At 40.6% G+C, this 72,089-nt stretch overlaps 1 protein-coding gene across 3 annotated transcripts; it reads right to left on the reverse strand.

The window, feature by feature from the left end:
* Positions 1-460: 460 nt before the first annotated feature.
* Positions 461-46,438, reverse strand: GRAMD2B (GRAM domain containing 2B). 3 transcript variants are annotated; one of them, XM_008492548.2, is made up of 14 exons: positions 46,271-46,438; positions 19,163-19,285; positions 17,079-17,166; positions 16,707-16,773; positions 15,663-15,766; positions 11,594-11,689; positions 10,541-10,612; positions 10,342-10,422; positions 9,572-9,683; positions 7,863-7,985; positions 7,597-7,684; positions 7,021-7,119; positions 5,222-5,315; positions 461-1,648 (listed from the first exon to the last, which is right to left on the reverse strand). In XM_008492548.2, the coding sequence occupies exons 1-14, from the start codon at positions 46,393-46,395 to the stop codon at positions 1,607-1,609; spliced, it is 1,314 nt and encodes a 437-aa protein (XP_008490770.1). In that variant the 5' UTR covers positions 46,396-46,438; the 3' UTR covers positions 461-1,606. The 3 variants fall into 3 exon arrangements, with proteins under 3 accessions (XP_008490770.1, XP_030323757.1, XP_030323758.1); XM_030467897.1 differs by lacking the exon at positions 46,271-46,438 and adding an exon at positions 39,708-39,851; XM_030467898.1 differs by lacking the exon at positions 5,222-5,315 and having other exon boundaries at positions 461-1,642.
* Positions 46,439-72,089: the final 25,651 nt, after the last annotated feature.

Below are 72,089 nucleotides of genomic sequence, written 5' to 3' on the forward strand. Positions count from 1 at the left end.
CCCAATCAAATATCCACTCTGCCCCATACCTGGAAGTGTTCAGGGCCAGTTTGATTGGGGCTTGTAGGAGCCTGGTCAGTGGGAGGTGTCCCTGACCATGCAGGGTGGTTGGAATTATACAATCTTTAAGATCCCTTAAATCCAAACCATACCATGAATCAATGATCCTCTGAACGTCCTTCAAGGAGGAGCCAGCTGAGAAAACTATTAACATTTTCTCACAACTCTGGTGTCCAAATTGGCTCCCACTGTTGCAGTCTGAGAAGACCCTGAGTAAGGAGAAACACATTAGCAGGACGCAGTTCCCTTGCTCTTGGGTATTGGGTTTTGCAAAAACTTTGTACTGTGAGGTACTGTGAGCCTACTCAGATCCCAAGTACCATGTTTGACTAAAAATGACAGATGGAACTGGCATAATCCAAATTATTGCACTGATTCGCTTGTTTTAAAAAAAGTTTATTTAAACAAAGTAGGTACATTTCACAGAAATGGTTATAAAATGCATAGCATATTATAAACAACACTGTTCCACATACTAGTTGTTACATCCTAAATGTTGCTTTTTAAAAACTTAACAGAAATGAGAAAGCTAAAATCCCCAGTTGTCCTATCTTAGGCACAGTGAAAAAAAATAGTATGATCTAACAAAGCAAGTGTCCACTTTTTCATTCACTCTACTGATTGTATTACTGCATCATTAATTTGCAATTTCCAATTATATGGAAATATCTGGCCCCTGGAGCCACATACCAAGATTAGATTTCCTTCAACTGGAACACATATTGCACTTGCCTAGCTAACCAAACCCCAGGCAACTCCAAGGAAAGCTGACTAAGGGTCTTCACATTGATTAACTTAATGGCCAGAGACTGTATGAGTGGACAAAAAAGCCATCAGTTCTAAGTTGTCACAGCCATACTGCTATTCATAAGCAACTGGACTGTAAGTTGATGAGTCCATATATATTTCAAGCTTGACTTGAATGGATATTGAATGCCCAGTAGTGTAGAAACTTACACTCAGTGGTGATGCAGTGCTATAGGAAGTGGAATTGAGCCTTTTTACAGCACCTGAGAATTGAGCACACCTAGAACATTCAGAACTTTACATAGGTGTCTGATTCCTGACCTTTGGGATGTCAGGGCACAAATAAACGAAAATGAAGAGCACTGCACCAATCCATAACCATAGCCAAGACAAATACCAGCTCATTCAAACAACAGTTCAGTTGAGGCTTCCCATTAGACTTCAATGACAATAGGCAGAAAGCAGATGCTGAGGTAAAAGGAGTTGCACCACGTTTGCACTGGTATAAGCAAATCTAGAATCAAGCAGGCTATAAAATCCATTAATTCACACAAAATAGTGAAGGCAAAATCCCCTTATTTTCAAAACATAGATACATGTGGATCAAAATATGTATGTTTTCAAAACATAGAGATACATGCTCAAGAATAAACTGATGTTCTGCATTATGACATGTACTTTACAGTAGTTTAAGCTTGGCTTGGACTGAAAATAAAGAACTTTGAACTCTGACCAGCAGAGCTCCTTTGGAACTGTTTTTCAAGAATGAGGTCTGAAGTAGTCCAAGAACATTGACGTTTCATTCGCTATCTTCAAGTAGTTTTTTTAAGTTGTTCTGTATCTTAGAAAAAGAGAGAAAATAAATTGGGAGAAAGTGTTACACAGTATTAAAGAAAAAAAAATCAAGACATACTTTCCAATATACTGTCTGTGTCAATGTTAATTTTGTCACAACTACTCATATTGTGGTATTTATGTAAAATGCTTTTTGCACTAGTCAAAGGAAACAACTGGCTATGAACAGCTAGCAGCACACCCAACTGTTGTATTATGAGTATCTCCTGCAATTCCCTTGTATAGATTCTGTCTCCTATTAGGTGTGAGAAAATAAGATGGAAAAAAATCTGGAGTTGAGAAGAAAGGGACAAGAAACCAAACTATTTTAAAGTTCATCAAAACACAGTAACAGCCTCAGACTTCAAAGTTGCAGCTCTTACATTTAAGTGGATAATTCACACAGTTTTGTAACAGCTTCAGCTACACAGCTGACAGTGATACGTGAACATCAAAATAAGGTGTCCTAAGCATGAGAAGCTGTGTCCCATTTGCCAGATTTAGTGTACTGAATGTGGGTTGTCTTCTCTCGCTTACATTGAACGTGATACCAGCAAGCCACATCCTCAAGGATGATTTGCAGAGACCTACTTTACACAGTCTATTTATTCACCCACCTTTTATCTTCTTGTCCTTAAAAGCAAAAAGCAGGGAATAGAGTGGGTCACATCCCATGGTACTCTACCTTAGTGTTCTAAGGTACCCATGTGCTCTCTACCTTAGTAACCAGCAGTCAATGGCTACAGCAGGTTTAGTCACAGCTCCTTTCAGACACTGAGGAGCCACTGGACTCCCTGTTCAAGGATGCCACTTATTAGTTCTACCTTATGATTTATAGCCCAGATGCTCACCTTTTTCAAAAGAACAATTTTGGGGAAAACAGTAGGAAGCACCTACTTTATAGGAGTCACTTAACATAAACAGGAATTTCCTTTTCACAAGCTACTATACAAAGTAAAGAATGAGTAAGTTTAGGCCATGTTTTTCCTCCCCCAATTTTACACTTTTATTGTTTGACAGAAATGGTACATTTTAGCAACTTGTTAAATACACTTCAATGCCAAAGCACAATTCTGCTTGGTAATTCCTTGGCTCTAAATATAAAATAGAGCTTGTAAAAATCACAAGGTCATAATGAAAAAGTCATTGCAACCTCCTTTTGTAGTGAACATTTTTTTAACTGAAGAGTAATCTTTAGTTTTAACCTAGATAATGTCTATGCTCTATTTCATTGCTGCAATCACACAGGAAGTGAGGGGATAGATAGTAAGTCACACTGGAGCCTTTATGCTGCTTTTGCTACCAAACTCAGCTGCAGCTGTACTAGTACTTTTCACCAAGGTATATTAAACAGTTAAGCAATTACAATAACTTTGGTCAGAGAACATAAAACTATGACATTTCTGCTACTTTTGCAGTGCAAGAGTAGCATCAAACATCCTGTTCTAACCACTGCTCACCTCTTTTAGGGTAGACTGGGATGTGGCAATGTGCAGCTAAGGCAATACTCATTTAGCCTGTATGCACAGCAGTTGACTGTCTCAAGTATCTGGCAAATACAAGATAAGACTTAAAGGGTCCAGACACTAACTGAAAAAAAAACAGGACTTAAGACTCTAGGTGATTTCTCTGGGAATAGCTGAATGATCTGACCATCCAACTGCCTTTTATGGTGTCTCCAAGCAGCAACTGCATGATGGAGTGGTAAAGTGCCTTATCCCTGCTGCAAAGGGCTGTCTGGCTGACCTACCACTGGAATGCAGCAAAGGTCTCCTATGAACCATCTTGTCAGCTTGTCCTAGACAGCTGGAAAGCAGTAACCTCTTAAATGACCTAATTGGGCTAAAGATTGTATCTGGTAAGCATCTGGCCAGCACTTTCCCCTTCCATTGATATTGTTATTATCCAGAGCTTACAGAGGGGTTATGCCAGCATTACTTCAACAGCCAAGGGGGAGGAGATGTGGGGTGAAGTCTCTTTTTTGCCATCTTTGTAAGACCTGTGCCACACAGGTAAACAGTGATATTATGTAATGGTAGCTTTTTGCTATTTGAGAAACTTGATTTGGGAAAAAAAGGGTGCTGAAAGACTTTGGCATACTTTCAGTTTTAGAAACAGAGGCAAAAATACCCCATGTGACTTAAAGACATAGGAATTCAAGAACTTCTGTCTGGCTCCAATTTTTTTTTCAGGCTTACACAATGTATGTGCTCCCAAAATGCAACATTTCGTACACATGTACTGGGTGCAGTTGTCAAGGTTTGGGGGCAGGGGTGGGACATGGGGGTGCAGGGGCTGCTGCTGTGGGAAGAGGCCAAGGGCTGCACCATGCAGGCACAGTTGTTTCAACAGCTTCCAATGGACCCACCACAGGGCACAGCTGAGCTCCCCACCCAAGACAGTGGAGCCTCTGGGAAAGTGTTATTTAAGAAATGGGTAAAACACCAAAGAGTGGTGGAGAGTAAGATGGTGAGAAACAGGAATAGGAACATCAAAACCTGATAAGGAGAAGCTCCATGACAGAGATGCCCCCACTGGAGCCCACGAAGAGCCCGTACCAGACCAGAGAGTTATTTCCTAAAAAACCATGCAGCCCTTGGATGAGTCCATGCCACAGCAGGTGAAGAAAGGAGCAGCAGAGAGAAAATTATTATGTACTGATTGTAGCCCCACAACCAGTCCCACCAGGAGAGCAGGGAGAACAGCAAGGAATCAGGCACAAAGGAGTAAAGTTGGGTCTGGTACAGGAGGAGGAAAGCTGTTGTTCTATCATTTGCCCTTCCTTCTCATACATCAATGTAAATTGGTACTGTATTAAACTGATTTTCCCCAAGTCAAGTCTGTTTTGCCTGCAGTGGTAAATGGTAAGCAATCTCCTTGCCTTTGTCTTGACCCATGAGCTTTTCCTATTTTCTTACCCCTCCCTGTTAAGAAGGGTGGGTGAATGTCTGCTGGTCAAGGTTAGCCCCCTGCAACATCTAAAGTGAAACAGAAGTCTCACACCTACTCTTGTTTTGCATAGGTTTCCAATTTAAGTCAGCAAAGACATTTAGTTTGCAATGAGAGAGTGGTAGAAAGGTCAAGGGCAGGGAAATACACAACTGATGCAGCAGCATTTGTGTTACTCAAGTGAAACAGGCAGATTGCAGCCATGGCAGATGACAAAGCTGACTATATATGAAAGCCAGCATTGATTTTTATTAAAAAAAACCCAAACAACTTAAATAAAAGCCCCAGAGAGAAAATGTCATCATACAGTAACAAAGGTTAGGTCTGGAATTTTTAGTCTTGTTGAGCAACAACAACAAAAAAAAAGAGTAAAAAGACATATAGTCAGCCCTGAGGCGTCCAGTTTCTCAGTATTCCTGGTTCTAGGTCTCAAGGCAAAACATTTAGATATACTGGTACTTGTACTTGGGCTAATTTGCAGTCCAAAGCCCAGATGTTTGTCAAGGAAAACACATCAGCTTCTGGTAACAGATTTGGAATAAACTTGGCACTTTTCAAAGTAGCAGACCATAGAAATTCAGAAAGAACCTGATTAGTGGATCAGCATTTGTATTATGTCATAGGAAGTTACCTTTTCCAATTTTATAATATTAGCAGTTAACTCATCACAAAGGGCATCAGCATTAATTTGCAGATGAGATCCCAAACCTTGGCGCACTGGATGTCTGTCAAACAGAATGAAGAAGTTAAGTGTGACAGAAAGGAAAAAGAAAACAGAACCGAGAGATACATGCTGATGTCAAGACAACAGTGACACTGTGAACTGTGCTTGTTTACAGAAACAAAGGCCTAAGTCACTTTGGCACTCTTGACTACAATCTATGTGGTATCATTTGCCAGAGATTTGAAGATGGAAAGCTTTACAGCTATTTCCCCTGGAAATAAGTTGAAAAGTTATATGATTCCCACATCCCGTGACTTGCAGGAAATCAAAAAGCCTAACCCCTTGACACTGTAGAAGTGCACACCAGATCATCCTTGTACTGTTTGAATAACACAACAGAAAAAAGGACCTTCTTGTGTAAGAGTGCTTCAGAAGAGGGACATAGTGTCCTTTCTGCTAATAAAAACAATGCTGAAACAAAAATGTTTTTTGACATTGCCTACTAGTAGAGGTAGGTTTACTCCTCTCCTTGCATTTTTGCAAAAATACAAATGCAAGCTTGTTGAAAGTGAAGAACTACTTCCTGCCTATTCTTTTTTTTTATCAAGAACCTCTGTTTTCTCACACACACACACACAAGTCCTACTGCCTTGCACAGAGGACAGCTGAGAACAGCTGGACCCTAAGCATCATGGTCACTGCTCAATGTGACCACAAGTGCACTGTCAGAGTGACCTGCTTATCACAGACTAGTCACCAAAGAAAGATGAATTAAGTAGCCCTGTTATTCAAGAACTTGAATACTGGTTTGAAATACCAGCAGACAGTTCCAGCCAGCCTGGGTACAACTCTGGATGGAATTTTATCTCTGCCTGCATTTTTCAGGTGATGCTTCTCCAGCTGTCTGCATTCCCACTCACACTGCATGTGGCTGCAGGTTTTGTAATGAAATTTATGAATTACTTTTAAAGCCAAGTTTTTCAGAGCAACTAAAAAAGAAATCATATGTAAGAAGGGGAGAAGAGTCAACGCAAACTTTAATGCTGAATAAACCGAATAGTATTCTCAGCAGTATTCAGTTAAGTGCCTTCTGCCCTAAGAGAGAAGCAGGAAGCCCATAAACTTAGTGGAATACTGCTGTGGTGCATACCCTTGCACTGTCTCTCCATTTGACATGTGCCTATTTCCTACCCATGAAACATGGAAATTAAAAAAATAAATACACAGGGAAAAATGACACCCATGACAGGATGGAACTACAGCCCCTTCCACTATACCAAGAACACCTTCTTGTGGTGTATTGTGGTGATTTTTTTTTTGTTTGGTTTTTAAATTTTATTTTAGCAAGACAAAATATCAGTTTCTAAAGAGGATACAGGCAGGCCAAAGGTTTAGAAAACAAGCCCACAGATTATAAAGTGTCTTCTGTCATTGTAAGCTAATAAATGACATTAAGACTGAAGTTACACCTTTTCCACAGAATTATTGCTCTGGAAAGGAACTGCTCACTTCAGCAGTATATATATAAGTTACTCACAGCCACCTGAAACAGTCCTGAGGCAGTTGTAAATCATGATATATTACATTCATACTAAAAGTCTTAAATGTGTGGCTGTTAGATGAGAGTAGTACAGATAAAGGAACTACAGAACACAGACATCACAATGGCACAACACAGTATCACACTGGCTTCTGAAGAAAATAAATGAGCATGGTAAATAATGGAAAAAGATTTTAAAACCCTAGAATTTTAGAGTGTATCTTACTCCTGATGTGAATCAAAGGATGTGATGGAAATTAGACGCTCCTCCAGGACACTGATTTTATATCTCATGTAGAAGGTAGAAAATATTAATACACAAACACTGTAGAAAAGAAAAATAAGGTATATAAAATACTACTACTGCTAACAGTCATAATAACAACAACAACAACAAACCCAACAACTTTAGAGGCACCTTACAACTCTAATGTTAAAAGGAATTTAAACTTCTACTTCTAAAATGTTGAACAATAAAGATATCACTCTTAGGAACACTTTGGGAATACCTATCTCAGGCATTCAGACAGTTATGAATATCTTAAGCCTGAGAATATTGACATGTCAAGTGAAAATACAAGTAGTTAAACTCTTTAATAATTTTCTGAGCCAAAAGACCCTTGGATCTGCTAAGTGAGGGCCTGTTAAGTAAGTCTGCTTCAGCGCGTTTACTCTTGAAAAGTATAAAGGCCACAATTAACAATAATTTCCTTTTCTCAAGTGAATCTTAGATTATATTATTCCATGTAAGCATAAGGAAATCCTACTGGTTTGACAATCTTAGTATTAATTGCTAACTTACAGAATTGCGTAAAATATAAGCACATGGTTCAGAGATAAGACATTCTGTGACTTCATTTTGTGTAAGAATCTGAAGGCTTCAGAATGGCCTGAGAGAAAATAAACCAAGTGTTACTTTCATAAAGCAGACCACAGCATGCAAACAATGCTTTGAAGGATGCAACAGATACAAGCAGAAGGATAAAAAGAAAGATGTTGCAATTTACACAAACTGATGTAACTATGCAAACTTATCCCAACTAACTCTACCTGAGCTAGCTGACTTACCATTTCGAGGACTATTTTGGGCTTTTCTGTCAGGTCCACGCTTACTGTGTGCATCTGAACGGACAGATTTTGCCTCAGTCTTGGAAACTTTCAAGTGAGTCTCTGTCTCCATAACATGATAATCTGTCAAGAGCAACATTTTTGGTAAAGCTGAAATATGAAGTTAAAGGAAGCTGTTAATAGCTTAAGATAGTGAGGGAGTAAGGGAAGTTTTTAAAAGGTGCAATTCTGGACTTGGCTAAAAAGCAGCAGTTGGTTTTAGTTACCTTAAACCAGCGAAGATAGCAACATGTGCAAACTTCGAAGGTTATCATTCTATTTCTAGGCAAAAAACATTACAGACACAAAAGTCATCCCTCAAAAAGACTACATATGCTACAATAATGATTCCAAACTACTTTAATAGCAGCATCAAATGGAGATGCTGCATTATTACTTTAAAAAGGAGATTATAGCTCCCTTGTTATCTAAACACAGACAATTTCTTTAAAATGCTGGGACAGAAAATTCCAGTCACACTCAGTTTTGTTCATGCTTTAGCTGCACTCCCTGGACTGCTCTAATGAAGCACAAGAAACAGAATCACATGAGACAGATGTGATCCCATCCACCCTGAATTTCCTAGGGTGGTTCTTTAACTGGGTATTGTTTTTCTAATTGTGTAAAAGGAAAATGGAAAGGTCTGAAGTAGTCATTAGCAACAGGGAAGTAAGACAGCAAGTTAAATCATCATTCAGAAACATTCATGTGGCATAAGATGACACTACAATTTAGTTACTCCTTCACAACTACCAAACATCTAAAAATACAAACACAGTAAATTCCAAGGACCGGCTTATGCAAATAGCCCCAAACCTTAGCACTGAACAAAAGACACATCAAAACAAAGATGAGTTAATTAAAACTAACATGACAGAAAACTATTAAAATTATACTATTACATTCAAAAGTAATGGTAGAAGTTTCTTGTACAAATTTTTCTAGACAAGATGGAACCTGTAGTAATACCACACATCACAACACATTATCTATTAATATATATTAATTGTACAGCAGAATAATGCCCTAGGTCTTGCTAATGACATTCAACATGTGCTACATAAAACAAGTTCTGCTGTACCTATGAACTTAACGTACAGTGAGTTTCTATGCATCATTCCTTCTAATTAGGTGAAGAGCTGGAGGCACAGGAGACTACAAACAGTAGTGTTAAGAAAAGAAAAAGAAACTTTGGAGAGTATCTTCACCTATTTTAATAACAGAAAAGAATAGAAAGAGGATTTAAAAACAAAATCACAAAAACATGTAAAACGTGATTTTTGGTAACCAAAACCCACCATGGTTCAGAACCTTATTTGGATAGCTTAAAAAAGTTACACTGTGATTTGAACTACTTTTTTAAAGGAGGAACATTTCTGACATTGTATCTTTGCTAGCATAACTGATGGGAGATGTGGGAACAGGTATGGGTTTGCAGCTGCAGGCAGCACTGACAAATCAGATTTGATGCTGAACAAGTCATTGCCAGAATATGGATTGCAAAGGGATATAATAATGGAAATGCAACTATTCAGGCTTTGAGGAAGACCTTAAAACTCATGTAATTCTCCAGCACTGTGGACAACATAGATTCCACATCAGAAAGGGATGACAGAAGCAAACCCAGAGTCAAACTCTTCATTTTCTTGGGGCTCCATGAATCCACTCACCTTGGAAGCATTCCAGCTCTGGGGTTTGTGAACCTGTGCTGCTGGACTCTTCCATTTCCTGTCTTCGCTGCTGCACTATTCCATCCAGATCAGAATAGTCTTCATTGAAATCCTAATGGGAAGAAGGAGTTACAAGAAAGCTCAGCCTTGTTCTAAATCAAAAGAACCTTAATACCTCTGACAACCCCCTAGAAACTGAACTAACAATTACAGATTTAAAACTGTCTAGCCAGGAACAATCTCTGATATCAAGATGTTGAGATCAAGTTAGAAAAATAATCCCCATCATTCTCTGCCTCCATTTAAGTGAAGCAATTAAGCCTGTGTGCAAAAGAAAGAGACTATTAAGTTAGATCAACTGAGAACGCCAGGACAGGCATTACCAGAATTAGAGTCTCATCATTGCACAGTCTTTCAGATGTCTGAACTGTGAGAGGAAGGACTGCAACTAGAAACACTAGAAAAAACTCCTGTAAGACACCTCTAAGCCAGTAGTGTGCTCAGTGAAACCTGCCTGGTAGAGAGAGATATTTAGAGCACAGAGACCTTGGAATATATCCAAAGCATATGCACACATGTATATACTGCCTGTGATAAAATCAAATTACACTCATGCCAATCATTCCCAGTGGTTCCTATTGTTAAAGACACAATGCAAGTTCTAGAAACAGGTATAATAATTTACTCCAGTTTCATTTCTTGGACGTTTTAAGTAGTACTTGCAACAAAAGGTGCCATGCAACAAAAGAACAAACATTTAAGCCATTTACCAAGGGCAGACTTGTAGGACGATCAGCCCTGAAACTGTTTTCTGCAGAAGAGGGATTTGGACTGTTGCCCATGCCTGTATCCTGAAAAAAGGAAGCAGTAACAAGGAACACACTCAGAAACTACCTAGCATTAAAAGGCAGGAAAGCAGTAGTAATGAACACAAAGCTACATACCATCTTCTCTCATATTAGTACTTACCTCAAGATGTCTACAGATGGATTTTAATAGCTTGTAGGTGGTATCTCTGGAGAGTAAGGAGACAAACATGTACTGAAAAACAAAAGTTCCAAAACTATTTGAGAAAAGGCATATATATAGTAAAATCTTCCTTTTATCTAAACAAAACTGCCAGGTGGTTTTGCTGTTCAGTAACCATTTTCAAGAACCTTCATGCAGCAGGAAAAAACTCCACTCCTCCTAAGCCTATCACTTGACATTAATCACAAGAAACACAGAGCAGATGTGTAAAAGTTACTATGTTCTGTTGCAGAAACCACAGCATATCCCAGATCTGTTCTTTTTTTTCTTAAAAAAAGACTTTGTATGTCTGAAAGTCTATAAGACTATGTTTCACCTACTCTTTAGGGAAAAAAACCAAACTGTAACTCATTTTCTGTACAGACTCCTTCTTCCAGATATATTTGTGCAATGAAAATGTGATGATTCTAAAGCTGCGCTTAGGATAATCACACTTTCTATTGCTTGATGCAATTTCTATTCCTAAGATTCACTATAACCAACAATATTTTGTGCATCTAAGGTATTGCTGGTGATGTAAAAGAAAGAATATTGTCAGAGCTGCCAATATGTCAGGTAACCCTCTGTGCATGTGCTTCCTGACCCAGGTGCTTCAGTTCCCCCAGTGCCACTACATGGCAGTCTTGGAGAATAGCCAACGATAGATTATTGAAAGCAGGTGGCAACCAGAGATCTCTTTTATTTTCTCATCAAGTCCTACATAGCTGTAATTACTGAAGATCCAAATTAAAACTACAGGCAGTTAGGAGGACAAATAAAGATGGCCCTTGCCTGTCTCAAGCGAGAAGGCAGAAGCAGCTAGAATCATTCCCTAAAAATTCAGATCCTCTAGGGTCTTGACATGCAACCAATTCCTGTAGCCACTTAAGTGGCCACCAGGCACCTTCAAGAATCCCTCATATCATTGCCAACAAGTAGGGAGAAAAGAAAAAAAATTAGAAAAGAAAAAGATGCAAGTAGAGTGCAATGGCTTCATCCTCTATCAGTACTTACCCTGTCTGTGACTGTTGCTATGATCAAAGCATTTGGCACAAGAAGGGCAGTTTTGGTTTTTTTCAAAAGTGTCACAGAGAGCACAGGTATACTAATCTGAAAGAAGATCAGTGTTGTATTAAGAGTCCCAATATGCACAGACAAGTCTGCATTTTCTTTCACAAGGAGCCAGCCTACCAACTGTGGTAAGCAGGACCTTCAACACTCAGATTTCTACACTACATTCCTGATTATGAATATTTCATGGGGAACAGGTACAGTTTTACTTATTATTAACTGGTTTTACTTGTGTTTTTGTCAGATGGCAATCTAGGATCTAGTTTGTGTCAACCTTACTTGATCCCTTCAGCCTCTTATAAGACTACAGGGTTAGTTAACTGCAGAACAAGCTAGTCTAAAAGCTAGGCTTCTATGTTTAGAAACCAAACATTTCAACATATATCAGACAGAGAGGCTTGTTGAATAATGAGCATAAAAGTCTTCTCACCACTTAACAGATTCTTTAGTTTGCAATAAGCAGCTGAGCAAACAGCTTGTAGTTTCACTGATGTTGAAAGAGTCAATATGCACACAAACAGTGACTTAAACTGATTCTGGTGTGTGCCATCCAGGCTGTCCACATTTACACTGAAAAGTTCTCAACTTGCCTTCCTGCTCTGTGTTTATATCCAAGTCCACTAGGTTAATGCCTGCTAAATTTCAGAGTGTTTAACTTCAGATATTCTACATGGGGCCTTCCTGTACATCCCCTATTAAAGGATGGTTTGACTTTCAGTTCAAAAGCTTTGAGCTTAGTGAATAAGGCAATAATCCTGGATACACATGATCAGGATACAGCTTCTGTTATAGATTCCTTTTGACACACACGGTCACAACAACCTCAGAAATTTGGAAGGAAAAGTGTCCAACGATTGTTCAATGGTGACCATAGCACTGAATTAAAGAAATGCCAGTGTAGAAGGGGAATTAAGTTAATCTGTGCAACGTTTCATAAAACCTTATTAACTTTTGTTTCGAACAGTAACACAAAGTCACGAAGTGAAAAATTGATCCAAGTAACAAAAAATGTATTTGTGTATCTCAGTACAAGACTGCCAGTGACTGCTTAATAATGGCTAGTTGTGTATCTGCTTGTCATCTAAGGAACAGAAACTCACTCTTTTGTTGGTAGTTTTATTTGTGTTCTAGCAGGAAAAAACCAAACCCAATGCAAAGCATGTAATCTTAGTTATTCTTGGTCCCAGGCCAGGCCTAAGAATCCACAAATCTGGTCATCATTTGTTCTATTGATTTTAAAAATATTTCTACTTGCCCTACTTCTGAAGCCAAGTATTCTGAAAATGGATAATTAAAAAGGTCCTCCACTGCAAAGTTTCTTCTTAAACTGGATATGTATCAAAGTTTTTGCAACACTTCTCAAAAAAGCTTTTTCTGTGAGTGGTGAGAAGGGAGCAGCTACAATATGTGTTTGAGGGAAAACCCAGAATCCTCAGGTAGTCATCTGAGAACCTGCATCTCGTTTTTTTTTAAAAAATAAATAATGAAGCAACAAAACAAAACAAAGCCAAACCAGATTTTCCAGCTGAAATCCTGCTAATACTAATGATTAAAAAAACCATCTCAGACTTCTTCTAATTGGTTTAGTTCACCTCAAAGAACCTTAAATCAGAGATGCTAATGGCATTCTACTGCATGCTATTTTGATGGATAACATTACTGTAACCAAGACTAAAGTGTACTTAAGTGGGATTAAGTACTGGTTTACAGCACTGTTATCTCAGCATTAGATTAAAATGATAAAATCACTGCAAAGTACCTAAATTCTATGTGGAGTAATAATTATTTTAGGAAACAAATGTACCTGCAGGCAACTTGGAAAGCAACTAAAATACAGAAGACAATATTTAGCTCCAGGGAAGACTCAATTCCAACAAATATACCCAAAACAGAACTACTTGTAAAGAAACTAAAATCTTCCAAGGTCTATTCAGTCCTGCAGAAGCAATCTTTTACTTCTAAATAAGCACGGTCTTTACATTGCAGATTCAAATCTCCTGACTTGCATGGCTTGCAATAAAAAAATTATGCAGAGCGAAGAATTCATATTGAAAAATTGCTTAGAATATGCAGATCTGCTATTTCACAGAACAAAACACTTCATCACTATACTTAAATTGTATTTTAAGCTGTAATCAATAACATTTTTTGTCTTGGAAACTTTGATGCTGCATCTGAATGGTAAAAGGTTCCTGTTCCGTAAAGCTGAATTTCCTTCTCCCTCTTCCATGACAGTCTTGATATTCCCGTTTTCCTTTTTTTTTGTTTTGTTTTTTGTTTTGTTGATAGTATCCCTAAAAGCTTGTGCTTGCTTTATCTGATTGAAAAAAAGCTTTAAATGTGCGATACAGTGGTAGAGGGATGCCAGCTGGAAGTAAATGATCAGGCCTGTCCCCTTCTTCCTTCATTTCCCCTTCAATAGATTCTGTCATTTCCCCTTCAATAGGTTCTGAAAACAATGACTTAGAATTGAATAATCTGGACTATCATTATGACTACATTTGCAGATACTGTCCACTCCACCCTATCTTGTAATATCTATCCACTTTTTATCATAAACATAAATGTGTATGTATTTCTGCATTTAAAACCCTGTTGACAAAGATAATTTCTTAGTACTACATCATTATAATTCTGCATCTTTCTTTCCCACGTCTTTTTAGTCTAGTTGGTATAGTTCTAGATTTTTCTACACATTTATCTTAGCTTGGATTCAGAAAGATGTCCTGAAGTTTGAAGCAGTCACAATTGCTCGTGATGAACAGGAGATTCAAGTACAGCAGCTTTGACTTTAATGAGATTAATTGTCAGTGTAGCTGTTACTGATCATGAATGTCAGTATCCAACCATTTGTTAATTCTGATTTACCTGTCTGTACCACATAGCTTTACTGAGTTACCATCTGCATTAATGTACAGTCTATGACTAATAGAATCTATTAACTAAGAATTAACAATAACTCAGTTTCTTGGGCCAAGCAGTAATACACAATAAGCTGTAAGGTGACTATGAACCACATGTTGTTAATAATTTTAAGTGTTCTTTAAATGTCTTCCACCTACTTAAAAGTCACTTCAAAGATAGATCATGGTACATCAAAATGGGTGACATCAGAAAAATGAGATACTGTCAACTCCTGAACCGTTTCAGTATCCAGTTCACTGACTAAAGGTCTGCATCTAACCACGACCCTGGTTTAATAAAGTACTCAGGAAAGTAGCCAAAGAAATCCCCACAGCAAATCAAGCTGTTTCCCCATAGAAGTTTATAAACAAAGCAGACTTTATGTAAACCAAGAAAACCACTTCCAAACCCCCAAATCAATAGAACCAGAGCACAAATCTTTTCAGAAAGGGTTTGTTTTTAGTCCTATGCATATAATTCACCACAGAGAGCCCAAGCCTTAGGTGGGTCATATCTGTACCAAGAAAGAGTAAATGAGGATCCTCCTAACTGTTCATGTTCCACTTCTGCTCTTACTACCAGCTCACAAGTAAAAACTTAGCAAAATGTTTTTTCTTTCCTCATTCTCTGTTTACATGAGAATGGTAGAGGAATCCCTCAAAGATCTTTGCTACTTGACTCATAAGTCTGCTTTAGTTCATGTTCTTTGTTTGTCTTAATAGGCTTGTTCCTTTCCTCCAGTTCCCCAACTACAGCCCTGTAGTCCTTCTTTCTGGCTTTCCCTCCTCTTCATCTTTTCCACTACCCTGAGACAGATATTTTGTACAGTTTGTGCTATATGGGTTTGGAACTGTCCTACCTACTACATCTCAGATCCTTTCCTCTCACCTACATTTTTTTTGGACAGGAAATACTTAAGAGACAGACCTGATCTTTAACAATCACAATGCTGCAGTTCTAAAGTGACTTTCAGGCTTTTTCTAAACAGTGACTGCAATAAAAGTATTATAAGTACTCGTGCCTTGCATAACAATGTGAACTTCTGGTAATGAATAAATTGTTAAAGAATAGCATTACTTACTGTTCTGTATATACATATTTTACTAACCTTAGTGTCTTTACCAAAAACCTTGGAATGAAAGCAAATCCAATTTTCAGAAAGGAATAACTTTCCTTGGTACAGAATCTCTTTCTGCAGAGCACAGGTAAAACCTGAAACAAACATATACTCCATAATCCTAAGACAGCTGTTATCAACTGGCTTTTGTTTTGCTCTTTTTTCAAAGCCATAATATGCTTGGGTTTATACTGGTTGATAAACATTATGAAACCTTGAAATATTTGGTAAATTCAACTAATACTGACAAGCTCTGAAGATTTCACAGGCTTAAGTTTAGGCTCAGAATATCTCAAGGACTGAAAGACATAACATGCAAATAGCTTTGAAAAGCCAAGAATACTTTTTGAGACAGTACCACCTAGCTTCCTATAAACGTTTTTTACTAGCTTTCAAGTAACCATGTCTTGTAAATATACTTACTTACTTGATTAATGAAAGGTTTTAGCTTTAAGTGTTTACCGCTACAGCAGCTGTTTGAATTACTAACAACCATATAACACATATAAAATAATACTGCTTTTATTTCACCACCACTGAGCAAACCATTTCTCACTCAAACTGCTTTCCTTATATTCAAGAAAAATTTGTTACTAATGCCTATGAAGACTTTGGGTGTTACAACTACCAGAGAGAACACAATCTTTAAACATTTTAAGTCCTTCTAGCAGTGCTTTTGAATTTTAAAGCATTAACAACAGCAAAAATCTAAGCTAGTCACTTTACCAGTGTGATCTCAATTAAGTACTGCCTTTAGGAATAGAGCTTCAGTACCAAAAAATGTGACTCCAGATTACTCTGCAAGGTAGTGCAAAGCAGGCTATAGCTCCTAAAGATTGCCCAATATCTGAAGATTTAGTCTGCAAGATTACAACAAAAACACCCACTGCATGCAGAGGGAAGTCTTGCAGATCTAGGCAGCTGCAGTTTAACTTTTTAAAATTCAGGGAGGCCCTCCTCTATATCACCGAAGTTGTCAGGTAACAACACTGTCTTAGATCCACAGCCAGCAAGGACAAGGGGGTTAATACTTACTTTGTTTCAGTGGCTCATCAATGGGAACATCTAGAAACAGCTTATGAAAGTGTGCATTTGCCTTCAGCTAAAAAACAAAAAGCCCCACACCCAGAGACACATGCCTTATTAGATATTCTTACAATCAAGTGACTTGTTCAACTTCCTGTCTTCCCAGTACCTTCTCATTTTGTCCAAGTGTTTTAAAACAAATCCTCATTTTTGCTATGAGATTATCAAGTCTGTATCCTGCTTTACTCAGTCTCTTAACACACTGATGAAAAAGCAATCTAAGTTATTATACAACCATGAACTGGAATATTGCTAAACATGGGGGCTCTCACAGTAGTTATGTATTTATTCTTACTATAAATAAACAAGTCTCTGTCCTACCTGATTTGAGGCACGTTTTTTCCTTTCAATCTTGGAGTCACTCTTGATATCCATTGTCAGGAGTGGACTATCTGTGCTGCTCTTTGTTCTGAAGATTAATAAAGACATTCCGTATAATATAGGTTTCAGGTAATTAGTCTTAGTAAATTATCAACTGGATGTGTTTTTCCATGAAACATATTAATCCTTTAATAACTATTACCTGATTTGTCAAGGCTTATGCAGCAATAAAGAGTATATCTTATTTTTAAACCATACTAGCCCTCACCAAAGGTCTTTCCTTAATTTAGAAGGAATATCCTAAATTATTAAGTTATTTTAAGTGAAGTTTAAAAAAGTTTAAAAATTCATTAACTTGTAAAAATTTCTAGCAGTGCTTAGCTCCATCTTAATTTTCTTCTGGACAAAAAGTGAAATACTAATACTAGGCATGTTATTTACTAATGCAAGAGAAACTAGAACTTAGTAGCTGAGAGTGCAAGATGGTGTACTGAAAGCCATGACTTGTACTACAAAATGTAAGATCATTTGGAAAGTGCACTGAGAAGAAACAAGTGCACAAATCAGAGGATGTCAGTGACCTGTTACAGTGCAGTCATCATGAAGAAAGCATAACCCAGAGATTAAATGGAATTGAAAATTAGAATTGTGAAGTAAGCACAGCTCTAGCCAGTCATATTGGAAAAAGAAAACCAACCAAAACCCCAGCATCATTAGAGGAGAACAAGGACAGAAGAAAATCACTGCAGATGGCCAGCAAAGCAAGTTTTGTTTGTTTTATATAGGAGAAATTGATGGCATGGACTGTTCGGAAAAACAGGTGGGATAAGAGTGTTTCATAAATTAGGAAGAGAAAAACATTACCCCTGAAAGCTATTTAGCACAGAACAATAGTGTAAAAATGAGGTTAAGTTGTAAAAATGAGCTAGCTCTTTTTTAGTGACACTCAAATGCAGACTAAAAACAAATACAAATCACAACACACAGTTCCTACACTGAATGATGCTCTTTCAAAAGGGAAAGAAATGTGTTACAAATATTTCAATTCAGTGCACCTATCTTGCACAGTAAGTCATCTTTGCTTTCCTAAAAGTTCAGATGTCCAGTAAAGAACTGTAATGGTGAGAGGAAGACAACTCCTAAGTATAATAGAGATATAGTTGGATTTAGGAAAGAGATTGTACAGCACAAGTGACAAAGAAAGCAGGGGAACTGGCTGCATATCTCAGGGGTTCCCTCACAGAAGAAAACTCTAAAACACATGTACATGTCTTTTTAAGTCTAAAAAGTATAGGTCAAACCGAAATGATCAGTGAGTCTTAGAATTTAAACCAGTCTCTCACTAGCATACAGTCAGTTACATTGTATGTGAGAGGTGAGACTGGAAGGAGAACTTTCAAAAAAAATCACATATTTCTTCAGTATCTTCTCCTCAAAGATGCTTCAATAAATTATGGTTTTTTTTTAATATGTGCCTTGTTATTGCTGACTTCTGCATTGGCTGCTCAATTGACAAAGTGAAAAGGATAATAATGCAGAGGCATTACAATAATCTGATGCAATATACAGAACAAAGTCCCAAATCAAAACTTTTGTTATAGCTTTACCACTGAGACAACCAGTATTTCACCTGGAAAGTGTTCTGGGAACAGCCTAGGAGTCAAACTGGAGCTCAGTCTGACTGCCTGTCAACTTGTCTGGGAAAGGGATGAAACTAGCAGTGATGTCAAAGAGTGCAAATGAATTTTTTCCTACAACAGGGAAGCTAAGTCAGTCCAAAGTCTAAATTACCACTACTGTGACTACTTTGTGGTGGGTAAAACACAGCAGCTCCTGGAATGTGGCTCTGATTCCTGTTTATGTGTATAGTGTGCAACCTAACCCACAGCTGTTCACAGAATCACAGAATCATCTGGCTAGGAAAGGACCTCCAAGATCATCAAGTGCAATCTTTAGTCCACTACCACTGTGGTTACTATTGTGATTATTGTTGTCTGATAAATCGTGCTACTCAGCATATTGAATGGGCTGTAACCATTCTTATTATCTAACTAGAAGAAAACTGACAGCATTTCTGACATTACCTCGCAATGTCAACTTTTTTCCGGTCATCAAAATACTCCATTTCACTGGTAGGGGTCTGAGGCAATCCAGTAGGTGACTTTCCTGCCTTTCTTTTTTCATCTGTTCCATTTTCTCCATCTGAACTGCAGAGGGTGAAAGAAAAAAAAAAAAAGAGAAAGAATAAGAGACAGAAATATCAGAAATGTGTATTGCAGGATTCATACCAATGTCAAATGCCACTGCAACGTTGGCAATACAGAACATATTAAACAATAAAATTATGACATATCTTTTATACTAAGGTCCTGAAAAATCATCATCTACTGAATCGACGGTATGATACATCTGAATGGTATTCTGGATTGCAGAACTGGGATTTCAGCAATGAAGAGAAGAAAACTGAAATACTGCCACGAGTATTTCCAGAGCTCATAAAATTTGTAGCTCTAGCTTCTGTTCCAAAGAGAATGTTTTGTTAGGAAAAATACATTCAGTACTCAAAACCTGATGACTAATGGAAATGAAATTGATTGGCAAGTTGGGAGAAAAACATCTTGCATGACAGTACCTACTACAGGTTATGTCACAGGACAAAAGACACATTATTTTGCCTTACTGGTACTGGGACTTATTCTCAAGGGATCTTACATTTACATACTGCATCTATTCCCTTATTTAATCCTTCCTCAGCCCTTAGCACTCCACACCATAGATGCACTAAATCATACCTTGTGTATGCTGTAAAAGGTTACAGCAGTAATAAATTAAATGAAGAAAAAACCAAAGTATTTCTCCATTGCTTTAATCTTGGATCAGTGCTGCACAAGGCATCAGCTTTTATTTATAAAGTAAAATTAAATGGACAATTTGAAGGGTTTAAGTGGAATCCCAATCTTTTACTCAAAAACCCAAATATTCTGTTTTAAGTGGTTTGAGATTTTACACAGAGAGAACTGCAAAGCCAGGGTGTTCTCACAAGTGTAACGGAGCTTGTATTCCAAGTCTGCAAATCCTGGAAATGTCTTCGTCCTAGTCTTGCTACTATTTTTCCTGTTCCCCAAACTCTTGGGTTTCAAGGAAGACCAGAGAACACCAGATACCCCTGTGTAGAGGATTGGGGTGAGGTAAAATTGTCAGCTTCAATCACACCTGCATTTCAAAAGAGCAGCACAGCATGGAAATTCCCAAGTGAATAAGACCATGTGACACTGCACAATTTAAAGATATAGTTGCTAGAGTCTGGAGCCTGACTTGTGTCCATCATTGAGTTAGAAAGCCTTCTGTTCTTATGCAGCAATGCTGTTGATTCATCAGAACACCCTGTATCATGCATGACACTTCTGTACTACAAATTTGTTTCAAAAATACCTATTGAAATAGGTTTTTGTCTTCAGTTACACCTGCCAGCATAGTTAGACATTTTATTACTCTTAACCACTGCTACTTACTTCTCATATTCCCTTTTCTCCCACCCATGAATTAAATCCCTACTTTGCACTTAAACCTATAAGCCCATTCTATCCTGTCTTCCCTATTAGCCACTACTATTCCTGAACCTCTAGTGTCTGAAATCATTCTCTCTAGTTGCTTTCAGATGGTGGAGAGCTAGGGCATCTCAACACACTAACCTTCCTAACTACTGCACGTGGAAATGCTGAGCTACCTCCTGCTGTTTACTCCTCCACCATCCTCTTCTGCAGCTAAGAACAGGGTGAATGCACCCAAATGTTGTAAGAGTTTCCCCAAACCCCCAAAACATCAGGAGAATCACCCATTTAACATACACAGCTGACAGCAACAATCAGGTGAATTCCTACTAGCTTGCTATGTCCATCCTTTACCCCACCACCTCTATGACCTCTTCATAGAATGAAAAACTAAGTAAGAATTTGTCCTCACACTTCTGATAACTATAGCTCCACACAGCAGCTAAGTACCTAGTAGGTCTGCTTAATATTCTGCAGAAGATTCTCAGTTGAATGTCTGGAGAAGGAAAGATCACAAATGTAATTAGTACAATGTTCTTTATCAAGTCACAAGCAAATTAAAGCACTCCTTACATTTTTGTGTGAGAGTCATAATTCATAAATGCTTTATAAAAAGAGCACAAAAGTCAGCAATCCATGGACAAAAAACCCAATAAGATCAAGTGCACTTCAAAAACAAAGTGATACTGCAACTTTTAGGAATACTTGCTTTTAATAAATTGTATTTGCAAGCATTGGGGCAAAGCATGGACCTGATGATCTCAGAGGTCATTTCCATCCTCAATAATTCTGTGATTCATCCATGCATTTTAAGTCTGAGGAACTTCATCTCATCTGATTTGAATAGTTTCTGTGAAACAAAAACTTTGACAGGTGTATCAAGCTCCTCATACTATAGAAAGTTTTTTCAATTTCAAAAGGTTTTTTTTGTTTGGCACTAATCTTCTCCATGACCTGAAAAACTCACACTTCCTGTGAAAATTATGCTGTTGTACTTATGAGCATTTTTTAAGAAGAAAAAAAATAAAGATAGTAATCAAGAACATAAACTTTTCTCCTGTTCACTTCAAAATTGTGAATAAAAAGCACTGAACAGAAATAATGTGAGAGAGACATGCAAATAAACCACAGTTTGGAAAATGAGCTTCAAAGAACAACCATTTTCCTTGACAAAGCCACTGTAGTCTTACCAGATATGAACATTTCTCAGGCATATGTAAGAGATATCAAAACTCCAGAACTCCACCATTGTTACCATTTTTAATTCCCCACAACACACAAACCTTTCCACAAAGCTTTTTTCAGATCAGCCCCAAAGGAGATCTACTGTACCCAGTCCACACAGTTAACAGGTCTAAAAAGTTCAGAAGCCACAATAACTTGAGATAAACAAGTCTCCATGTCTGAAAACCTGCAGATTATGAGAGATGTTAGCTACAACTTTCAATTGTTTGCAAAACTTTAGCCAAACCATTATTTCCCTTGGGATGAACATAAGCCACCACTGCTGCAACATTATCTTTGTGGATGGAACATACATATTGGATCATCATGTTACCTTAGAAGTCCTGTTTATCCTTCTTTGCTTCTTTTATACAAAAAAGATCAATTTTGCAACAGCAGTTATGCTGGTGTGCTGTTGCAAACTATCAACCAAGAGTGTGGAGTAATTTCTTTGCTACTGTCCACAACCATACTTGGTATAAGATAAGTGGAAATATCCCTCACAAATACAATGACATTCTGTTTATTTTGGTTCTATTGGGTAACTGTTTGCAGACCAAAATTTTTTCACAGAAGAATCAAAGTAAAGTGAAAGGCTCAAATACTAAGAGATAGTATATTTATAACCATACTTATTCCCAGACAAGAGTCTATTCAGGTAAAGGAATTGGTTATTCTTATAGAAGCTAAAAGCTAAAGTGAGAGACTCAAACATTTCTGGACGCCAAATGAAGATGACAGACAGGTAGGCTTTAAAACACAGGAGAGCAAGCAGGATGAAGAGATTTATTTAGGCAGCATCCAGGAGACATACTGGCAACAGGCTTCAAGCAGAGATGACTGCAAGGGGATAAAATGAAATCTGCTAATGCTTGAAAGGACACCCTGCTAAGCATGCTGCAGGCCAGAGACATAAGGTCTTAAATCTTATTTCAGAAAGTATGTCCCATCATTCCACCAAACATCTTTTCTGTGTCACACCAGCCTGAACAAACTTTTTTTGGATATGTAAGCAGAATCTGGAGTGTTTTCTCCGATAAGCTTGCTTTCATAGCTTACACCATTGAATAATTTCACCCCTGGACTGAAGAAAATACCTTTTCCACTGTAAGCTCTCCTGTTGTCCTCTTCACAGCATATTAGAGTGGTCTCGGTACTGGACAAACTAAGAATAATGCTCAAGTCAATGTCTGATTCTACAATGTCTTGTTACTCAGAAATAAAATGCCCCAAGTAGCTCTACAGCCATGCTCCAATGTTGTGGGCACATGGCACCATTTATAGGAGAAAATAAAACTCCTAAACAAATATGACTCAGAATAACAATATGACCAAGTATCACTTCTATTGTGCAAATGGAAAGCCAAATACTGACTACCACTGAGATTCCAAAACTATATATGAGAAATTGTGCTACAGCTTCCCTAATCACAAAGGAGCAGAGACCTGCTTAACAGCTGCTGTAATAGACATTGAGAGCAGCCATAATGTATAAATTTTGTATTTGTGTAATTCCATATACTTAGTACAATAGCTTGAACTTAAGGCTGAAAAGTGAAGAAAGTAAAACAGTTGATCCTGAAGTATGGCAGTTCTTACAGATGTATTTATACCAAATAGGGAGAGCTACAAAGTCTTAATGACAGAGCAGAGATGTGAAACCATGCATGAGAGAAAGGGTCAGTTTGTTATGAATAGGTATGAACCAGACTGAGATTTAACTACTTAAGGTTGTTCAAGGAGCAGGCTAATTAGCTTCTCATGAGATCACTGACAAGCACAGCATAATGGAGGCAAAGTTATACAGCTGCGCATTAACTGAATATACGCATATGGATGGGCAGACATGCATATGCACCATGTGCTTCTCGGTGCATATTGAGTATGAAAGCAGGTCTGCAGGCACAGGTGGAATCTCAATGTCAGCTAGCACCAAAAGTGGAACCAACCCAACTGTTAAACACCTTTTTAAAATTGTGAATCTTCTGTTATATATCAAGGTCATTAATTTCAGAAAGATTTACTGTGTTCTATTTCACAGCTATCTCTTGGAACACAATTACTCATATGTGAGTAGTTTCATATGTCTGTGTTTTTATATCTTTATTAAAAAGATGAATGAACAGAAACCCCTCCAAAACTGTTGGGTTGTATAAGTCAGTTTTTTCCTTAGCTGAACAGACATTTCACTTAATAACCAGATCAAGTTTCACACCACCTTACCACTTGGACATCAGCAAGATCACTGTGACACCGCAGACGTCATTAGTAAGTATGTAAATTCTCTGCTCTAAATACCATCTATTATTAACTGGCTGTGTTCCCTGTCTAATCAAAACCAGACTGCTATCAAGTTCCACTGAAAAAAAACCAACCAAACAAAAAACCCAGAGAAGAATTCTGTGTGCTCTGAAACATGAGACACCATAACAAGTTATTTTATTAAGTTAACAGTAGAACAGAAACATAAGACATTTAGCTCTCTTGTCTTTTTGTCTTTTCCATTCCAGATATCGTCTTCAAAAATCAAGCAGAGGCCCTCGGATGTATCTTCACTCAACCTCACAGGATTCCTACAATGCTGATTTGATGGGAGTCTCAGCAGAGTGACCAACAGCTACATATCTGAACATGGGCATGGGCAAATACAGCACATGCCATAAATATTCTCAACAGACATGTTGCTTAAAAATACATCAAGCAAAAGACCTTACAGGAGACATTTGCTCACATGTATTTTCGTCTGGAGCATGTGTTCTTTCCATTCTTCAACTTGCTCCTCTTTTGAGGAGAGGAAGTTTTTCTATATCCTAACTCCAGACTACCTTAGCTTCTAACACTGAACAAGACAGAAACCAGGATCACAGTTCCTACTGAAGAGGAAGGATGCAGCCTCACATCAGACCACATTTTTATCTTTAGCTTCCAGAAGTAGCAGGAAAAAGGGAAAAGAAACAGGAAATCCTGATCTATGACTTGTTCAGGGTGAAGAGGTGGGCAAAGGCAGTCGTGTCAGGTCTACCAATTGTTCTATATCAAATTCAATAAAGAAGATACATACTGCACCTATACACAATCCTCATGTTCAGTAAAATCTGACAGACATCTCTCAATTAAATCTGCTCTGTAACTCAAGGAGAAACAACACACATCTCCTTCTGGAACAGCACAAGCACCTTGACAAATGAGGCCTGATCACTAGAACATAAGCATAAAGTTTTGGCCCCATTACCTCAAGCTACATCTCCATTACTCAGATGACAAACTCCAGAGCAATATGCCTCTGCTTGATAGAAGATTTGGCTGTCAGTTTTCCATACTAAATTATTTAAAAAAAAAAAAAAAAAAAAAAGAATAGAAGTTAGTATAATTGCTGGTGTTTGCTTTTTTTAAGAATGCAGAAGAGTTAGAGGTTATAGCAGAGAAGACACTAAGTGTTTTAATTAATTTACACGGTAGGAAGGAAGGAAATATTCTGGTTCTTCAGACAGGATATATACAAAGAGAAAGATGGTTGTGATTGATCATGTAGCAGTCTCTCTGAGAGCTGTCTTTGACAACAAACAGCCTACAAGCATTAATGAGATTTCTTAGTTCAATACTAATTGAGCAGAACAAATTCAAAGTAGGTATTTCACAGTATGCCAGAATACAACACTTTTTGCAGGTTCCCCAACAAAATCAATATACAGACAGGCCTATTGCAAAACACTAACAGTGACCACATTGTATCAGTCTACCCTGTTTCATCACACCTTACATCAAGGATAGAAGTGGGTCAAAGCAAGATCATTACTGTTAGAGGCTCACTGTTCACCAAGGGTCTGGCAGTGCTGAATTTCCCTTAATTATCTTTTCAGCTTACAGTTTTTCTTATAGGCCTAGTTGTTCATGGACAAGGCCACAACAATGAAAATAATCTAATACCAAAGCTATTAGTTCACAGTAAAAAATAGACACTTCAACAATGGGTCTGACAGTGCTTTTGACTGCAACACTACATATATGGAATCATTTTTCTTCTGAAGCCTTGGAAAAAAGTATTCTTAGAATCAGATGTGACATGTAGTTTGCCAGATCACTGCTGGAGCCAACTGGACTTGTTATTTTCTGTGCCACCAAACTGTTGAATGTAAATACTCAGCAAGTCTCTTTATTCAGCGTGACCTTTCCACTGTTCATGTGCTGTCCTCTACGGCAACACCCTTCTCTCCTATGCTGCTCATAGCATATTTACATGTACTGTAAAATTTCACAAAGTGAAATGGGCATATATATAATGTTGTTTAGTGGACTTTGGTACTATAACACTCCTTCTTGTCCAGGAAAAGGCTCCTAAATGGTTTGTCTTGAAGTAGTATAGCATAAATGATAGCTACAAAATTGCCATCAATTACCAGTAGTATCCATTTCTAGAGCCCCCAACATAAAAGGGGCATGGAGCTGTGAAGGGACTTTTTACAAGGGTTTGTAGTGATAGGACAAGGGGGGTTAAACTGCAAGAGGGCAGATTTAGGTTAGACTTTAGAAGAAATTCTTCACTACAAGGGTGGTGAGACACTGGAACAGGCTGCCCAGAGAAGCTGTGGATAACCCCTCCCTGAAGTGTTTAAGGACAGGTTGGATGGAACCCTGATAAACCTGGTTTTGCGGGAGGTGTCCCTTCCTACAAAGGGGGAATGGAACTAGATGATCTTCAAGGTCCCTGTCCCTTCCAACCCAAACCATTCTATGACTCTGTGATCAAAAGTCTTTCATCTTGGTGGTCTACCTTTCCTAAACAGTCTAAACAAAGATTCTCAGAGGGCTAACCACTGAAGAATCCACAGGAGGGTGGTGCTTGTAGAGGCTGTGCCCAGCTATGGTTATTTTTTTAGGATGAATGTCAGGAATGCTTTTTTCATTTTCATGTGTTTTAAGGTAACTAACTAGAATGCTTCCCCCATCTATCTGTAGATGATGGTTGTCTCTACATCTCTGTTTTCTCTGCTGCTTATCAGCACTCTGTACATTATTTCCTGCCACTATTTCTGGAAGCTTATTAACTTCCGTCATGTTGGTGTGCTTCTTTTTTTCAAGGATGGAGGCAGAAACCAGTCAGTGCCAGGTATAAGTTTAGTTACAGGAGTGAATGCTTCAGGAGAAGAGGCAACTGTGTTCTCCTTGCATATTCCCTACAACCCATGGTTTTCCATTCTACTCAGGTGTTCCACCTCCCTGGACTTAATGCCAGTACTGTAACAATCACCCTGGCATGACACAGCACACTGTGACATTTTCCTAAGAGGAGACCAGAGCCCTGTACAGCAAGATGAAAAGGGAGCACTTGCCTATGCCGTTCTAGACTCTCCCACTGACTGCTCTCCATTAGAGGAATAATGGATGGTTTAAGTATTTGATTATATTTTTCTGTAAACAAATATTTGTTTAAAAATATCACAGTAATTTTTGGTAGCTCAGAAATCTTCTAGATAAAGCAAGTTCTTTCTTACCAAGGGGAAGTGGAGAAAGAGGGAAAGACAGTTTGTCCTGACATATTTCTATTATCTACAGAAATATTATTTAATATCTGGGGAGACCTTTTCTGATCGGGGCATCTGGATCCAGACATCTACCCATGAATTTTTGGTTAAATTAAGCACTACAAAAGAAGTCCGCAAAGACTGTTAGGCTGAACATCAGACCTCTCTGGCACCAACAATAACACAGGTCTAAAATGGTTAACTTGAAAGGATACATATGGGCTTGAAAACAACAGGGCATGAAGATCATTAGTCCCAGTAGTGATATCCTTAGATAAACACATAATTTCTAACCACATGACTGACTGACACATTTCTGGAGATGGTGGTAAGGTGACAATACTCAGATACTATGTTTATGCATCACCTGTCAAATACCATCAAAAAAATATTTCAGGTTAGCCAGTGAGACACCTACAAAGGAAAAGATTCATGGTGTCTATTTGCATACAATTTTTTTTAAAAAGCTGATTTTATAACTTAAGCATGTATACAGTATATAAGGCAAATGAAGTTAAAAATAACAAGAAAAAATAGGAACAACTGAAAAACATCATCATGAACAAAGGGAGGTCAGTAAGCCTGTTTTCTGTCACACCTCAAATTTAAATGTTTCACTTTGTAAGCTGTCCTGGTTTGGGCCAGGATAAAGGCAATTTTCTGTCTTGTAATTTTGCTTTCAGCTAAGTTTCTTGCAAGTAGCTGCACTTGCTGAAATTAACAGCAAGTTTCTCAGACAGTGTCTGCTTCTGGGACTGATAACTCTCAATGTTTATAGTTACAGCTGGAGATTGGTGTGAAGAACCAAGGACACTGCTTGGTTCTGAGGAACATTTTGCCCTCTGGAATGAGAGAAGGAGTAAAACACACTCCTGCAACCCTTCCTTAGGGAGGAATGAACAAGACAAATGACCGAAATTGACCAGAGTATTCCATTCCATACACATCATACTCAGTATAAATTTGAGGGATCATGAGGGTCAAGCCCCTTCCTGCTTCCCCTTTCTCCCCTGTCCCTGTTTGCTTTGGCATCCTGGGAGGATTCTGTCCATTCATCTGCCTGTGGTCCTGATCCGTGCCAGCCAGAATCTGTGTGTTCCTGCCTCCAGCTCCCAACTGCTGCTGACCGCAGGAGTCCAGCCTGGACTTTCCCAGGACTGCCCTGCAGCCACGGTGGTAACGTGAGAGTTACTGGGGGAAACGGTGGAGGAATATAGTATCAATTTTCTTGTATGTTTGTATATATTTAGTAATTTTTTCCTCTTTATCCTTAGTGTTTCATTAAAGCTGTGTAGTTTAGCTTCCAACCCGCAAGTTTCTCTCCCTTATTCTCTCTCCTTTCTTTATCAGAGAGGGGAGGGGGATTAATAGAGAGCACCTGTTATTCAGTTTAATTGCCAGGTCAGCGTTAAACCGTGACATAAGCCTATCTTACTGTTCTTATCAAGCATTATAACTTCATCTATAAAAATAAAGAAGAACTACCAGTGAAGAATTAAAAAATATGATACTCAATGTGTTAGTATCTTAATCCACTAGAGTACAGAATATCAATAACGTAAGCACATACTACATTTTGTTCTTTCAAAAATAAAAAACAGTAGATGTTTGCCTGTGTCCTGGTTTGGGCCAGGATAAAGGTGATTTTCTGTTTCTGTACTTTTGCTTTTAGCTAAGTCCCTTGTAAGTAGTTGCATTTGCTGAAATTAACAGCAAGTTTCTCAGACAGTGTATGTGCTTCTAGGACTGATAACACTTGATGTTTATAGTTACTGCTAGAGACTGGTATGCAGGCCAAGGACACTGCTCAGCTCTGCATGAAAATATTTTACTGTCCAGGAGGACACAGAGGTCCCACCTGAACCCTCCTTTAGGGAGGAACGGACAAGATAGATGCCAGAATTGACCAAACAGAGTATTCCATCCCATATACGTCACACTCAGTATAAATTTGAGGCATCACGTGGGCCGAGCCAGATCTTTTCCTGCTTCCCTTCCTTCACCCGGCATCCTGGAAGGATCCTGTCTGTTCATGTGCCTGTGGTCCTGATCCGTGCCAGCCCATATCTGTGTGTTCCTGCCTCCGGTTCCCAACTGCTGCCGACTCCAGGAGTCCAGCCTGGACTTTCCCAGGGCTGCCCTACAGCCTCGGTGGTGACGTGAGAGTTATTGGGGGAAAGGAGGGAGGAATGTGGTTTCCATTTTCCTGTATATTTGTATATATTTAGTAATTTTACCTATTTATCACTACTGTTTCATTAAAGTTGTGTAGTTTAGTTTCCAACCCATAAGTCTCTCTCCCTTATTCTCTCTCCTTTCTCTATCAAGGAGAGACAGATTAATAGAGAGCGTCTGTTATTCGGTTTAATTGCCGGGCCAGTGTTAAACCGTGACAGATTTATTGGCGCCCAACGTGGGGCCCGAGCTAATTGGCTCGAGTCCAGTTTAAATTTTGACTAAATTGCCTGAACAGTTTGAATTCCAACTCCAGTGAAAGAATGGCTTTCCTGAGCTGGAATCAGACCTTGTTCTTTGGAAATTTCACAGGGTTGGAGATTAAACCAATCGTGCCGTACCTTTGGTATTTAGGGTATGCAATCTGTCTTTTCGCAGCTGGAATTGCTGTTACTTTGTGGTTTGTCTTTCGTAAGAGCTGCTTAAGAACCATCATTGCAATATTGTCCTCAATACTGGTGTATATCATGGTGCATGGTGCAGTAGTGTTTCATACAGAGATAAAAAACTTGGTTGGTAATTACACTCCCAGTTTTAATTTGGAAAATTACACCATTCCATCGTATTTTGGGCTGACTCCACCTGATTTTAGTAACAGTAGCATTTCATCTCTCAATCTTTTAGTGGGTGTTGTTAATCTCTCTCATATATTGGTGAGGAGTAACACAAAAACCACAGTAATGAGATTGAGTATGCCTTTTCGGAGGCCGAGAGTTGCTGTTCGGAGAGTGAGAGCTGCTCCTCGTACAGAGAGCACCCCCACTCCTGCCTCCCCAGCCGCTTCTCGCCCCCCCTCATGCAAGGGCACAACTCAGATAAGGCCGGCCAGCATCGCCAGTGTTTCTGCTTCAGCTCCAGTTGCTGTGTCTACTCCCACAGACACTGCTGCTGCTCAGAAAACAAGCCCTGCTGCTGCCACTGCTGCAGATGCCTCAGCCTCTCCCCCTCAGCCCACACAGTTACTTGTTAACCCTGTAACTAGGAGAAAAGGAAAACAAGGGAAATCAGAAACGAGCCGTAACCCTTCCAAGTCTGAACAAGATGACCAGGTGATAGAGGAAATAGAGGATAATGGATCTCCTCCCAGACCAGGTAGAGCAGCTAGTGCAGAGTCAGATGAGGACTCAGACTCAGAATCTGCTCAGCTCTATTCCATGAGAGACTTGCGTACTCTGAGAAAAGATTTCAGCCGTTTTCCAGGTGAACCACTTCTCTCTTGGTTACTCCGATGCTGGAATGAGGGGGCTGCTACCATAACATTAACTCAGAAGGAAGCCAGGCAGTTGGGATCCCTGGCCAAAGATGCAGGTATTGATCGGGCATTTGGGGAAAAGGCTGGAACTACCAGCCTGTGGAAACGACTCTTGTCAGCTGTAAAGGAGAGATATCCCTATAAAGAGGAAATAGACTGCCCACAGATCAAAGCACGCAACCTTGGAAAAGCTATCAGGTATCTCGAAGAATTGGCTGTGCGAGACGTGATCTATAATAATGATGACATTGAAGATCCCTATCACGTACCATGCCCTAAACCTATGATGCAAAGGTTTGTGCATGCTGCACCACCACCTTTTAATCATACACTATCAGTAATGCTATGGGTTCCTGCAGAGACAGATACAACTGTGGGTGATGTGATTAAAACTGTACGAGAGTGTGAAGATGCTGTCATAGCCCCTTGTCGGGCCTGGGTCTCAGCTATCAAGAGAGCATCTGAGGAATGGCATTCACCCCCTTCTCCTCAGACAGACGGAGGACGCCGCATTGCAGCCATTAAGAGGAGACGCCCTCCTATGAGACAGAATCGAGAGAAACAGAAATCAGCAAGAGGGACCCTATGGGTAATCCTGTGTGAGTGTGGGGAGGACATGAAAAAGTGGGACAAAAAACCTACTGCTGCCCTACAGGACCGAGTGATTGAGCTGATAAGTAAGCCAAAGGCAAAAGGAGGTCCTTCTAAAAAGATGGCTGCTCAAGTCTCCAGTGTAGAGTTACCCAATCCAAAAATGCTGGTGACTCCAGATCCCTGCACATCAGGTGTGAGTACTGGGGATGCAAGCTCCAGTAATGCACATACTGACAATGCTGTATGTGCTCAAGCTTAGAGGTGCCCTGCCTCCAGCCAGGTGGAGGAGAGGGACAACCGAATCTATTGGATTGTGTGGATTCGATGGCCTGGCACATTAGAGCCACGAAAGTATAAAGCCTTGGTGGACACTGGTGCACAGTGCACCCTAATGCCATCGAATCAGAAAGGCACAGACTCCGTCACTATTTCTGGAGTGACGGGGGGATCTAAAGAACTGACTATTGTGAAGGCTGATGTGAGCCTCACTGGAATAAAGTGGCATAAACACCCAATAGTGACTGGTCCAGATGCTCCGTGCATCCTTGGCATAGACTACCTCAAGGGAGGTGATTTTGAGGACCCGAAAGGGTACCGCTGGTCCTTTGGTACTGCAGCTATTAAGACTGAGAATGCAGACTGGCTGCATACTTTGTTTGGCCTTTCAGATAAATCCTTTGTAGTGGGATTGCTGAGGACTACAAACCAGCGTCTGCCAACTGCTACTTCAGTAGTGCATCGTAGACAATATCGTGTCAACAGAGATGCTGTGGTCCCCATTCACAAGCTGATCCGGCAATTAGAGAGCCAAGGAGTGATCAGCAAGACTCATTCACCCTTCAACAGTCCTGTATGGCCAGTGAAAAAGCCAAATGGAGAGTGGAGGCTGACAGTGGACTATCGTGCCCTGAATGAGGTTACACCACCACTAAGTGCTGCTGTGCCGGACATACTAGAACTTCAGTATGAGCTGGAGTCAAAGGCAGCCAGGTGGTATGCTACTATTGACATTGCTAATGCATTTTTTGCTATTCCTATAGCACCAGAATGCAGGGCACAGTTTGCCTTCACCTGGAGAGGTGTCCAGTACACTTGGAATCGACTGCCCCAGGGGTGGAAACACAGTCCTACCATCTGCCATGGACTGATCCATGATACCTTGGAAAAGGGTGGAGCTCCAGAACATCTACAGTACATCGATGACATCATTGTATGGGGTGACTCAGCAAAGGAAGTCTACGAGAAAGGTAAGAAGATAATTGAAATCCTTCTAGAGGCTGGTTTTGCTATTAAAAGGAGCAAGGTCAAGGGACCTGCACAAGAGATACAGTTTCTGGGAGTTAAGTGGCAAGATGGACGTCGCCACATCCCAATGGACGTGATTAACAAAATAACTGCTATGGCCCCACCAACTACCAAAAAGGAAACTCAGTCCTTTTTAGGAACTGTTGGTTTCTGGAGAATGCATATTCCTCTTTATAATCAGATTGTGAAACCTCTCTATGAGGTTACCCGGAAGAAGAAAGACTTTAAATGGGGCTCAGAACAACAAGCTGCTTTTGAGAATATTAAACAGGAGATTGTACAGGCAATGGCCCTTGGACCAATTCGAACAGGGCCAGACATCAAAAATATTCTTTACACCGGAGATGGAGGTGATGGTCCTTCATGGAGCCTCTGGCAGAAAGCTCCAGGAGAGACTCGAGGCCGACCTCTAGGATTTTGGGGTCGAAACTACAAAGGCTCCGAAGCCAACTACTCAGCTGCTGAAAAAGAGATATTGGCCGCATACGAAGGAGTTAGAGCTGCTTCAGAAGTGATTGGTACTGAAGCACAGCTCCTCCTAGTGCCACGATTACCTGTACTAGGTTTTATGTACACAGGTAGAGAATCTTCCCATCATGCTACCGATGCTACCTGGAGTAAATGGATTGCTTTACTCTCACAGAGAGCTAGGATAGGAAGACTTAATCGTCCAGGAATTGTAGAAGCAATAACACATTGGCCAGAAGGCAAACACTTTGGAATGCCACCAGGAAAAGTGGTAAAACGGGCTGAAGAAGCCCCACCATACGACCAGCTACCAGAGAATGAAAAACAATATGCTCTTTTCACTGATGGATCCTGTCGTCTGGTAGGAGGCCATCGAAGGTGGAAAGCTGCTGTATGGAATCCTACACGACTAGTTGCAAAAACAGATGAAGGAGATGGTGAATCAAGTCAATTTGCAGAGGTAAAAGCCATCCAATTGGCTTTGGACATTGCTGAACAAGAAAAGTGGCCGAGACTTTATCTCTATACTGACTCATGGATGGTAGCAAATGCCTTATGGGGTTGGTTAAAGCAGTGGAAGCAAAACAACTGGCAACGTAGAGATAAACCTATCTGGGCTGCTGAACTCTGGAAAGATATTGCTACTAGGTTAGAGAAACTTGATGTAAAAGTGCGTCACGTAGATGCCCACGTACCTTCATATCGAGCTACCGAGGAACATCGAAACAACCAACGAGCAGATGAGGCTGCTCAAGTGTTCCAAATAGATCTGGACTGGGACCATAAAGGTGAACTGTTTTTGGCCAAATGGGCCCACAATGCTTCAGGTCATCAAGGCAGGGATGGAACATATCGATGGGCTCGTGACCGAGGGGTGGATTTATCTTTGGACTCTATTTCGCAGGTTATCCACGATTGTGACATATGTGCTGCAATTAAGCAAGCTAAAAGGTTGAAACCTCTATGGTATGAAGGGAGATGGTCAAAATATAGGTATGGGGAGGCCTGGCAAGTCGACTACATCACATTGCCTCAAACTCGCCAGGGTAAGCGCTATGTGCTTACAATGGTGGAGGCAAGTACAGGATGGCTGGAAACATATCCTGTGCCTCATGCCACAGCCCGGAACACTATCCTGGGCCTAGAGAAACAAGTCTTGTGGAGACATGGTACACCAGAGAGAATTGAGTCAGATAATGGAACTCATTTCAAAAATAATCTCATAAATAATTGGGCCAAAGAACATGGTATTGAGTGGATATACCATATCCCCTATCATGCACCAGCCTCAGGTAAAATTGAAAGGTACAATGGTCTGTTAAAAACTACCTTAAAAGCAATGGGTGGTGGAACTTTCAAAAACTGGGACAAGCACTTAGCAAAAGCCACCTGGTTAGTTAATACCAGGGGTTCCATCAATCGAGCTGGTCCTGCTCAGTCAGATCTTCTACACACAGTAGATGGGGACAAAGTGCCTGTGGTGCATGAGAAGAATCTGCTAGGGAAAACAGTTTGGATTTATCCTGCCTCGGGCAAAGGTAAACCCATTCGTGGGGTTGCTTTCGCTCAAGGGCCTGGACACACTTGGTGGGTGATGATGAAAGATGGAGAAGTACAATGTGTACCACAAGGGAATCTAACACTAGGTGAGAATTCCTAATTTCTGCTTGTTTAATTTAATCAGTAATGCATAGACTCTTTGGGAGTCATGAACTTGTATCCCACCATAACTACTGTTATGTGAACTGTTGCATAAACTAACAGTATTCTATGAGTGTTTTTCAGGATGATTTTGTGGTGATGAAACCAGAACTAGGTTCATCGTCTGGCATCCAGTAACTTCCTTGAAATTACCATCTGCAACCTGCAACTTGTGGACCATGGACATGAACTGTGAAGACTGGTCCTTCTTTTGAGAATCTGCTACAATAGATGAACATCTGCAATTGTAGACTGAATTACTTAGTGAATTTTAGCACTGAGAGATAGTAATAATTTGTGTATAGATGTGTTTAAGGATAAGAGTTAGTAATGATTAGAGTATGACGCAAATGGTATGGAATAAGGGGTGGAATGTCCTGGTTTGGGCCAGGATAAAGGTGATTTTCTGTTTCTGTACTTTTGCTTTTAGCTAAGTCCCTTGTAAGTAGTTGCATTTGCTGAAATTAACAGCAAGTTTCTCAGACAGTGTATGTGCTTCTAGGACTGATAACACTTGATGTTTATAGTTACTGCTAGAGACTGGTATGCAGGCCAAGGACACTGCTCAGCTCTGCATGAAAATATTTTACTGTCCAGGAGGACACAGAGGTCCCACCTGAACCCTCCTTTAGGGAGGAACGGACAAGATAGATGCCAGAATTGACCAAACAGAGTATTCCATCCCATATACGTCACACTCAGTATAAATTTGAGGCATCACGTGGGCCGAGCCAGATCTTTTCCTGCTTCCCTTCCTTCACCCGGCATCCTGGAAGGATCCTGTCTGTTCATGTGCCTGTGGTCCTGATCCGTGCCAGCCCATATCTGTGTGTTCCTGCCTCCGGTTCCCAACTGCTGCCGACTCCAGGAGTCCAGCCTGGACTTTCCCAGGGCTGCCCTACAGCCTCGGTGGTGACGTGAGAGTTATTGGGGGAAAGGAGGGAGGAATGTGGTTTCCATTTTCCTGTATATTTGTATATATTTAGTAATTTTACCTATTTATCACTACTGTTTCATTAAAGTTGTGTAGTTTAGTTTCCAACCCATAAGTCTCTCTCCCTTATTCTCTCTCCTTTCTCTATCAAGGAGAGACAGATTAATAGAGAGCGTCTGTTATTCGGTTTAATTGCCGGGCCAGTGTTAAACCGTGACAGCCTGATGGAAAGCAGTTAACCTGGATCAAAGCTGAAATAAAACTTACACTCAGTAATAAATACCTACCCCTTTTTCCTCTGATTTGGTACTTCTCTCAAGTAAGAGAGTTTAGGAAAAAAAGTTAGTGAGTTGTGATTACACACAGGCCAGCTCATTGATCGCCTTTTAACTTACCAACCAATAAATAGTTATTAGGAAACACGTTATGGCAACATAATATGTCAGGCAAAAAAAAACCCCACAAAAATGACTTTTCTGAGAAGTATGTAACTCGCCTGCAAGCATTCTGTACTGCTTGCAGTACCTTTCCCCAGTATATGCAATGTATTCTTGCTAAAAATAAAATAAATTAAAATCTAGAGCTTTTCATATCTTCCCATGTCTTAAGTCCCATTCTCCTCGTTTCTTTAGTTTATGCTCAGTAACCTCACATTATTTTATGCTGTAAATGTAAGGGGACAGAATGTTAGTGGTATCTTACTGTAAGGTAGCTCAGCCCACTGCCCTAACACAGACAGATTGAACTGTACTACACCAAATACTACCAGTAGAAATTCAAAAAGTCTATGCTGACTTCAAGAGTAGCAAGTGTATGTGAAAGCAGAAGGATGCCAACATGGAGTATGAACTGCTTGTTAATAAACTTCTGCCATTTTTCCTTCATGTACAACAGTTTTCAGCACAGAACAACATTTATACCAGCTGTCCCTGTAGTGGAGCTGTCAGCTTCTAAGGCAGGTCCAGCACCACCCCATATTCAAGTCCGAAAAATAAGTATTCTCTAAATACAATGGTTATTTTTTTTTCTGAAGTCACAAACTTCTGGGCACATCACTGTTTGGGTCTGCATAACAACAGTGCTCGTATTCCACAGAATGTTATCTCTGGAGCTGTACAACCCACAGAAACGTACTGCAAAACCTGCAAAGATACAACTACTTCTAAACATGCCAGAAAAGCCCATTTTATAAATCTGCATAAACATACTTTAATCTTTATGCATAAAGTTTCTTGATCACTGGCAGATAGGCATAGTCTTCTCATTAATCTTGAAATAAGTGCAAAATAACCTAATGCAACAAAATAAACCCCAAAACTTCTACAAATTCAGTCCTGCAGAAACACCAATATCCCAAGGCCACCTTTATGGCAGCAGCAGAAACACATGGAGCTATTAAGTCCCCCTCTAAAACTGAACAATATCTTAAGCGTATCTCCAGGAAATGCAGACTACAGCATAAGTCTCCTCTGAGCTTTGGAAAATATAAAAGGACTCCTTAAGCCTCTAGGACTCTGCTAGGATTTTTTTCAAATAGTGGTCAGCATGAGCTCTGTTGCATATTGTTCCCTGGAAGCACATGAAGGGAAACTCCACCACAACCACACAAATTTATTTACAAAATCTTCTAAAAACAAATCATCAGCAATCAAACTTTCAGCAAGTCCTCTTCTAACTAAAGCAAAACCAAAATTCTGCTCTTGTTCTTTGGCCGAACAATATGCTCTGCAGCTTCATCATTTACTTGGTTTCTGAGGTGAACTCACAGTCAAATAAACATGATTGTTTCTCAGAAGGATCCAGCCACCAGTCAAATGGGATTGGCAAATAAATTCCAACTTTGTTTCCAGACAGCAAATGCTTAAACAATTTTCTACTTTAAGACAAAAAATTTAAACGTTTTTGCCTACCCCAGTCTTTTTGCCCTCCTGCTGCCCAGACCAATAATGCTGAATGCTGCAGCCTGCAGTGTAAAAGCTTTTCCCTGCATGACAGCGACCTTTTCCTGAACAGCAACAACTGACAGCTAAAAAAAGTAGAGTCACAGTGAAGTGAGAACTCTCCATTTATCACACAGGTTAAGACTGACCTCGCTTCTACAACTGTAGCTGATTCAACACTGAAAGATTAAACACCTAGGGGCAAAACAGTGGGTCAGTTAGCTGGCACACACACAATGTCTTTGACATGGAGCTTTCTGTACACTGTTTTGGACTCCTAGTCCCATCCTCAAGAGAAAAATCAGACACAGATCTTGCATACCTGAAGAATTTCATTAAGTTCATTGGCATACTTCTGTGCAGAGGATCAGGACCCAAGGCTCGAAGTCAGAAGGCTCTAGAGAAAGTCGGGGAATTATGTCTCATTTATAATGTGAAGTCACTGATATGACTACACCATACAGGATAAAGGACACTTAGAAGACACTTTGATTCCTGGTGCTCTAACAAGCAAGTTATTTCTGGCAACAGATTTCACTGCAATACATACCTTGGGAATATACCCATTTAGCAATCAGGGATACAACACTTGGGAAAAAAAAAATCACCCCACAGACCTCTGAATTTCTTTCCAGAGAAAAAGCTAGTTGCTGGTAACTTGTTCACCTTTCTCCTGGAGGCTATCTCAAATCTTTTAATCTTTAACTTTGGGGAGCATAATCATCCTGTATTAGGAGAAAATTATTACTTAATAAATTATTGTTTTATTTTGAGGAGAAAGCCCCAGATTTTTTAGTTTCTTCTTTCACAGACAATTTCTCAAGGAGAATCCTTGGACTGACAAGTCTCATGTGGGTTGGCAGTTCAGTTAGGAGCCACACAGCTGCCTGATTCCAGCAAGATTTTCATGGGATGGTTCCTACCATACAAGCACCTAAACAACTCAAGATTTCCACAAGAAGCCAAACACCAATGCCTGAAGAACAACCTTTACTCCCTGACTTCCCCATCAACAGTTGGGAAGGTACAGTGGCCTCAGGGAAATGCAGGAGTCCAGATGCTCATGGAAGGGGAAGCCCTCCATCTTCCCTGCCTTCCATCAGTTAGCCTAAGAAGACTACCAGCTAGCACGGCCTCCTCTTCCTCACAATATATATTATTTCCAATCTCTTCACCTGCTCAGTTTACCTCTGAGGTTAAAAAGCCTGAGGCCGGGTATCGCTGTGGCCACGCCAAGCACGGAGCACCTTGGTGAGCCACGCTAAGGCAGGCGAATGCCCGCTGCCTTGCCCGAGTGTATCTTCTCCTCTATCTGGAACAGAAGACAATCTGAACTACCTTTTCGCTTCATCTTGCTTGCATCAAAGTTTATGAACTTTCGACTAAGTACTGTGCTTTCCTGGCACCCAAAGGAGAAGATCACAGCTTCCCGCTGGAGCATATGAACACTACAGCAAATGATAAAGCACAGCTGCTGGATTCCTCTGCCACGGCAGAGAAGGATTTCCACGCTGCTGCATGAAATCACTAGCAGCAGTACTTACACGCCTTGCCTCCTAGAAGTACGACATAGGAGTTTAACGCTGTGCTCGGGGCCGCCTCCTGCGGAGCGCAGATCTCGGCTGAGCAGAAGTGTTCCTGCTTAAAACTTCAGCCTTACTCTTCCCAAACCACAACCAAGGCCCAGAGAAGCGAAGCCCCCTCTGTGCCGCCCAACCCAACGCTCGCCGCCGGGGGCCCTTCCCCTCGCCGCCTCGCAGGGCCCAGGAGCCCTCGGGACTTTGCACAGTTACTCTCTGCCACCGCCTGTCCGGGCCGGCCCGGACAGGAGCCGTAGCCCCCGCAGGGCTGCGCGGGGTCCCGGTGGGCTGACGGCCGCCCCCGCCGGACGGACAGTACTCACAGTCGCAAGGCGCCCCTGTTTTCCCTCCTGCCGGCGGCCCGCGTAGCCTTCAGCTCCTCCGCATCACACCGCTGCTCAGTCATGAGCACCATCGGCACCCCACGGCACAGCACGGCACAACACAACCCCCGGCCACAACACGGCACTCAACCCCGCCCCGGCCGCTCCGCTCCGCTCCGCTCCGCCCCGGGGTGGGTCCCGGCAGTCTCCGCCGCCGTCCTGGGCCGGCTGGAGCCGGAGCGCTGGCCTGCGGTGGGCAGCTGCTCCAAACCGGTTCCGCCGGTCGGTCTGTGGTACGGGTGATGCCGCGGGCACCGTCGGCGGTCGGCCCCGCGAGGTGACTGGGCGCCGGCAGTAGACCCAGTAGTCCCAGTCGTCCCAGTCCGTGCTCCCCTCGTGGCCGATCTGTTACGCGCCTTAAATTATTCAGTCAGACACAACGCTTCCCGCTGGCTGGAACAAAAGATGTCCTTACTGTTCCGTACTGTGTGACAGGAGATGCGGTGTCGCGCACAGGCGGTGTGAGGAGGGGAGGTGGCAGGGGCCGGGGCCGTGAGGTGAAGGCAGCCGGGTCACAGTCTGCGTGCCCGACCTGGGCGGGGGCTTGCGGGGCGGCAGTAGCTGAGGGAACGGCCCTCCCGCGGATTCCTGCCTCAGCGTTTCCCTGGTGTCTCTGAAGCAGGCTGTATGTAGTCCAAATACAGACTCTGGCCTCCAGACAGCTGTACTAATATGAACGTCGCTGGTGATGAGATGATATTTCCATCCGTGACTGCCTCAGGTGTTTTTTTGTTTCTTTCTCTTCAGCAGCACCCCAGGCTGGTTTGGCTGCTCTGGAAGCGACCTGTGTGAGCAAAAAGCAGAGCGAGCACAGCCCTGCCTTGGAGTACCCTGGTGGGGCTGTCACCGCAGCTTCGTCCTCAGAAATGTTAAATTGCAGCATTTGGCACAAATCATCTCACCGAGCAGATGCAGACTGTCAATGTGCCAGTGAAGAACTTTTTTTTATCCGGTTAATACTTGAGTCAGGGTTCAGTTCCACATACTAATATTTTAAAAAAGCAAAGATGGAGGGTGTAATGATTCAACCTAAAGAAGGCCAACCTTGGGATGAGAGTTCAAAACAATACCTCTAGAAAAAGGTCTATTTTTTATGATTTAAGGTGTTAACATATATTAATAAAATTAATAATGTTAATATTATATTTTCTTCCTAACTGACAGACTGGTCAGAGGTGGTCAGTGGAGAATAAGTAGAAGAGACTGCTCTCTGATAGAAGACATCAGGGTAGGAGATAGATACTAATGTACATTTCAGTTTAAACTATGTACAGAGCAAAACAATCAACCTTCCAGAGTCATTGTTAGGATTGCTTGCTAGTTACACAGTATTTTAAAGGTGCAAGAACTACATATTAGGTATTTTTGCAATATATCCAGGAAATATGTAAAATGAAAGACGTGTAAATGGTGTAAAGGCAGAGGTCAGCTATGGCTGCTTGGGCCCACATCCTGCAGAAAACAGGAGATTGCTGTGTGGCCTTAGCTGGACCAGTTAGATTTAATCAGCTGCAGTGCAAGAACGTCTGAAGACAGTGCAGATTCCTGCATCGAGAGGCAGGAATTTTAAAACAGCTGTGTTTCTGGGAGACACCATTAACTAAATCTTATGTAGTATTCAACACAAAAACTAAGGCACATGTGGAAAAGACATGAATGTAATTTACAAGAAAGATTCTTCAGAAATCTTGCACCTGTGAGACTTTGATTGCTGTCTTCTGCTCCCCTGTGGAGCCCTTCAGCAGGTTTGTCACTTCATTGCAGAGCCTGTTCCACCCTCTTATACCAGACGCAATCTATGGCAATAAGAGCAGAATAGTCCCCATTTCATCTGTCTGGGTTGTAAGTAGAGCTGGAACTGAAAGAGTCAGAGAAGGGCAGGGCTGGCATCCGGTGTCTGTTTGGACCCAGGACCCTTTGCTGGGATGTGGCAAACTATGAGGTTTTGGGTTTCCTGGTAATTGTTCTCAGATCAGCATGATCAACCAAGGCATACACAGTATACCTGAGATCAGTAGGAAAAGTAGCTGTCTACCCTTCTTCACATTTTTGGAGGCCTTTCATTGCACTAGAAAGTTGATATTTTAGTCCTAATTTTAAGGCTGAAGGCAGACTCGTGGTTCAATAACTCTTGTGTAGCTCTGCCCTCTCCAGCAGAACAATGCTGGAGTAGGTGAAAAACCAACTTTTAGATATTTAGACAAATAACATCAGCTGCCTTTTGGATACTTAGATTTTGAGTCTCTGGCAAATTTAGCCACAGGAGATAAATGCTACCACAGACTATTTTGTTCACTCATCTATAGAGGTTCTATCTACACCATACTATCACAGTGGTGTTAAGAACTGGAAAGGAGCTGCTCCATTCCTGAAGCTGAGTCTCTGTTTTAATTAGTCAAGGTATTTACTATCAAAAAAACTTATATTCAAATAAATTGATTCCTGCAGCCCAGACACTAAAACCAAATCCTTAATATACTTGGTTCTGTATCATGATATCTGAGTTCTTGACACAGATTTTGTTCTTGTACATTTCCCATACATGCCTCTTTGCCTTTTGTTGCTATCTGTTAGTGACAGTGGAAGTAATAATCAGTGCCTATAGCTTGTGCTTTTTTGAGAATTTGAAAAAGAAGCTCTCTGACCACGATCTCAAAGTGTGTCTGGCACAGCAGTTCCAGCGTGAGAGGGCATGCTCCTGAGTGGTTAAGTCCTGAATGCGAGGATTCTCAATAATGGGGAAGAGGAGTCCCTTATGTATGGCTGCTTGTGTGGGTGGAATATATTCTAAAACCTCATTCTTTTATTTTGATATGCTGTAGAAAGTCTTATATTTGAAAAAAAAAAGAAAAAAAAAAAAAGCGCACAAAGAACCTTTGTAGTTATAAATGCTCAAGTGTACAGATACAGTAAAGCAAGTATGTGAAGACCAAGCTGAAACCAACAGAGATGCCTTGTTGTGTGAAAATCTGGACTGCGTTTTCTCTAATTGGGGAAGTGCAGATTGGGAAGAGAAAGTGAAATTAGTATACTATAAAATTACTGATTACTGTTTAATGCCTACAGTACCAGTGATGCCATGTAGGGAAAAATTGACATCTTCCTGCTCTGAAGAGACTACATTAAGCCTCAGAGAAAGTTGAGGGTTTGATACTCAGGACCTTCAACATTATCTATAACACAACAAAGGATGAAAAACTAAAGATGAAATAATAGGAATTGTCAAAAAAAGTTTAAAGATACAGAGAAATCAGAGAAAACCAGAATGGGGAGAGACTCACTCAATCATCAAATGCATTCCCTATCCCAATGCAAGGCCTGCTATTCCTGACAAAACACTTGTCTAAGTTGTTTTTAAAAGTCAGCAGCATGGTGAGTCCAAGCAATCAGATCCAATCTTTAACATGATTCTGAATCCTTCTTGCTGAAATTCTGTTCAGAAGAAGAAAGAAACTGGGGGGGGGGGGGAAATGGGAGGCAGTTTTTTATTGCTCTTCATGTTGAATAAATTAACAAAAGCAGAAGTAAATTTCTTTATAAAAAAACATGTTTCCATTATAAAAACCTTCAGAGAGAAAAACTGAGTGTGCAGCTCCTTTCTTGGGTCCAAACAAAACACAAGTACAATAGAACAATCTTCACAGTTTATGCTACCAGTTGTAATGCAATTTTCTGTTATGCTGCTACATGCAGAGGATAGATAAATATTTATGCCAGATCACAGATGAAAAGCACAAGTACTGTATTTCATTGATTTATGCATTGCAATGTACCGAATGCTGCCTAGGCAGGATTAGAGTCAAGGATCATTTTGACTTCCATTTCCATGACTTTGCATTTAGGAAACATACCTCTCCATACTGTACTTTTATTCTGCCCCTTTTTGGGGTTTTAAAAATAATTTTAATAATCTTTACTGAGTACCAATGCTACTGGCAAATATCCTGAGCTTCCATCTGATTAGTGCTAGGGTTGATATTAACATATGCATTATTATGATGTTCACAGAGCTGGTAGTCAGAAGTCCTGGTTTAAATTGATTAAGAATTTGCTTTAAAAATTGGAGTCTCTTTTTTCAATATTTATTTTTTTCAGTGTGATTCTAAAAATCAGTCAAAACAACAAGGCTTGAGATTTTTCTAAATCCTAGGAGATGCAGGGTGTTGATTCACATTATAGGGTTGGCTTCAAAGTGGAGGTTGAGATCTGTATTGGTTTTGCCAACATTTTGATCTAGACTACTGGAAAATGTTTTGCTATAATGTTAGAACAACTCTGTACATTCGTGCTGATAAACTGTGGCACACATATGTGTCCAATACTTTTATAACTACAAATCTCTGATCTATTATGCATGGCTGATGCTTTGGCTGTATCTCCAGAGTCTTAATTTGCTGCTGAAATCAGTTCTGCTCTGTGTCAGAAATAACATGCTGCCATGGTGATAAACTGTGACTTTCCCTCTCTGAAATATTAATGACCCCCTGGACTCTGGCAAATTTGTGCTCATCCACATGGTGCCAATTTTAGTGAGGTGAAAACAGAGGTAATATAAAACTTAGACATATAGTCAGTTTTTGTCATCAGGCATGAAAATTAGGATAAACAAGAGTAATCATTAGTATAACAAATTTTCTCTGTGGATATATCTTCATCTATGGGAAATACATTTGAAGTAAATGGGACTGTACTGAAAATAATGATTAAAATGCAGAGCCTGCTTTTTCTGAAAAGCATTTCCCCTGATTATTTATTTCCATTAAACATATGGAAAGCAAGTTTGGTGAGAGACTAGTCCATTGTGTGGATTCATGCATTCTTACTAGATCACGCAGTATTTGCAGCCTGCTATTCCATCTTTTCTATTGATAAAGTAGGACTTTATAACCAAATCGCCCTTCTTACTGAAACAGCAAATCGGTAAACTGGATTTCTAGAAGTCCTGCCCCTTCTACCTGGTACTTGGCAGGCAGGCTGATTATTGAGAAATCTGAGGCAAAGGACTCTGGTCTTTGTTAGGGCTGATTACATTGCTGTCAGAGCATATATGGTAATGCTTTTTGTGCACTGGTTATCTAGTGGTAAATAAAAAAGTGTGTAAATCTGTCTGCACAGTGTTCTTGGGTGGACAGAGAGAAGAAGGCAAACTTTCTATTGCCCAAATTAGAAACTGTTAAACATCACCTACTTGTTTTGAACCCTGCATATACCCCTGTATGTACTTCTGTCCCATGCCTACTCAGAAAAGGAAATCAACAGAGACATACAAAACACATGTGAATGTTGTTTTAAAGAACAGGCTCTAAGAAAGAGGCTCTGGAAAGGTTTTAAAGAACAGGCATAGGATTAGTTCTACACAAAAACCTTTGAGAGCTCTAATAAAATTTATGATTGCTTATGATCTGTTCAAACTGCTGGGCATTATCTCTCTGACATTTGAATTGGAACAAAGATCATCATGCAGGTATAATATTAACACTCCCCTCCCATAACATTTTAAAGGAGGAAAATCGAGGTCAGCAGACTTATTAATTCTTGTGACCCAATTAGAGATATGAGCTGCCACCCCATATAAGGAGTTTGTGCACTCTTAAGGGTGGCTGAGTACTGAGCAGATACTAAGGACAACTCTTGATAAAAAATTTTCAAATTGGTTGAAAAACAATATATGTAAAAAGCTGTTTTGAGTAGCTTTTTAAAGCAAGATTTTTCAGAGTGGAGTGACATAAACACTACTGATGTTTGCTTGTCTTTTCCGTGCAGTAGATGGGGAAGGTTTCAGTAGCTCTCCCAACATGGCCTTCCTTCATTTATCTGTGCTAAAATGCACTTGGTTTACCCCAGACTCTTCATTATATTGAACTCCACCTAAATGTGAGTCTGCAGTCCAACAAGTCTGCCCTCCCAAAGTAAGAAAACAGATTTCCTCTTAAAAATTGTATGTGATTATTCTGTTAGCAAACCATTTAACAGTATTCATGCAAGCATTCAACTTTCATCCATCAGTGCTCCTTGTGGTTATGATAGCAATTCTCTTGAAACAGAATTTAATAAACATAAAGCTTCTTGTAGGCCAGAATACACAAAAAGTATTTTCTTAAATTCCCTGTTCTAACAAAACTTACATTCATTCTGTACACAGATCCACTCAAATATAGATAGCATCGGATGACTTCGCAGAGGACATTTCAAGACTTGAGTTTATTAACACTGCTATGCTCACTCAAAGCCCTGCTTCAGTGTAATAGATAAGGAAAGCGAGAACAAGTCTGCTGTCATACCTAAAAAAATGCCCCTGCTACCGTAGCACTTGCCAGTGTGATCACTAACATTAGTGAAATTATCTCTACATGCGTTGCTTCCCGCCTCTGGGTATTTTCACCACTGTGTTTGTCCCAGTGCCATCCTGTGTTTCTGCCCTTCCTCTCCCTTCCTGCACCTGCCCTCCCACCTTCTCCCACCCATCAAGTATATACAAGACACAGAAACACATTGGTATTTACCTTATAAACACGGATCCAAAGCTCTCTGTAGGGCTGACTGGAGAGTCATTACTTGACTTTTGGAAGCTGTTCTGACTTTCAGAACAAAAAATGGAGTCCTCAAAAGAATTCCTTTTTTTCTTCATTTTAATGGAGTTAAAGGTAATTAGGACTAGGTAAATTCACTTCGGGAGCAATCCTTCATACACACAGATTTTCACTGTGTTAGGAAGTGCAGTCTTGATATGACTCCAGCTCAGGCTAGTTTTAAAAAATCAGTTAATGAGTAACGATGTGACATCATAAGGTGTGTTTTTTTTCTGCAGCACTTTTAGGCTTACTTAGAAACAAAAGTCATGAAATCAAGGTTCTCTCTGTCTTTGGAAAAAGAGAGAATGTAAAAGAAGAACTCTCATCAAATTGTGCTTCATTTTTGGTACAAACCTGTAACATGGTCTGTTATAAATTCTATTTCATGAATTATCTACCTGTCTCTAATTATCCAATTGAATAACATAACTGTTAATCTTTCAAAAGTGCCTGTATCCAGCCCTCCTGACATGTCAAAGTTATTACACTTCTCCAGTGAGAAATTTCTGCACATGCATGCATCTAGCTGCTGTAAAATCAAGTAATTTCAAATACTTAAATACAGATATTTTAATTGTCAATGCACAAAAAAACAACTAAGCAAAACCAGTTTGCATAACAATTTCTTTTTTCATAGGAATTGGCTAACATTAACTACAAGCTTACACAGTGTGCTGTTTATTGAATACGACTATAATTAGGTTAGTGAAAACAGTGATACACAATGTTTCTTTAGATTGCAAGTCCTTATATAATACTGAATTCACACCCCACTGCTAAACATCATTTGTGGTCTGCTTGGTTCAAAGGGAACAAACTGACTGTTCTAAGACTGAACAAACATTGAATGTAGCATTCTCTTTCTATTCTTAGCATCTATATATACATTATGAAACAATACAAATGCATTTGGACTGTTCCCAGGTTTTACTTATGAGCTCAGATACCCAGTTAAACAATGATGTCTTTCTTAATTTTTTAATTTTTTTTAAAAAAATTGGTTTATGGTTTCATTGCATGACTAAATACCTGTTTTTTTAAAGTATAAACTTTAATTTGATTATAATTAAGGAAACTACTGAAATCTGGAACTGTTAAAATACAGGATTAGCATAATAGCTAAGAAGCAAAGCTAAAGATGAAACAGCAGTTTCTTTGGAAGTGAAAATTCCAAATAAATGTGAGAAGTCCTGAGAGAAAAAAAGATAGAAAAAGAATAAAATATTCACTCTTCATCATCTTAGGTATTCCCTTTGAAATGGAAAAAAATTGACACTTGGACTTAGGAATAGTGTTTAAGTTGCTTGGAAATAATTGAGTTGAATTTCTTATTTGTCAAATGTCTTCTTAAATCTCCTTCAGTGTCAATGATGCATATTATTGGTTTCTTGCTATCTAGCCCTTTTTGTTATTCTGATTCTGCTGGATCCTGTGAGGTCATAGACTGTGAACACAGTACTAGCTATCTAGGCAGAGTCTGTACTTTATTCCTTATTCATAAAACAAGTAATATAAACTTCAACAAATGCTGTAAACAAAAGCATTTCCCTCTAGTCAGAAGGAAAATTAGCCTTGGCTCTGTTGTGTTGTTCACATGTAACCACTTAGGACAGAAATTCTTAATTCTTTTTAAAGAAACAAACATCCCTAAAACTGATTAGAAAACTTAAGTGATGTAGTGAGCTTGTAAATCATTAATATTTATCTTTTAAAACAATCTATTTGTATAGTAAAATGTAACGAAAATCCAACATTGAACGTCAGAATGGCAAGTATGTTCCTTCTCTATGTTAGCACAAGTGCAGAGAGGGAACATTTTTACAAGAACATTTTTAGCAAGGAGCAATAATTACATGATTCCTTCCTTCAAGTTTATGCATCTTTGCTGTTGTCCACAAAAGAGTTAAGTTCTCTTACAGAACACTGTGCTTCCCTCTAAACTGCTGCATTCCATCATATGTTACCACACAGTAAGTCTGTGATTTCCAGCTTGCCATTAAATGATCACATCATGTATGTATGCCTGTACTGAAGGACTTCTAGGTTTGCCCATGCTAGAGCTTTACTCACCTGGTCAGGTACTTAGCTGATGAGTTAAATGCTCTTGTGGCTGGTATTACTGAGCTAGTTTAAGACTAGCTCAATCCTGACTACATAGAGTCATAGAATAATTCCGGGTGGAAAAGACCTTTTAGATCAACATCTCCAACCATAAACATAAAGCTGTGAAGTTCACATGAACTTTGGTGCAGTGACTTTGGTGTTATATATGGTCATGTGTAGCAAAACAAACAGGTTTGTGTGAGAGTGCTCTGAGACTCTTACTACTGCTCCTATTTAAGAGGGCTTGCTTTTCTTGAGTGTTGTAGCAGTAAATGCCTGACCTGATGGGAAGAGAAGCAGACGTGCAAGATGGATTCTGGGTGGAAGCAGAGAGATACAGTGATGGTAGTGGTGGCATTTTATACCCAAGGGATGGAGCTTTCATTTCCTTATTATAAGGCCTAGAAAAACTGAATTTACTGTTGATTTCTAGTGCCCCTGCATGACTGTGACGAACAGGAGATGGTAGTTGGCAGTTAGGAGCCCTAAATAAGCCTCTTGATGATGCCTCTATCAAAGATCAGACTTGATTTCATGCCAGGGGATCTAAGCTGATCTAAGCTCAATGTTGGGATTGCCCTATTGTCTAGGGTTAATGGAGTGGTGTTTTGGAAGCAGGGGGGCCATGGGGCTGGCTCCTATGGGAAGCTGCTGGTAGCTCCCTCAGTTCCAATTCTAGCTCCTTCTTGTCCCAAGGCTGAGCAGGTATGGGAAGCTGGATGTGCCTCTGCAAGTAACATATTCAAGAAAGGGAAGACAAAACTGCAAAAATATTTAAAAAAGACCTGCAGAGCAGACGAGAGAAGGAATTGAGAGAGATGCCAGAGCAAAGACACCAGTGACAGTGGAGATGGAGGAAGGGAGGGAATATGCCTGAGCAGAGATTTCCCTGCAACCTGTGATGATGGCAACTATCCCCCCGCAACCTATGGAGAAACACGGTGGAGTAGTCCCTGAAGGACCACAGTGAGGTAAATGTGGATTTGTAGCTCCTGAATGTTAGAGAGTCTCTTGACTCCATAGAAATTGAAGTAGGTGATAATAAGGTGGAGTGCCTGTGGGTCAGAATCAGAGGGAAGGCCAACAAGGCTGATACTGTGATGGGAGTCTGTTACAGACCACCCAACCAGGAGGATGAGGGTGATGAACTCTTCTACAAGCAGCTGGCACATGTTTCAAAATCGTCGTCCCTTACTCTCGTGGGTGACTTTAACCTGCCGGACATCTGCTGGGAATTCCACACAGCAGAGAGCAGGCAGTCTAGGAGATTCCTAGAGTGTATTGAGGATAATTTCCTGATGCAGCTGGTAAATGAGCCTACCAGGGATGGAGCCCCACTTGACCTACTCTTTACAAACAGAGAGGGGCTGGTGAGGGATGTGGTGGTCGGTGGGCGTCTGGGACTTAGTGATCACGAAATAATAGAGTTCTCAATAATCAGGGATACAAGGGGGGTTGTCAATAAAACCTCTACATTAGACTTCCGGAGGGCAGATTTTGGCCTGTTCAGAAGACTAGACCAGAGCATACCCTGGGAAACAGCCCTTGAAAACAAAGGGGTCAAGGAGGGATGGACATTCTTCAAAGAGCAAGTTTTGAAAGCTCAGGAGCAGGCTGTCCCGGTGTGCCGAAAGGCGAGCCGGCGGGGAAGATGACCACTCTGGCTCAACAGAGAGACTTTGAAGGAAATTAGGATTAAGAAGAGGGCCTACCGGTTATGGAAAACAGGGTTATCTACTCAAGAGGAATTCAGGAATACAGTTAAGTTATGTAGGAAAAAAATTAGAGACACAAAGGCACAACTTGAACTAAATCTCGCCACCTCTGTGAAGGATAACAAGAAGTCCTTCTACAGATACATCAGTGGCAAAAGGAGGGGCAAGGAAAACATTCATTCTTTAATGGACATGGATGGGAATGTAATTGTCAAAGACGAAGAAAAGGCTGAGGTATTTAACACCTTCTTTGCCTCAGTTTTTAACAGTAAAACGGGCTATCCTGAGGACAGCTGGCTTCTGGAGCCTATAGGAGACAAGAATCTAAACACCCCCCCTGCAATCCAGAAGGAAACTGTCAGTGATCTACTGAGCTGCTTGGATCCCCACAAGTCTATGGGACCAGATGAACTCCATCCAAGGGTGATGAGAGAGTTGGCAGAAGAGCTCGCCAAGCCTCTCTCTATCATCTACCAGAAGTCCTGGCTCACTGGGGACATCCCTGATGACTGGAAATTGGCCAATGTCACGCCAATCCACAAGAAGGGCCGGAAGGAAGACCCGGGAAACTACAGGCCTGTCAGCCTGACCTCAGTGCCTGGCAGGGTTATGGAACAGATCATCCTTAGTGCAATCACACAGCACCTGCAGGATGGACAGGGGATCAGACCCAGCCAGCACGGGTTTAGGAAGGGCAGGTCATGCCTGACCAACCTGATCTCCTTTTATGATCAGGTGACCCGCCTGGTGGATGAGGGGAAGGCTGTGGATGTGGTCTATCTGGACTTCAGCAAGGCCTTCGACACCATCTCCCACAGCATCCTCCTGAGAAAGCTGGCTGCCCACAGCTTGGACAGGAGCACCCTGTGCTGGGTTAAGAACTGGCTGGAGGGCCGGGCCCAGAGAGTGGTGCTGAATGGGGCTGCATCCAGTTGACAGCCGGTCACCAGCGGTGTCCCCCAGGGATCAGTGCTGGGCCCAGTCCTGTTCAGTATCTTCATTGATGACTTGGATGAGGGGATTGAGTCCATCATCAGCAAGTTTGCTGATGACACCAAGCTGGGGAGAAGTGTTGATCAGCTGGAAGGCAGGAGGATTCTGCAGAGGGACCTGGACAGACTGGAGAGATGGGCTGACTCCAATGGGATGAGCTTCAACAAGGCCAAGTGCCGGGTCCTGCACTTTGGCCACAACAACCCCATGCAGCGCTACAGGCTGGGGACAGAGTGGTTGGAGAGCATCCATGCAGAAAGGGACCTGGGAGTCTGGATTGACAGGAAGCTGAACATGAGCCAGCAGTGTGCCCAGGTGGCCAGGAAGGCCAATGGCATCCTGGCATGTATCAGAAACAGCGTCACCAGCAGGTCCAAGGAAGTGATTCTGCCCCTATACTCAGCCCTGGTAAGGCCACACCTTGAGTATTGTGTTCAGTTTTGGGCCCCTCAGTTCAAGAATGATATTGAGGTCCTCGAACAGGTCCAAAGGAGGGCAACCAAGCTGGTGAAGGGACTCGAACACAGATCCTATGAGGAGAGGCTGAGGGAGCTGGGGCTGTTCAGCCTGAAGAAGAGGAGGCTCAGGGGAGACCTCATTGCTCTCTACAACTACCTGAAAGGAGGTTGTAGCCAGGCGGGGGTTGGGCTCTTTTCCCAGGCAACTCTCAGTAAGACAAGAGGGCATGGTCTTAAATTGTGCCGGGGGAAGTTCAGATTGGCTATTAGAAAGAATTTTTTCACGGAAAGGGTGATCAGACATTGGAACGGGCTGCCTGGGGAAGTGGTGGACTCTTCGTCCCTGGAGACATTTAAAAAGCGACTCGATATGGCACTCAGTGCCACAGTCTAGTGACTGTGGCGGTAGCTGATCAAGGGTTGGACTCGATGATCTCTGAGGTCCCTTCCAACCCAGCCTATTCTATGATTCTATGATTCTATGAAGTGTCACAGGTGGGCAGATGTGAAGCTGTAGCTTGTGCAAGGTTGTGCATCTGCATCAGGGTAGGACCCCGTGTCAGAGGAGGTGACTGTTCCCAAAGCAGCCGTGACTCTGTGTGCAACCCAGGCTGGCGCAGTTCCTAAGGGACTGCACCTGTGGGAGGGACTCATAACGGAGGGGTTTGTGAAAACACTGTCCCATAAGAGGGACCCTGCGTTGGAGCAGGGGAAGACTGTGAGGAGTCCTCCCCCTGAGGAGGAAGGAGTAGCAGATACAATGCGTGGGGAACTGACCCCAAGCCCCTCCTGTCCCTCCCCTGTGTCCTGAGGGGGAGGCCGCAGGGAAGGGATCCTGGGCTGGGAAGAAGTCAGGGGTTGAGGGGGAGGAAGGTATTAAAAGGTGGTCATGTTTTCTCTTTCTCCTGGTAGAGTAAATTAATTTTTTTCCTTCCCAAGTTGTACCTGTGGTTTTTTTTGGTTTCTGTAACTGGGGGATGCAGTTTAGGCCCTGTCCTAAAATATATTTTTCTGCTGAAGTCAGTAACAGCTTTGGGTTTTGTTTATATACAGTGAGGTGGGCTGCCTCCAGCTATAGGCACTTACTTGAACCCAGGTGTTTGTATTATTGGTGTGTGTAAACACGTAATTTACCAGTAATTGCTATATCCAGAGTGGTCTCTGTGGGCACCCTGCTCCATTCTTGGCTCACCTTTTTAACCTGTTACTATACAACCCAGTCACCAGAAGTTGCCATCTGAAGGTTGGGATTGTTTGCTTTTAATAAATATGAAATAAAGTAAAATTCACTGTTTTCTAGGTGCATCCTATAAGACTTCATGTAAAACATTAGTAGCTACTTGGAAGGACTGATGATTTTAACTAATTTTCAGTCAGTAATTGCAGAGTTTTGACTCTAAATGTAAATAAAGGTGCTTTGGATGCTTTGGCAACAGTGGTCACAAACCACTGTGCCACTTCTGACTAGCTAAAAGACTGTGACACATTATCTTGAAACTGAATTAGGTAGTAATTCATGCTTTTGTGTTCTCTGAACTTGATAATTGCAATTCTTTTGTCTGTCAGGAAGCTTCACATCCCAGGGGCCTGACTACCACAGAAATCAGTGGCTGTCTGTGTGGTAGCCTGGCAGAATACTGGGACCCTATTGCTCTTGGGGTACCCTGACTTTTCATGAGTGGATGCCTTGCAAGGTTTGGATGGATTGGATTTTGGGTGGATTTTCTCCTCCCTGTCCCACAGCGGGGCATGGGGGGCGAGCATGCAGAGGCCTGGTTGGTACTGTCTGGGCTTAAACCCTGACACCTATTTAGATTTAGATACTTCCTGAAATTTCAGCTATAGAGGTGTGTTGCAGGTACAGTACTTAGCTGCTTGCTTCAGACCCGTTAACAGCAGTTAACAGACACCAGTATCTTTTCTCTTTCTGATGCAGTGGATCAGGTTTGGAGAGAAGTTGATACTCCTAATGGTGTGGCTTTCTGCTTTACAGGGACTTCTCCCCAGAGAACTGTTCTTCATGTTCTGAAGAAATTGTTAGCTCACTGGCTTGTAAGCTTGAATATGCTTTTTAACTCTGTTTCTTGCTGTCTCATATAATAAAAACAGCTTCTCACCTTGATTTCTTTATTCTCTTCTTGTAATCTACTTTTCTTCAACTTGGGTATTTGTCCAAGTGTAGCCTTATTTTTCTCAGTTACCAAACTATGCCCTTTAATTCTGACCTTTGTCACTGACACTGTTATCACTTACCTGCTAGACTGTATCTTGTGAAGTCTGACACTGTTGCAGTTGTTTCTGATAGGCAGGCAAAGGGGAAAAAAAAAGCTATTGGTGTCCTTAAACCTCATGCAATTTTATTCTCAGTCTGCAGTGGTCATCACTGAAAGGGTAGAATTTACCCTAAAAAATTTACAATTATTTTTTCCCCTATTATCCTTATGACTGCCGCAATTTTATTTTCCAACATGAGTTACTCCAGGAAAAGAAATGGTAGAGGTTTTCTAATTTCTCAGTTCCTGAAATTTCTCTTCTGAGGAAAGAGATACAGGGAAATGTATTAGTAATGTCAATTGTGTTGCACATATTTTAAGTTCCAGTGTCTTACTAAAATGATATTACTAGGAAGAAAAACAAGTTTTGAATTCTGGGTGTTCAGAGTGCTTTCATTTATGGTAGGAAAGCCCTTGTACCTTGGGATAGGTAACAGCTAAGAACCTTCATAAAGATTGCAAGCTGAAGTGATGATTAGGGGAGACATAATTAAAACAGGTAAAAGGATGGTTGTAAATACATTCTGGACAAAGCATTCAATTTTATCAGCATCCAAGACTGACCTTAATCATCAATTCAATCAAAAAACCCAACTGTTGTACTTAGGTCAAGATGCAATACTAGTGATTTGAGATGGTAACGAATGTTTTAATGCATAGCCTTAGAAGATTCTACATCATGGCTGCAGTGCTGCTACAAAGCCTTAGAGATCTTATAATGAAGAGAAGGGGAATGAATGAGTAGGCATTTCATCATTGTGCTGAGTCTCAGAAGTTACAGGTCTGTAAACTGGAGTAAGACTGTGCATAATTAGTCTGTTACGATCCCCAGAATAATTGGGAAGAGGGCAGAGGGGACACAATATTTAACTAGTAGCCTAAAGCACTGAGTTATTGCTTTATGGTTTTGTCTGGCATTAGGTTCCTATGTTTCATTCCCTCTTTAATCTTAGGTTTCTTGGTTTTCCTTTGAACTTATGTTTGATCTATTCCAATCTATGCCTAATGTGCAACAGTGGCTGACGGTGACAGCAGTTTTTACCAAGTGAGTTTTGATTTGTGCCTGTTTCTGCTTAAACTTACACTAATACTTTGTTGAATATGTGGGATGCTAGAGGCATATACCTAGGACTGCTTTGGCTCTTCCTGTGCTGCTCTGAATGCTGTCTGAAACTACAACTGATAGAATCACAGCACATTTACGGATCAAGGAGACAGAAAACTTCAGCTAGTCAGGTGCAAAATGGTGAGAATGAGAGTATAGACACTATGGTAAACAAGAGAATATAGACATGTGAAACAAATAGACTACTATCATCTTATTTTTTCAGGGTACTTCTTATTTGATTGGAAAGCCTTTTCTTTGCCTTATGGATGTTTGCAGAATATGCTTTAAACTGGTATTTCAGCTTTTTAAGTGGCTGTATTTCTCATTCTTGCAGTGATGTATAGTGTCTTGCAGTACTATTAGTCCAATCATTAAAAATGTTTTTTCTATTATCTTTTCTCAGTAGTATAGTAAGATAGTAACAACAAAAAAAACAACAACTTCTTATTTACAAATTGAGTTTGGTGAATTTATCAAGGTCACTTTTTCCAACTTTCTGTGGTAACAGTAAGGGCTACAGCCAGACTTAGAGTGAAATGTTGCGAAGAATGAGAAGTGGCAATACCTTACCAAGCTGGTGGCTGGTGACATGAAAGTAAGAAATAAATTCAGTAAGCAGCAGTAATGCTGAAAATTTCTGCTTTCTCATAACATGGTCGTCTCCAAGGTGAGCTAATACTAGCTGTCTTCCATCTAGACCTCTGCTTTATCAAACACTTCACGTGGTAAAAGGGGTGCTGCTCTGTGCAGTGTAAAATACCATTGCTTACTGTGTAGTGACACCCCCACTCAAGGACTACATGGTCAAAGGCATTAGTGAATGAAACAGGAAATTCCAGCAATGTTTAGCTAGCATATCAGCACCAGAGAGATGCATGAGATAATAATCATGTTGGTGAGTTTGCAGTGGGTAATAGTTTTCAATAAAACAACGTGATGGTAGTAGGAATAAAGCTCCAATAAGGCCAGCTGTAATATGTAATGCAGCAAATCATTAAAATGAGAAGGGCATTTGAGACATTATACAAAAACCTACCAAGGTGAACAGAAGCTTCATTAACTTCTAATCAGATCACTGTGAGACAACTTCGATTTCCTCAGGAAGTGATTAGACTAGCCTACGACTAAAAAGGAAACAGATCCAGAAAACTTAGGCACTTCAGACCTATTTTTCTATTCTTTATAAGAACATTAGCAACCTACTGCTCTGATGTAGATGAGAATATAAGCCCAGCTGTCACTTTCTACCTCTTGCCATATATTTTTATTGTGTTGAACACAAACAATAGGAGGAAGGGTTGGAGACACAGTTTAATCTCATGTGATTGCACTGTAGAATGCTTCCTGAAAGTGAACCAAAAAGACGTTTATTAATTTTTTTTTCGCATGTCTTTTCAGAGATAAATTTCTGTCTCTGCATATGAAAGCATCTATTTTAATCCATCTTTCTCTGTGCAGCTATGTTAAAACTGAAACTTTTTTTGTCCAGATATGGCAACTAGAAGGTGCCTTCTGAAGGCAGAAGAGGAACTAAGGTTTAAGTGTGTCTCACTTCCTTAAAGATTTTATTATACTTAGCTATAAATTAAGTAAGCATTGCTTCTCTCCTTGAAAGGCAATGGAGAGCATAGAAATCGCATTGTTCAGAAATGGTTTCATAAGCAAATTTCCTGTTGACAACCTTGATGTTTATTTCTTTGTTTTTGCTTTTCTTTTTCCCTTGGTTTGCTTAAACAACCAAGCAACTTCTTTCGTTCTGTGACGAACACTTTCAGGTGTTGTGAATGAATTGCTATATATCTTGTCCTCCCTGGAGCATTAACTGCTGCATTTGCTGTGTTGCCCAGCTCCTTCTGTTCCTCTGTCACTGGGAGCACAATTACAATAATGTAGTTTAGCACTTGTGAAAGAGGAGACTATCCAGGACTTTGGGGTTGCTTCTCTTTTAGTATCAGAGGAGACAAATAGCTGAATGGATGGAGGGTGTCACTGGAGGCTGCTGCTGAAAAACATAGGCAGGGTGAGCTGGACTGGGGAAAATGTGACTCTCCCCAGAAGGTAACAGGAGACCTGGTCACATGACTTTTTTTCTTCATTTTTCACTGACAAGGGCTCTGTCCATACCACCAAAGCTGCAAAAGGCAAAGGCAGGGACTAGAGGAAGGAAGGTCCACCCATAGTAGGATAATAGTTTTGAGACCATCTAGGGAACCTGAAAGTGCCCTAGTCCATTGGACCTGATGCAATTCATCCTTAGCTCCTGAGGTAAAGGACAGATGAAGTTGCAAAGCCTCTCTATATTTGAGAAGTTGTGGCAGTGAAGTTCCCACTGACTGTCTGGAAACATAACCCCTCTTTTCAAAAAGGGGAAGACAGAAGATCCAGGGAACTACAGGGCAGTCAGTCTTACCTCTGTGCCTGGCAAGATCATGGAGCAGATCCTCCTGGAAACTATTATAAAACACATGGAAAATGTGGAGGTGGCAACCACTGTGGCTTCACAAGTAGCAAATAATGCCTGACAAATTTGGTGGCCTTCTACAATGGGGTCACAACATTGGTGGCCAAGGGGAAAGCAACAGATGTCATCTGTGTGGACTTGAGCAAAGCATTCGACAATGTCTCGTATAACATCCTGGACTCAAAATTGGAAAACTACAGATTCAATGGATGGGCCACTTGGTAGGTAAGGAACCGGCTGGATGTCCATGCTCAAAGAACTGTGGTCCATGGCTCAATATCCAAATGGAGACCAATGATGACTGGAGTTCCTCAAGAGTTGATATTGGGACTGATGCTGTTTAACATCTTTGTCAGTGATGTGGACAGTGGAATTGAGTGCACTCTCAGCAAATTTGCTGACAGCACCGAGCTGAGTGGTGTGGTTGTCATGCTAGAGGGGAAGTATGCCATCCAGAGAGGCCTTGACAGACTGGAGAGTTGGGCCCATGCCAACATCATGAAGTTCAATAAGGGAAAATGCAAGGTCTGACACCTGGATTGGGTGGAGAATGGATTGAGAGCTGCCCTGACAAAAAGGATTTGGGGGTACTGGTTGTTGTGAAGCTCAACATGAGCTGGCAGTGTCCACTCGCAGCCCCAAAAGCTAACTGTATCCTGGGCTGCATCAAAAGAAATGTTACCAGCAGGTTAAGGGAGATGATTCTTCCCCTTTACTCCACTGTCATGAGACTCCACCTGGGGTACTGCATCTGCTGTGGAGCCCCCAACATGAGAAGGACATGGAGCTTGTGGAGAGAGTTCAAGGGAGGGCTGTGAAGGTGGTCAGAGGGCTGTAGCAGCTCTCCTATGAAAACAGGCTGAGAGAGTCAAGGTAGCGCAGCCTGGAAAAGAAAAGACTCTGGGGAGGCCTTATAAGCAGCTTTCTAGTACCTTCAGGAGCCCTACAGGAAAGGTGGAGAGAGACTTTTGGCAAGGGCTTCTAGTGATAGGACAAGGGGTAATGGCTTTAAACTGGAAGAGGATATATTTATGTTAGACACTGGGAAAAGATGTACTATGAGGGTGAAAAAACACTGGCCCAGCTTGCCCGGGGAGGCTGTGGATATCTTATCCCTGAAAGTGTTCAAGACCACAGCAGATGGGACTTTGATCAGCGTGGTCTAGTGGAAAATGTCCCTGCCCATGGCAGAGGTGTTGGAACTGGATGATTTTTAATGTCCGTTCCAAACCATTCTATGATTCTATGATCACAGCTGTAGTTGCAGAACTCATTTGTAGCTACAGCTGCTGTATGTATGTCTGGTCAGCAAATTGGGGTTGTATAGTGAGACCACAGAGAAGGAAGGAGCCTGGAGCACTCTTCAGCGAATGCATGAGGTATTGGTCACCACTGTAGTTTTGTTATTTTTTTTCTTTCTTTCTTTTTTTCCTTTTTTTTTTTTTTTTTCTGAAGCTAGTAGGCATATAATCTGCAGCCTAATGGGTGATTTACAGTATACATCAACAAAAAATTCTTCTTGTGCCAATATTTACCATTTAAGAGACCTTGCCCCACATCACCTACTTATAAAGAAACTACGATTATACAGTGATAGATTATAACAATAGTGCCTCATTAGTGAAAAATACCCCTGTGCATGTTCTAATGAGGAGCTTAAAACAATGTACAAACAGCAGCTAATGAAGATAATGCCACTCTCGAGAGCTGAGTATCAGTATATCTGTTTTTACAATTACATTAAGTGAAACTTGAGGATGTGAGGGTGTTTGGGGAAGGCTAAGGAACTTTGCTGATTTTGATCTAGTCTCTGTTACCAATTAGTGCTGAGTGAAAAGCTTGTTCAACTCATCTATGTCATTCAAGTATGTGAGGTAGGGAGAGTCTTCAAAACTTTAGCTCTTCAGTTTGACTAGTAAAACAGGTCTGTGTCCTTGGGTTCTCTAACACTTCAAATGAATTACATAAAGGTATTGTTTGGCCAGGGTAATTTTGATCCAATAATCTGTGCATGCATTCCTAAAGTGATGGAACTGGTCACAATACTTCTGGACTTTTAACAGCTAGCTTTAAATTTCTAACAATTTTAATTTTGATACAAACTGTCTATTAATTTGCTTTCTGAGTGATCTAATCTGCCAATAAATTATTTGTGTTAAGAAAAAAAAGAAAATATCACAAATAATTTTTTTTGCTCACTTGCTAGTTTTGTTGGCAATCTTTAATGGTTTTTTTTTTTCAGTTTTACATCTAAAGGGTTAAATTAATCATCTGCAGTCATACTTAGGATCAGCTTTGGCTTGTCGTCACAATCATTACTTAGTTTAAGAAGCTTGGTTTTATGCCTGTGTCCTGAAAAATGATGGTAAAACTTAACTATTTTGTCTTCAGGTATGATTGTGACTTTGCATATATAACACCAGTTTTCATCAGCACAATATTTTGTGTGTATTGTTATTGAGTCAGGCAGTAGATATATTCTTTGCCTAACATCTATTCAACCACAATTTTGTGGTGTGTCTTGTTTCTAAGCTTTCCTATATAAACAAAGAAAGGGAGATTGGGTTCTTTAGTGAACATCTGCAATTACTGTCTTGAATTCTTCTCTAACTTTATTTAGCTTCCAGCAAAAAGACATCTGTTTCCTAAATTCTACTGAAACTGCTAATGGTAAAATATCCACAGTTTTTTATTTTGACTCATGTTTTCTGATGCAGTCTGCTGTGCTTTATTGACTTAGTACTTTCCACTCTACACTCCCTCATCCTTCAGTACAGTTTCCCTACAACTCAACTCGTTATTCCTGTGTGGAAAGTTTATTACTTTTTGTGCATGGTTAACTTTCTTTTTCCAGCTCTGATGATTCAACTGCCATTTTAGCACCAACATTTTCTGGAAAAGCTGTATCTTTTTTTTGTTTGCTTTATTTTCAACCCTGGTATGCCCCAAGAGTATGGAAGGGCATAGACTATTACTTTGAAATTAAAACATAATAGTGTAGGCCATCTGGAAAAAAATAGCTGTTCTCTTTGTGTGCAGTGAACTTGTGACATTTATCAGTGTATCAATTGGAAGAAGTTCAGGAAACAAAAGGTCAGGTCCTGCTCAGTGCAACCTAAATGTTTTTGTTTTATATATAAATATACAGGAGAACAGTACTTTCTACTGGGTCCTGACAATCTGGTGGCCTGTGTTGGGTGTGATTGCTTTCTTCTTCTACCTGTGGAGCTGGAGTCAAGGACCCCACACCAGCAGACCTCCTGATGGTGATGCAGCCACCACTTCCCATTTGCTTGGGATAGCGACTTGTACAAATGGTAAACTGCAGGTCCTGCAATCAGTTTTGAAAACAGCACTGCTAACATTTAGTGTGTGATTTTTTTACAGCTTGGGTTGAGTTTGGGATATTTAATAAGCCATTTATTTATTTGTTCTAAGAGCTATTCTGGTAACAACATTTCAGTCAAAGAGCATTCCTTAGAAATATGCTCTGAGAATGCTATTGTCTCTGCACTGCACTTCTTAATAGTTAACACAGCTTTTCAGCAGTCTGTCTTAAAAAAACCCAAACTTTTTCAACTTCTATCTGTTGGTCATTCTGACTCTCATAAAATTTCTAAGTATAGTTTATTTTTTCCAGAATAGAAATTAAAGAGGTTGTTGGGTGGAACAAAATGAGAAAGCTGAGATCTGAAAGTGGCCCAATGTCAAAGCAGATGTTTGGAAATCTACTCGTGAGTTATTTGCTAGTTTTAATGCAAAATGACAAAATAAATTGAAGGAAGTCATATGTATTTTCTCTATAGAAGTATATTTATGTTGCTTTTTACTCAATGGTGTCTACATTCTGTGACAATAATGCATTTTCTACATCTGAAAGTACTGGATAACAGAGTAGAACATGTGTCCGTCTAATATGAGTAAGCGCTAGTGAGATCAGCTTTACCTTATTTGTTATGTGGATGTTTTTTGTTTGGCACTTCCAAGGAAAGCTATGAAAATTATGGTGAATAGTTCATATACTGCATAGTGGTTCTGCTGAATGGTAACTAACCTTTGTAACTTAACAGCTTGAGTATTCACAAAAAAAAAAAAAAAATTGAGGAAGGGAAACACTTGGGCATGTGTCTAGTTCTGAGTAGTCTAGTTAGCTGCAGACCTATGTAGTCTGTGTTCTGCTGTAGCTTCATTGCTTGCAAGTCTTGGTTTAGTGGTCAGGGCAAAACAACCACGATGTGTCTACTACTCCCCTCTCCCCCCCAATTAGGGGAAGATAAAAGAGGGATAAGGAAGAGAAACTTCAAGGTTGGAAACTAGAGCAGGTTTACTAAAACATGGAAGGAATAGTAACACATGGGGTAATAATGAAAAATATACAAATATTTACAAAACCCTGTCTCAGTGGTCACTAATACAAGTGCCTGAGAGTCCCTAGGTGTATCCTGCTGAGCATGTGATGAGGTGAAGACAAAGAACATGGGCCTTTTTCCAAGGCATTCAAGCACAGGAAGGAAGAAGGGAGTAGGAAGGGGTGCATTCCCACCTTCCTGGCTTTTATAAGATATGGCAAGGAATGGGAGGGAACACTGACCTCTCTCTGTGCTCCCCCCACCAGATCCCTCAGGGTCCTGAAGACCCTCCCTCTGGGTCCTCATAGCAGCACCATAAAAGTAGCCTGCCCCACTCAAACTATAACAAGGGCTTAGTTGTGTTTTTGGTTTCTTTCTTTCATATCCTTAGTCCTCCAGGAGGATATTTCTCATTATCCATTTCATAAGCAAAAGCTTCAAAATGTCATATGTTTGGTATATTGGCCATGTATGTTAGGAAATGCTATGAATGCCTGGAACTTAATGCTACTGAAAATAGAGTTGATAGTGACAATAGGGTTGAGTGTTTATGGGTAAGAATTAGGGGAAAGGCCCAAAAAGAAGACATCTTTGTGGGAGTCTGTTATAGACCACCAAATCAGGATGAAGAAACAGATATAATATTATATAGATACTTGAGAGAGGGCTATCTATTACTTGCCCTTGTTCTTGTTAGGGACTTCAGCTTCCCAAATGCCTGCTGGAAAATAATACATCAGATTGGTTCTTGAATGTGTGTTTAGTGTGTATTGAGTGTGTAGAGGATAAACTCCTGACATGGCTGGTGAGAAAGCTAACTAGGGAAGGCATCCTCCTGAACCTGCTATTGATCAACAGAGATAGACTTGTGGAGGATGTTAGTTAACCCTAACCCTGCAGAGATGCTGTACCTAGCTGCAAGGGTGTAAGGGTGGGAGTTTGTGTACAGGGTGTGGGCTGGATGCACTGTGGTGGTAAAATGGAGGGGATATAAGGCTTGACAGCAGCAGCTGCCTCTGCAGGCCACACATCTGTGCTTTTTGGGGGGTGGTTTTCTTTCAGAGGTGGGTCTAATGAAAATACAGCTTTTGCTCTCCTATTGTAGCCAAGTCTTTGCTTGTACTTCTTGATCAGATGGGAATCATCTCTCTTGAAGCTGGGGTGGTAGTAGCCTTTGGAGATGGGTAAACACCAAGATAGTAGAGCTGAGCCTTGTAACGGCCAAAGAACAATGTGGGTCTTGAAAAGGTGTGTTAGGCATTTGAAACCTAAACATGAGGCTGACAAAAAGGTTATGCTCTGGTTCTGTTAAGTAATTGGCCAGCCTTGTGATTTCACCTGAGCAAGAACTAAATCTCAGAATATTTCCTGCCTTCCTCTCTCTCCTCCATTACCAAGGCTTACATTACTGTATGGTTAAGCTCTTGTGCCAGAATCACACCGAGTTTCTTCATGTGCAGGGGAAGTGATGTACCTTGCTGGGTGCAGAGGGTGCTGCTGCTTCTTTTGCCAGAAGTTCATTAAGTGAGACAGATGTTTCAGAGTTGTATTCCATTTTGGTGAATGTGTAGAAATGGAGATGACAGCAGAAGTTTTTTATGCTGTCAGTTTCAAAAACTCTCCATGCCAGCACTTTCTTCTGGGAAGGCTTGTACATTGATGGCAACACAGATGCCATCATCAGCCCACTGAATGGACTGAAAGCAGTGGCTTTGAAGAACTCTCCAGAGCTTTTCAGCTTTGCTAGAGGTCTTCTCTGAAGAAATGGAATGAATTCCTTTGGTGCTGTGCTTGGAACTGGCTTTTGTCCTTAAGTGACGCTAGGTCAGCATCACAAGGTGCTATGTTGTTCCATCCTGGAATGATGGGGAGTAGTTGAGTTGGCCAGCTCAGTGAGCTCGTCTGCAGCAGAAGCAGATGACAATTCTTCAAGATACATCTCTCTTTCAAACTCTCTTGTAAGGGTTAGGCCAAAGTGGTGCCCAGCTGTAGGCTGGTCAGATGGGCTTGGTCCTGCTAGATAGCGAGCAGCAACTGACACTGGCTGTTGCTGAGGAGATGCATTTGCCAAGCAATGTGGGTGAAGGGAGATAAAAATCTCCCCAATTCCACCTTATTTCTTCTGTATAATAAGAAGGGCTCTTTGATTTCAGTAGCACTCCTGTCCAGGGCAGATCCTGTGTCCAGGTGATGCTCCCAGATTTCAGCATTCTCTCTGTAGAAGCAACTGGAAATAAAACACTGAGTGAATCTTGCAAACCATTCATATGGCAGATATGCAATGCCTGCACCTTGTTTCTTTGCATAGGTTCCTGTGGTTGCATTTAATACTTCAAATTCAGAAAGCAAGCCATTAGGATCAGTTATGCCTTATAAACCTTTTAAAATAAAATCTCCTTAGAAGAGAGCTGATTGTTGTTTGTATGGTTGGTTGGTTGTTTTTTTCTTGTTGAACCTTTCACACATGCAGAAATATCCATATTCTCTCTACCACAAGCCCGAATATTTTTCTGGCAGTCTAGTTGTTACTTCATGAGCAAAGCCTAATGATTTACTGAAACTTAATAATTGTAATTTAATTAAAACAATAGTAAATCTCAATTACTTCAAATAGATCTTACAAAGACTTGCATCTAGATTATATTATTTTACTATTATTGGTGCAGTGTGTGTTCTACTATATCAGCTTTTGAAATCTTATTTCTTAGTACTGTGACAACATACCCTTTGTTCAGTAAGGTGACCTTAAAGCTTTTATTTTGTACTAGTCCACTGGAAAGGAGTCCAAAGATACAGCAGGAAACTGAAGATTAAAGGTTGAGTTCCAGATCTGGAGAACTGCAGTTTGTTCCAAAAATACATGAGTCATGTTCACTTGCACTTTGCAGAGCTTGCGAACATCTTTGCATCATAAAGAAGACCTCAGTCATGACAGTGACAGAAATAAGAATGCTCTAGATAAATTAATTAAACAAACCCACAAAAAAAAAAAAAAAAAAAAAGAAACCAAAACCAAACCAAAACAAACAAGCAAACAAAAGAAAAACCCCAACCAGACAAAAACCCCACAGCAAACAAACCAAAAGCAACACAGAAACTCCTAGCAACTACTGAATGTTCTCCAGCAGAGACTATTACAAGGGTTTGGGAAAAGGCTATGGATTCTTTTTTATTTTCACTCATTAATTATGATCATGGGCAAAAAGGACTTGAATTGAGGGTAAAATCTATTTATCACCAACCAAATCAGAGCAGGATAAAAAGAAAACAAAGATAGATCTGAGATACCTTACTCCACCCCTTCCCTTCTTCCAGGGCCCAAATTAATTCCTTTATTTATCTACCTCTTCCCCCACAGCAGTGTAAGGGGATGGGGAATACTATCAGTTCATCATATGCTATTTTCTTCCACTCTTTCCTCCTCAGGATGGAGGACTCCTCACAGTCATTGCTTGTTCCAACACAAGGTCCCTCCCAGGAGAGAGAGACTGAGTTCCTCCCACGAGGTGCAGTCCCTCAGGAACAGACTGCTGCAGCCCACAGAGTCACAGCCTGCTTTAGGAACAGTCACCTCCCCTGATGGGGGGGTCCTCCATGGTTGCAGGTCCACGTCTGTTCCACTGTGCTGCTCCATGGGCCACAGGGCCACAGTTGCCATCTCAGCGTGGGCTGCAGGCAAACCTCTGTTTGGGCACTTACTGACTGTCCTTGTTCTCTGACCCTTGGTATCTCTGCTCAGATATTGCTCTTGCCTCCTCTTCTCCTCTGTCCTGATGATCTTACAGCAGTTTCCTTAGCCACTTATTGAATATGTTGTGGCTGATGGGCTTGACCTTGGCCAAAGGTGAAGTTGGATTTTGGAGGTGGGGGAACTTCCATCAGCTTCTCACAGGAGTCACCCCTGTGGCATCTACCTTGCTACCAAACCTTGCCACACTAACCAATACACCAGCTCAATCCTGCATTAAATTAAAACTCTTTTAATATTGCTGATGCCACAAAACCTGAAGCAGCTGTTAATTTTGTCGATAAAAAGACTTAGTTTGCATCATGCTTGGTAGTTTTGTTATTTCAGACTCTCTTGTCCGGGTTAGGCCAAAGTGATGCTCCACAGGGTTTGGGCTGCAGGTGCAAGTCAGGCAGTGAGGGTCAGCTATGGCTGGGGTGTGTGGTGGCCATAGCATGGCCAAAAGAGTGGCTGGTTGCTTCAGATGTCAGCAGTCTCTCCATAGCTGTTTTGTAGGAGCAACTGCAAGTAAAACACTGAGTGCATTTTTCAAGCAATACAAATAGGAGATATGCTAAGACAGTGTGATGGGTGACGAATGCTCCACTTTCACAAAGAAATCAGTAGGGCAGTATTCACAACAAAGTGTGAAAAATGTAGTAAATTGTGAGGCTGGACAAAAAGTAGAAGAACAACATGAATATGCTCAGTACCCTCTATTCAGTGAGCATCAGAATCGTGGACACTGGATTAGACAAATTACGATCTTGTAGAAAGAAATTTGATTGTGTAGTTAAGGCTACTGCAATGCACAAGGAAGACCCAAGTTGTCTGCCTGAACATCTTTACTTCTATCACAACTGATATAAAAAACCCCAAACCTGAAGAGGTATATGGAAATGGAAGGACAGTTTCTTTTTTCAAGTCTTGAGTCCTTCCAGAGAAAGTCTTACATGAGGGGATACAGATCTTTCTTCCTTTGCAGGTATCTTTGTCCAAGGACACTATTAAAGGATCTTCTAGATGTTGGAATAACCCATTGATGGCTGCAGAAGCTTCCTCAGTTATTAGAAATGTGTACATACTGATGTATCAGCAGGAGAATGAACCAGCTTCAGGAGAATAAACCAAGTTCTGGGTGCAACTTAGAAATAGGATATCCTTGCCTGCAAGAGTTAGAAGAGATAATGAAATGGGGAGGGAATGGTGATGTTTCTCTCTACTTAAACTCCCTGTAGAACATCATATTGGCTCACAGTCTTCAAAACTTCCACATAAATTTTAGAAAAGTTTCTATACAGTATCTCTATTATTTTTCCTAATGATGAAAGGCAACAGTAAAGATAGCTGAAGAAAGGGTGATCCTGAGGAGAAGATCTGGGTTCCTAAAAGGGATTGGTGTTGCCTGTGGGACACTGCTGCCTCCAGTTGCTATGTCACTTATTAAGAATATAAGCTGCACTGATGCTACAGCTTTTTGTGGATCTTCTACTTTACTTGTTTTGTTTTCCTTCTAAGAACCTGAGGTACCATTCAGAGAATGAGGATCATATAAAAAAGGTAATGCTGATGTCTGTTTGAGAGTTTATTCTGTGCTCTAGAAAGGTTAAAGTATTTTTCCAGACAGCATGCATCTTGAAATACTCTTAAGTGCAAAGGAAAGAATTACCGTGCAATTCAGTTTTCTTTAAGAAACTACTAGCCCCTGCTGGTAGTGGATGCTTAGTTTTACTGCTGTCTGTGGCTCTGAAGCTGTTAAATTATGTTGTTTATGGTGTCATTTTTTTTATAATGACATGCTTTTGTGTCTACACATCAGTTTTTGGAATCATAATCTCAAATGGACTGAGGGCTTTTACTGTAATTTAAAATATCTTCAGATTAAATTTCTGAAAGCCTATGAAGCTCTGAAGACAAAAGGAAAAATTCTGATACATAGTTCTAAATGATTCCTTTATGATTCCTTTAAAAAAAATCAAAACTATGTGTCTAATCAACCTTGCCTTAAAATCTATGTATGTGGAAAAAAACAGTTGTAAAGCAAGGGTTAGTAATGTTAACAACATTATCTACACAACCACAAAAGAACAAGATGGTTTTATTTTTTGAAAATTGTACTGCTTGTAATTGCAAGATAGTAATTCAAAAACCGAATTCCAGCTTTATTCTGACCACTGTTATAAAAAATTTGGTCCAAGAGCACAACTTTTTCTAACAGGAAAACACAACTCCAATTTGCCCTGTATTATTTCTAATCATACAGACAGCTTTGTACTTCCTCAGTTTCAGAACAAAATATGGTTGGGTATCTCCTGGGCACAGAGCATCTTTAATTTAAGCTAATTTTTTTTTTTTTTAATTTTTTTAAAAAATAAGTATTTATCCTGAAAGATTTAGGCTGAAGAGGAGAGTGGAACTTAACTTTCCACTTGATGACAGTGTAATCATGCCACCTACTGTTGCATTTCTGGTATTGCATTTGAATCGTCTGCTGAAGTGACAAATACACCGTTGACAATATATAAGAGATAATTTTAGCAGAGATAATGGCTTGGAATGAGAAAGTGTTGTATCCTTTAAGTGATGTTTAGCTTTAAAAGAGATACTGAACATCAGTCAGTTTCTATTCAACATCTTCTGTTTCTTTAATCCCTTTTCTAGTGTTAAACCTCACAAATACACTGAACTAGATCGTTATTTTTTTTCATGATTCAGCTCCTGAAGGTGGAAATTATACCAGATTTTCACATAATATGTGCCATATATGCATGTGGATGTATATATATGTACTGAATAATATGTGCCATACAAAACAGTTAGAAAACCCTATCCCACAGGGGGAAAAGGTCACTAGGGCAAGAGTCATCAGGCCTCATGGACAAGGTTTTAAACTAGACTCAGACAGGGAAGGTAATAAAACCAGGTCCAACAGTGATGAATCTAGGGGTAAAGGAACAAGGATGGGCATGAAATCGGTAGCCCAGCTCAAGTACATCTACACTAATTTATGTAGCCTGGGCAATAAACAAGATGAGCTGGAAGGTACTGTGCTGTGGACAGCTATGATGTAGTTGCCATCACAGAAACATGGTGAGATAACTGGAGTGCTGCAATGAATGGCTATAAGCTCTTCAGAAGGGACAGGCAAGGAAGAAGAGGTGGTGGTGTGGCTTTATACATTAGGGAGTGTTTTTGATATATAGAGGTTGATTCCAGTGATGATAGAGCTGACTGTTCATGGGTAAAGATGAAGGGGAAGGCAAATAAGGGGGATACTGTGCTAGGAGTCTGTTATAGACAACCCAACCAGCACAAAGAGGCAGGTGAAACATTCTATAAGTGACTAGCTGAAGTCCTGTGACCATCAGCCCTTGTTCTCGTCTGGGACTTCATCTTACTGACATCTTAGAAATGTAAGACAAAGCAGAGAGCAGGCAGGCTAGGAGGTTCCTTGAGTGTATGGCAAATAATTTCCTGACACAATTGGTAGGTGAGCCTACCAGAGTGTTGCCGTGCTGGACCTCCTGTTCACAAACAGAGAAGTACTAGTGGGAGCTGTGGGGGTTGGGGGCCATCTTGGGCTCAGTGATCATGAACTGGTTAAGTTTCAATTCTTAGTGATGTAAGGAGAGGGATTAGCAAATTTCACCTTGGTCTTCTGGAGGGTGAACTTTGGCCTGTTCAGAACACTGGTTGAGAGAGTCCCCTGGGAGATAATCCTGAAGGGGTCTGGGAAGGTTGCACGCTCTTCAAGAAGGAAATCTTAAAGACCCAGGAGAAGGCTGTCCCCATTTGCTGCAAAATCAAAAGATGGGGTAAATGGCCTGCCTGATTGAACAGGGAACTTTTAGTGGGACTGAGGAAAAAAGGAGGGCTTACCATCTTTGGAAGAAGGTACAGGCAACTCAAGAGGAGTACAGAGATTTCATTAGGTTATGCAGAGAAAAATGAGGGAGGCTAAAGCCCAGCTGGGAGTCAATTTGGCCACTGACATAATGCAGATAAATATGTCAACAATAAAAAGAGAATCTTGGACAATCTCCACCTCTTAGTTCATGTGGAGGGGAACATTGCAACTGAAGATGAGGAAAAGTCTGAAATAATTAATGCCACCTTTGCCTCCCTTTTTAATAGTCAGACCAGCTACCCCCAGAGTGTTCAGACTCCTGAGCTGGAAGATAAGGACAGAGATCAGAACAACCCACTCGTAATCCAGGAGAAAGTAGTTTATGATATTCTATACCTAGATAAGCATGAATATATGGGGCCTGATGGGGCACTCACCCAAGAGTGCTGAGAGAGCTGATGGGGAAATCTCTAATCCTCTTTCTATCATTTATCAACAATCCTGGTCAACAGGGGGGGTCCCAGGTGACTGGGAACAGAATTCAGGAACAGAATGCTCCAGTGTGGGTCCCTCATGGGATCACAAGTCCTTCCACCAAACTTCCAAACTTATTCCAGCATGGATGGAATTCTCCCTACAATGCCACAGGTCCTGCCAGGAGCCTGCTCCACTTCAGGCTTCCTGTAGGGTTGCAGCCTGCATTAGGCATCCACCTTTTCTGGTATGGGGTACTCCATGGGCTGCATATCTGCTCCACTGTGGACCGCCATGTGCTTCAGAGGAGAGCTTGCCTCACCATGGTCTCCACCACAGGCTGCAGAGGAAACTCTGCTCCAGTGCCCCGGAACACTTCCTCCCCCTCTTTCCTTACTAATCTTGATGTCTTCAGAGTAATTCCTCTCACATATCTCAATCCTTTCACACTCACCACATATGCCATTATGCTTATTCCCAGTTCTCACAACATGATATGAGCAGAGTTGCTCTTTCGTTCTTTTAGAGCTGATTGGCAGATTTGTTTGTAGAAGTGACTGCATGAGTGCCAAAGAATGTTGCACTAGAAAAGGGGAAATATATGACTGAATTGTTTCCTTTTTAATTGTTTGGAAATAGTGTTTAAAGTGATGTCTATCTTGTAATGACTATGGAACTGGGAATTACGGTAAGAAGGGCAGAAAAATACATATGCATGTATCTTGCAAATTCTATTTGAAAAATGGAAAAGAAAGAATAGGATGTTGAGCCCTCTCACTACTTCATGATTTTCCCTTGAGCGAATGGTATTTGCAAGGTATTATTTGCAGAGTGTGGAAATTCTAGTGCATTCCAGCGCAAAACGAAATGAAGTAAGCATGGTCCTGTGGCTGCAAAAATCAGTGAATGGAAAAAAAGTGTTAAAACATGATAATTAGAAGAGTGCCTCTGACCCTGCTATCTATTATATGGGAAACCAGGTGGTAGAAATCAAAGGCAGGACTACCTTTTAAAAATTCTATAACTAAAAGTTAAAGAATTATGTGTATATAAATATATACATATCTGAATAGATCTTGACTATGCTAAAAGGCAGTAAGGCCTTTTATCAGTCAGTTTGTTGTATGTAAACAGTCTGTATTCAAAGGTATCTAAAAAACCCCCACAGATGTTAGAATTCATAAAGAATTATTATTTTGTAGAAGCTCATGCTTTTAATAACTCTTTCCTATTTCAAAAATATTTTAATTTATTGAAAAATTTTAGAAGTATGCTGTAGCGTACTGGAGTCTGTAAAATGAAAGACTAGATATTCACTTGTGCAGCAATGGAAGCATGGTGGAAAAGAAAGAATCCGTGAATGGACATTGGAACTTTCTTCGGATAAGTTTGTGCATTGTGTTTATGTGTGTATTGAGTGGCACTTCCATGGCTTCTAGGACCTGTAATCTCAAAACCCTATAAAATACAGAAAGAAACCTGTGTCTTGCAAGAGCAGAGAGGTATATTCATATGTGAATATGTTACATTCAAACTGGTCTGAATGAAAGCTCTTGTAAGACGTAACTGCAGAAAACCATCGGAACACACACATAGGAAGGAGTAAAAGCATGGGAAATTAGTTTCTTTAAGTGTTGATTTATGGTTTTCTTTTGCTATATATTGGCTTTTCCTCTACCTTCTGAAATACTATATTTTGTTGTTTCTTCTGACTGTCACCAGTATGTTTCTTTTGGCTCTGATTCCTCAGAGGGATTTGCCTTGAAGGCAAAGGCACTTCCATTTCTGAAGAATTCAGAATAAAATTTACTTCAGTTTGGACTGTGCTGGAAACTTGAAAAGTAAAATGGCCAATCCCCCTAAGCTTAAGGGCCAGAAGTTAAAGTTGTACCATGGACAAGTGACTCCGGCATACCAGAGCTCTGAAAGCTGTTTTTTCCTTCATCCCTAGGACCACCTCACAAGTGGGTGACAGCAATTAATTGCTCCTTTTCTGGTGTGCCCACCTGTTCTGCATACTGCCAGTGCTTCAGGGTTGGATGTGTTAGCAGTGCTAGCCCCAGAAACCTGATTTACTTTCATCTGAGGCTGAGCTTGCCTAGTTGGACTTGCTGTTTTGGTCTGTTAAATAGCCTTTGACCTGCTTCACATTTACCCTAGTGATTTGGAGGAGTTAGAAAAAAGGGGGAAATCTTTTATGGCATAGATGAATGAGGCATAAGAAGTAAATCTGAAGGTTACC

The sequence above is a fragment of the Calypte anna genome, chromosome Z, assembly GCF_003957555.1.
Source record: "Calypte anna isolate BGI_N300 chromosome Z, bCalAnn1_v1.p, whole genome shotgun sequence".
NCBI lineage: Eukaryota > Metazoa > Chordata > Aves > Apodiformes > Trochilidae > Calypte > Calypte anna.

What these genes read in the sequence shown, in the direction of transcription:
- GRAMD2B (XM_008492548.2), bottom strand. Translation starts at nt 46,395, where the DNA reads ATGAAGAAAAAAAGGAATTCTTTTGAGGACTCCATTTTTTGTTCTGAA. An exon ending in TTTGGATCCGTGTTTATAAG is followed by an intron (nt 19,286 to 46,270) that starts GTAAATACCAAT and finishes CACCCTCTGCAG; the next exon opens with TTCAGATGGAGAAAATGGAA. An exon ending in TCCTTTGATTCACATCAGGA is followed by an intron (nt 5,316 to 7,020) that starts GTAAGATACACT and finishes TCTGTTTGACAG; the next exon opens with ACATCCAGTGCGCCAAGGTT.